Raw genomic sequence first — 70,255 nt, forward strand, 5'->3', positions numbered from 1 at the left:
CGCCCCCCGGGGCTGTGCGGGCAGTCGGCAGTGCCCCCCGTAGCACTGCGGGGGTGGGGGGCAGTGCTTCCCCCGTGGCAGGGCCGGGGATGGGGGGGCCGGTCAGAGGTGGCCCCTATGGATTCGATAGGGGTCTGTGCTGAGCCCAGGGGCTGGGTGATCTGTGGTGATCCCAGCTTTGCTGGGAGGGGTGGGTCAGGTCAGCAGGGTCCCCTATTAGCAGATCCCATACGGAAACTGGAATACCCCCGCAAGCTCGTCTGCTGAGTCTTTGGTAGGGTTTATCCTCTCCTGGACAGGGGCTTTGGGACCTCCCTGCCACCGGGCCAGGCCCTGGGGGTTGCTGTGTGACTGGGGCCCTGCTTTTGTGGGAAGCTGGCACATCAGGCAGGGACTTGGCCCTAAGCTGGCCTTACGCAGCCCAATTTTGGGTGTGGGAGCCTCCTCTTCTGCTGTCCAGACCACAAATCAGGGCCACAGCCTGTGCCAAACCCTGCTGGGGCAGTTGAGGCTCAGGCTGGGGCAGGGGGGTAGTGCTGGGCTTCAGCTGGAACAGCAACATGGAGTAAATTTGCCCTGTGGTTGCACTGCATACCTGAGATGTCAGGTGTTTATCTTACTGTTCTGATGTCCAGGACCTTTTACAGGGACACTCAGCTCTGACTTTTACCCTGACAGACCCGTTTGTGGTGGCAGTGTGTTGCTGAACTCTTCCGTTTGCCACTCTGGGGGTGGGGGTGGAAATACAGGGCAATACCCAGGAGCTTGATTTGCATCATTGGTAGCAAGGACATAAAAAGTCAGTGAGTTTGGACGTCTCGTCCTCTGTGGGAGGTGATGCTTCTGATTTCTCCTGCCTGTACCCATCCTGAATCTCCCACCTGCAGTGAGGACCAGGGCTAAGGTAATCCTGGAGTGTCTGTGGCTGGAGGTGAACCTCTGAAGTTCCTCAGCCAAGAGCAAGTCATTGTGCTGCTGCTCTTGGTGCTGTGAGTTGCTGCCAGTGATGTGTGGTGTTTGTGGTCTGGATTTTATGGGGTTTTGGTAGACTTCTTTGGTAGACTTCTCTTTCTCAGGGATGTGAAAGGTAGAGATGGCCTGGGAGGTCTTGTTCAGATCTTACTCCTCAGAGTTTGGTAAAGTGTGACTTCCCTGGTGTGTTGGGGATATCCTCCTTAAATAGCTTATCTCTTCTGAAGTCTGCTGGACTCTCGATTCCTCCCTTACTGCGAGTGGGGCACACTGCCGTGCACAGAGGATGTCTAAAATCACCAAAGACCTTTTCTGACCTTTTGTCATGTGCTCCTTTCCATCCTTAAGCAGGGCAGGCTGGCAACTAGATACTTGTGATGAGTGTTTGGTCTCAGACTTGGCCCTGTTTTCTTCCCACAAGGTTTCATCTGAAGGCTTCAGGATGTGTTCAGGTGTGACCTGACCTGAGTCAGGCAGGATTGCCTTGAGGCCAGCCTGGGGCTCAGTGGGTACTGGGATGTTAAACATGGATTACAAGAAAAAAACCCACAACTTGCCATCTGGCTTTGAGTGTCAGATTTCCTCATTTCTTCATTGGATTTGATTGGGTTTTAATTGTCTGGGATGTTGATGAGCGCACTGGACAGAAGAGATTAATGTAGTCACATGGTTCGTTTGTTAATGGGATGAACTCATTAAAATGTATTGGCTTTGTCCTGCCTTGTGCCTCATGTGCTGACCTCCCTTGCAGGACCATTCTCTAAGCAGGTGATCACTACCTGAACGTGTTTTTATGTCCTTTCAGAGCTCCTGCAGTCCCATGGCGACGTACCTGGAGTTCATCCAGCAAAATGAGGAGCGGGACGGAGTGCGTTTCAGCTGGAACGTGTGGCCCTCCAGCAGGCTGGAAGCCACCAGGATGGTTGTCCCCCTGGCCTGTCTTCTGACCCCGCTGAAGGAGCGTCTTGACCTGCCACCTGTGCAGTATGAGCCGGTACTTTGTAGCAGGCTGACGTGCAAAGCAGTGCTCAACCCACTCTGGTATGAATTTCTTGGCTTGGGGATGTTAAAAAAGAGTCTGGATAGTACCTAGTTTTTATCTGAGCTTCATTACTTCCTTATTCCCCCTTTTCTCTGCCTGGTGCCTGGCAGCCTCTTTCATTTAGATGTACTGGGTTTGTTAAAATCCATATGTGCCTAGTGACTTATGTTCAATGCCAGCCCATTAATAGAACTGCCAGAAGCAGGGGACAGAGGAGTGCCTTTGGGGTGGCTATTAAGGCAGGGATGATATGGAAATTGCCAGTCCTCTTACCATCCCAGGGAATTTCATGATGAATTATGAAACTTAAAATAGGCAAAGATGACAATTATACTGATATTGTTCTCTGGGCTGTGATGTTCACTTGTTTTCCTGCTTCCTACACATCCTGCTGCTTGTAGGTTGGCTCCAGTATGGGCATCAAGGCTTTCTTTGAACATTTGCTGAGTATTCAAGAGGAATAACCTTAATCTCCAAATCATGTGAGGATCATACATACTCAAAGCGTAGCACTGGCCTGAGAGTAAGCAGGGGAGGCCGCTGAGAGCAAGGAAGAGGGCTCCTGAATTAAGAACACGACCAGTCTGTACTGCACCAGCTGTTACAGGATGTTGTAAGGGGTTGAGGAGAGTAAACTCTTTGGGGCAGGGAACAGCCTGTTTGTTCAGTGTTTGTGCAGGATCTGGGTGAACAGCTCCTGCTGCTCTGTAACCGGAGTACTTGTGTGCTGCACCTGTACAAACAATAAAGTGACTGAGATAAGCACAAGTGTATTGAAAGAATGGTTAGACCCAAGTCTTTGTCTGCCAAAGGCTGGGCTCCAAAATGCTGCCAGTGGTCTGTCATGCTGATGAGCCTGGATGTGGCAGGGCTGGATGAGCTAATGGACTTTCTGGCAATAGAACAAGAGTCTGAATCCCTAAAACTCTGTGTTATTGGAGTTGGAGTGTCTGATACTCTGTTCGTTCCTCAGCACTGTGGACCAGTGTAGATAATTGTGGAGTTGTGCTGTAAAACTGTTCCTCTGGTTAGACTAATGCCTCTCCTTTCCCTTGCAGCCAGGTTGACTATCGGGCCAAACTCTGGGCTTGTAACTTCTGTTTTCAGAGAAATCAGGTAAGTTGGGAAAGTGTCAGCCCTTCCATCTCTTCAGAGAACATTTTATTGATGGCATCCCCAGGCAAAATATATTAAGCACAAATTCCACTTTTCTAGATTCCTTTCTTTGGCCTTTTTCTCTTGCTGAACCCAGGCCAGAGTACTCGTTAGTGGATCTGTTTTACCTCACACCTTGTCTGTTTTCAGTTCAGCTTTGCCAGTGATTTTAGCAGCATGCAGGACATAGGAAGGAGATAAAAATGCTATTTTGTCCTATGTGTTTCCAGCATGTTTTTGATACTTGACATTTACTTTTCTTGCTGAATATGACATTCACCAGATTTGAATAGACTTTTGCCATCAGAAACCATTGTGTAGCTAAATTAAATTAGCTAATGCATAGCTGCTGCTTTAGTCCTGCCTTGTATTTACTCTGGATGGATCAGCTGTCTGTACTGCTGGCCACTTCTTGTCTGTCCTTGGGAGAACAGCAGTTTGGGTCTCTTGTCATGAATTAATCAGGCTGGTGCAGTGGCAGTAAATGGAGTTGAATAACTGCATCATGAACAGGGCTGCCTCTGTTCTGCAGGGGAGGGTCCTACATTTCTGTCTTGCAACTTCCTTGTCCTAAGTTTTTGTTCCCTTTTTCAGTTCCCTCCACCATATGCAGGCATTTCTGAAGTCAACCAACCAGCAGAGCTTATGCCTCAGTTTTCAACAATTGAATACATAGTGCAGGTAAGTGAATTGTCGGCCAGTTTGAAGCCCCCAGAATTTTCTTGTTTATGACATGTTCATGTATGTGTTGGATTTACTTAAGATAATGCAAATAGATAACATTTCTGCAAGGTGCTAAAGACAGGGCTTGTTTTATTCCTTGGCTGGAAACATTATAAAGAATTACCTGGCATATACACATCCTTAGTAAATCCCTCTCTTTCCCCTTTAGAGAGGCCCACAGACACCGTTGATCTTCCTGTACGTTGTTGATACGTGCTTGGAAGAGGAGGACCTGCAGGCGCTGAAGGAGTCCCTCCAGATGTCCCTCAGTCTGCTGCCTGCTGATGCTCTGGTGGGGCTCATCACTTTTGGCAGAATGGTCCAGGTTCATGAGCTGAGCTGTGAAGGCATTTCCAAGAGCTACGTGTTTAGGGGCACGAAGGACCTGACAGCTAAGCAAATACAGGTATGTTCTGCCACCTCTTAAGCCAGTGGCTTGTTAGCTCTGTTGACACCACTGCTGATCTTTCAAGTTCTGGGCTCTTGGGGAAGAAGGAGGGTTCACTGCTCTTAACTTGTTAGGCTGTTTCCCTCCCAGTATCTGTCCTGTCTTTTTTGCCTTTGTAAATTCCTTGGAAGCTTGTCCAAGATAGAGTTTGTGTGTGTCTCATAGTGGATGCATTGATCTATTCCTACTGGGAGTGAAAAGATTAATAATTTCACAGATTTTAATTTACTTATTGCCACAGTATTGCAGCCCTCTGGGTATATTACTTGACAGCAAATAATAAGCTTAGTGTTTGAATAGTACATCTCCTTTGCCTCTTCTTTACTGTTCTCTAGGATATGCTTGGGCTTTCAAGGCCAGCTGTCCCCATTCAACAGGGAAGACCTCTTCAAACTCCAGAGCAACCTGTTATTTCAAGCAGGTAAGCTGCACCAGCACAGCAGAGGAGCAGGACAGATGTTTTATGCCCCTTTGGGGTCATGCTTCTAAACTTGGGTTTCCCATGAGGAGCCTTTGTATGAAGATTTAAATAGCATTGTCTTGTCACAGTTATTTCTTTTCACACCTCCTACTCTCTGGCTCAGCAAGTCCAAAAATTGGTTGATGGGCAAGCAGTGACCCCTGAACAGTGAAGTTGTACTTGTTTCTGTTGAATACAGTGCTCTTTCTCAGCTCCTCTTTTTCAGTGGCAGCTCTTGTGCATTTTCTTAGACTAAATCAATGTTCAAGCTCTTTCTTATGCTTCCTGTGACTTTGCCTTCTTTTCAGTTCCTGATGTCTTGCTTTCATACTTTGTAAAAATTATTTTGCATCGAGCTGTTATCTTGGAAAGTTTGGATGTAAGAAAGCAACATGTCATGCGACTCTCTGCTTCTCATAACTGTCTCAGTGCAATGTATGTGTGGTGGGAACAAAGAGGCACTTTCTTTCTTCTCTAAACTAAAAGGACTTATGATCAAGAAAGCATTTCATTTGAATTTTTACAGGTTTCTGCAGCCAGTACATAAGATTGACATGAATTTAACAGATCTGCTTGGAGAACTGCAAAGGGACCCATGGCCAGTGACCCAGGGAAAGAGGCCTTTACGTTCCACTGGAGTAGCTCTTTCAATTGCTGTTGGCTTACTGGAGGTATTTTCAGTGCTGCTGTTTGAGATGAGCTGGTCACAGTACTGAGATGTGAGCAGGTGTCAGTCCAGTTTGGTCTGTGGGCAAGTTACCTTGGGCTGCAGAGGTACAGTTTGTCTCCACTGACTTAGAACCAGCTGGTGTAGAGGGGGCTGGGAGTTTACATCTAAATAGTAAGATATGCAGGTGTTTGAGGGTCTCTGATTCTTGTTTGTGTGACTGTGTGGAGGTGATACTGTGCACTGGACCACCTAAGATGTGAGTGAAAAGAACAGAAACTGCTTGCTTCCTGTTGTGAAGACACCAAGCTTGACGTAGCTTCAGTCTAAACTTAAGAGTGCTGTGACTGTCAGGAAATGTGTTGCTGTTTTTCAAGGTGGCCTCTAGCAGAGACAGATCCCTAATGATATTACAGAAGCATATGCAGACGCTTCCCTAAAGAAAGTGTTCTTACCATTTAATCAGTCTCTCCCCTTTTTTTTTAATCCCTCCCACTTTTCCCCCCTCCTCCTTCCCCTCTGATATAAGTCTTTATTTTTATTTTAGGGCACATTTCCAAACACAGGGGCCAGAATAATGCTGTTCACAGGTGGGCCGCCAACACAAGGACCAGGCATGGTGGTAGGCGATGAACTGAAGACACCTATCCGTTCTTGGCATGACATCGAGAAGGACAACGCGAGGTTCATGAAGAAGGCCACCAAAGTAGGTGCTAGTGCCTGCTGGGTGTGTTTGAAAACAAAATCTGGATAGTGTATTCATGTAGGGAAAGGACATAACACAAACCTACCTACACTGCTACGGTGACAGCTGCCCAGTGGCCTTCCCCAGGGAGCAAATGTCCATTCTTTTGATGTGGGAACAGTATGTGCGGATACTTGCGTGACTGTCCTTGAAGAGCCTGAGCCTTTGTGTATGTTAAATTGTGAGAATGGTTAAGGGAAGGGTAAAAAAAGACTGCCTCCTGGTTACTTCTCCAGTATGGTCTTGTGCTTTCTGAGAGAAAGTAGTATTTCAATGCTGATTCTTAACTGATGGTGAACGGAGAGTTTGTTCATTAACATCATTGTATGTCCTTCCGGGGAGGGAAAAACCCCCAAGCATTCCAAGAATTGGTCACTTCCAGAAAGCCTTCTTTGTCTTCCTGGTGTATGAAAGCAAGTTAAAATAGTTGAAATGTCAGGCATGAAACGTGCCTGGCAGCTTAGAGGAAGCAGTATGGCACCTCTTCTCTTAATTATCACCTGGAACCTTTGGATCTCCAGTAGGTTATTGCAAAGATCCCATGCAGTTCATGCACTCTGTATTTGCCATGTAAAGCTTAAGCTCATCCAAATGCAAACCTGGTAGGAGGGAGAAGTGTGCCCCAGCAGACCACTGAGGGTAAAACAGCTGGTTTTTCACTACAGCACTAGTAATCGCTTCATTTGTACCTTGTGTTTCACTTGTTGGCCTCAGCTGGAGAGCAGCAGAGAAACTGCCCACCCTAAACACTGTGTATGTTTTTCCCCAGCACTATGAGACTCTGGCGAATCGCACTGCAGCCAATGGACACTGCATTGACATTTATGCCTGTGCCCTGGATCAGACTGGACTGCTGGAGATGAAGTGTTGTGCAAACCTTACCGGGTATGTTCATAGCAGGAGAGCACAAATTTGGCATTCTATTTATTTATTTATTTATTTTTAATTTAGGGGGAAAATGGTTCAGAAAGCAGTTAAATTTGCTGTGAGGGCAAAAGCATGAGATATCATAGAATGGTTTGGGTTGGAAGGGAGTTTAGAGATCACCTAGTTCCAACCCCCCTGCCGTGGGCAGGGACACCTCCACTAGACTAGGTTGTCCAAAGCCTTATCCAACCCAGCCTTGAACACTGCCAGGGAGGGGGTCTTCCTAACTCTTTCTTCTAAACTATGGTTTGAATTTGCCAGGAATTATATGGCAAACCTCCCCTGACCCCAGGCCACGTTACTGAAGTCTCAAAGCAGCATGTGAATTAGCACTGCTGGTAGGAAACTCAATGTCCTGCTTTGAGAAAGGTATTCTAAAGCATGGTGCATCATGTCGCTTGCAAATGCCTTCTGCCTCCTTGGGAGATAGCAAGTATCCTTTCCAGAATATATGGGATATAGAAGCTGTGCTTTGTTGTGTGTGCATGACTGAAGTGCCATCAGAAAAGCAGAGCACCAGGTGTAGTGGGAAGAAACTTTGTGTGGGCCAGATTTTCTCTGCTTGGCAGCTCACTTGTGCTTTCTTCAGGGATTCTTGGCTTCCCTGGATCTAGTTTTAAGTGATGTCTCGAAGGGGTGAATGTCTGTGTTCCACATTGCTGAAAACTACATGGTCTCTGTGAGGAGGGCTGTGTGCTAAACTGGGCCTGCTGGGGCACATCTTGTTGGCCATTTGAAACCTGCTGTGCCTAGGGAGCCAGAGGCTGCTTTGGGCAAAATGCAGAGTATTTGTTTGTACATGCTCAGGTAATCCTCAGTAAGCAGAACAGAGATTGTTTGACCCTTTAGTTGCATTACAGAGGTCCTTCTGGTCAGGACTGGGTTTACCAGGGTGTTTGGGCAAGGCACAGCGCACACCTACGCACCCATCCTTGTGCCACAGGGGTGCAGTCATCCTGTCTGTAGCATGGGTGGTTCCAGACCTGCGGAGGGAAAGCAGGCTGAGCAAAGCCCTTTCCTGGGTCCAGGTGTTCCTAACTGGTGGAATGTGAGCATTTTTAAAGCAGCTAAAGGGATGGCAAGAAATGTGGTTGAGAAAGCAAGCTGGCAAAGATGGAGCATTAACTTGTCTGGCTTTGGAGGTGCATCCATGAGTCTGCATTCCCTGATGTGAATTCTGCCTCTGCTTTAAAACAGTTTCTGCATGTGTCCGCATGTGTGAGGGTTGGAGGGATCTATCCTTTGTGCTTTACTTCTAGTTCCTGGTTGTTTCAGTTCCTTGTGTATCACTTTTTCTTTCCCAGAGGACACATGGTGATGGGAGACTCCTTCAACACTTCTCTCTTCAAGCAGACCTTCCAGCGGGTATTTAACAAAGGGTTCAACGGGGAATTTCGGATGGCTTTTGGTGCAAGTTTGGACGTGAAGGTGAGAGATCAGTTTCACTAGATGACATTAACTGGGAAATACAAGTGCTTGCTGTTCATTCAGAAGTTGATTAAATATCTGGGGTATAGAAAATTCTGTATGTTTGAGGTCAGCTGTAGTACCTGTTTTGGGAGAAGCACTGTACTGGAGGGAGTGGAGGGATTTTTGTTTGAAAGCTTATAAATTATAATGTTTTTTTAAAGCCACTGAGCTCAGCTTCTCCTCATTCAGCAAGGAATATTTCATGCTTTCTCGTGGTCACTGTAAATGTGTCATCATTATTAAAATGTGACTATGTAGATTCTCTTACGTTCACTGGTTGTACCAGTAGGTGATCTGGGAAAGCACTCTGATGCTTTCCCTGACAGCCACGTGATCATCTGATCAAAGCTGAGCAACTGATATAGTCTGTGTGTATTCTGTTTGGCTGAATTGATTAAAATAAAAACCCCAAACAAACAAAAAACCCAACAACAAACCCATAACTTCTTTTACCTTGTTCTAGACCTCTAGGGAGCTGAAAATTGCAGGAGCTATTGGACCGTGCATATCCCTGAATGCTAAAGGGCCATGTGTCTCTGAAAACGTAAGTTTCTGACATGGAAAAAGCTTAAAACAGAGTAGTAAATACACAGTGCAAAGATTATGTCTGTACCTACAGCTCAGTTAGAATGTCAGCTGGAGAAGAACAAACTGGAAACATCCATAGCTAAAGACAGTCTTTTCAGGACTAAATCATTGCCCCATAAAACTTTCTTTTAACTGTATGTCCTTCAGTAACTTCATTCACACCCAAAAGATAAGGAATCTAGGTGGCCTGCAATAACTTGCACTTCTGATCAGAATTTAACATAAGCTTCCCTTACCTGCTGCTGGAGACAAAAATGCTGTTTTCTTTTCAATTCTGTGCAGGAGCTTGGAATTGGAGGAACATCTCAATGGAAAATTTGCAGCTTGGACCCCAGCACAACTCTGGCCATTTACTTTGAAGTGGTAAATCAGGTCAGTTCTTTTTTTCCCCAGTGACATTCCCTGTGCTGCAGATGATGGACAGCTGCAAAGCAGCCAAGTGTTTTATGCCAAAGAAACAGTCTCAGAGGTTGTTTTCCAATGCATAAATTGTCTAATATTTTTGTTCTGTACAAAACCTGCATTCTTTCCTTGTCTTCATCCTATAGTATTTATTTAACAAGGAAGAAACTGTCTCTTCACCAGTCGGTGCTGCAGAGAATAAAAACATAAATACCTTCAAATTCTTGGAGAATTACTCTTCCAAGTTGCACTGACTTGATGGCTCAGGAGCAGCTTTTGGCTGGGGAAGTTTCAGAGCACATGGAAGCTAGGAATGCCACCCCAGAGGAATTCCACATGCATCCCTCTCTTTGTCTTCTTTGCTGTGTGGGCTCGTTACTGCTGGGAATAGGATGCTGGACTCACAGGACCGTAGCTCAGATCTTCTACTGCCATTCTTATCATCTCCAAAACAATGAACATTAAGTTGCAGCTGTCCTTTAAAGGACAAGCTGATAAAGAGTCAGGCATGAGGTTAAATGGGCCCAGCACCACTTGACTCTGAGAGCTGCTGGAAACCACTACGCTAACAAACTTCTCTCTGGTCTTTCTCTAGCTTGTACTCAAATTATTACTTATTACTCAAAAACGTATTAATTATTAGTCAAAACCTTATTATTCATTAAATAATGTCCTGGAGGTTTCTTTATTGTACAGAGTTATGGAAAAGCCAGCCTGTTTTGAAGGCTTACCTTGTTTCGTTTGCAGCACAACGCACCCATACCTCAGGGAGGCAGAGGAGCAGTGCAGTTTGTCACTCAGTATCAACACTCCAGTACGCAGAAACGCATTCGTGTCACCACCATAGCCAGAAAGTGAGTATCTCATGACAATTGTTTGTCAGAATGGCAGAAACATAAGCTGCAGTCTGAGCTGGAATCTTTCTAGCTTTTTATTGCATGTGTTGGTGTGCTTATTTGGCACAGGGAGGGTGAATGTGGTTTGGGTTGTGCTGAAAGTGAAGGCACGTTGTGCTAACCTTTTACTAACCCTATAGCTGGGCAGATGCACAGACTCAGCTCCAGCATATAGAAGCTGCATTTGACCAGGAAGCAGCTGCTGTGTTGATGGCACGACTGGGAGTGTACAGAGCTGAATCTGAGGAGGGACCTGATGTTCTGCGATGGCTGGACAGACAGCTGATCAGGCTGGTAAGGCTGATAGGCTCTGGTTGGGAACATTCTTGATTTTAGTAAAATGGTGTCTGGAAGTGAAAACACCATTCTTTTTTTCCAGATTGACTGTCTTCATTCGTGCTCTGATCACAGTCACATAGTTGTAGTACGTGATAGATCAGAAGTTAGTATGATCAGCAAATTTGTGGGAGGATAGGTAAACATCCCATCATGCTGAAAGGGTTAAACTTGAGATTAAGGAAGTGATAGTGAAACACAGAATAATGCAGGTGGGAACGGACCTCTGGAGGTCTCAGGATCAATCCCACCCCCTCTCCCTGCTCAGAGTAGGGCCAGCTTTGTAGTTAAAGCAAGCTGCTCAGCTCTTGTTCAGTTGAGTTTTGAAGATCTTCAAAGATAGAATTGCTCTCGCTTCTCTTGACAACCTGTTCCAGTGTTTGATCTCAACCACTGTGATTTGGATTTTTTTTCTTTCCCCCCAGTCAGAATTTCTGTTTCTCCAGCTACCTGGAGCAATATAACTCCCTGATCCCAGTCTTCACCAGGCTGAATAAATTCAGCTTCTTCAGCCTCTCGTTCTACATGAGTTGCTTCAGCCCCTGACCAGCTTGGTGGCCTCTGCTAAACTCACTCCAGTATATTCATGTCTGTCTTGCACTGAGGAGCCCCAAAGTGGACACAGCATTTAGGTGTGGGCTCACTGGTGCCAAGTTCAGGGTAGTAATGACTTCCACAACTTCACCCTCTCTTTCTTTGAATTTCACAGACCTGAATTGCCTAAATCAGTTTGGGCTTTGTCCAAATGGCCAGTGGAGTTGATACTAACAGATATAGCACGTTAGACACTGGAAAAAAAAACAGGGCAAATATCAAAGGTTTGAGCACTAAAGCGCACGTGGGCATGCTGAAACCATTGTGGAGTCATAGTTACATTGCTAAAATTGTTGATGCTTCTTATTTTCAGTGAAGCAGGTGGTGAGATGCCAGTCTGCTTGTGCTCTGGAGGGAATTACTTTCTGCAGAAATGTTTCATAGCATACAAAGCAGCTTAGCTATAACATGGAATTCCTGATTTAATGGAAAAAAAAATGGGTATCACTACAAACACTAATTTTTTTCATTCATAGATACTTTCAAATGTAGATTATTTATACATAAAAAGATAAATAGATTGAACCAGCATTCTCATTCCAGAAAGATATAGAAACCACTGGCTTCCAGAAAAAATTGCCAGTAACTTTTTTTATTACTTGTCATTGTCACTTTGAAGCCTTGGTTGCTCTGTTTAAAAACAACCAAAAGAACACCCTTTTTTTAAAAAAAAGGGGGAAAAAGATAACCAGAGTATCCGTTTTGCTTCCAACAGTGTCAGAAATTTGGACAATACAACAAAGATGATCCCAACTCCTTCAGATTGTCAGAATCATTTTCTTTGTATCCCCAGGTAAGAACTTCACTTCCAACAGCTGTGGGGAAAGTGACAGAGATGATAAAAAAATCTCATACCTTTTATCAGATTCAAGAGGGAAGGGACAGATTTTTTAAACATTTATTTTATTTGCTGGGGTGGCCCTGTAGTTAATAAGCTAATAGTACTTTTATTTGAAAGAATTTGCTGTTCATAAAGACTGGAGTTGAGTGCAGAAGTTCTGGCAACTTGCTGACGTTTCTATTCTCCCTCATCTTTCTGTTGCAGTTCATGTTCCACCTGCGACGCTCCCCGTTCCTGCAGGTCTTCAACAACAGCCCAGATGAATCTTCCTATTACCGTCACCACTTTGCCAGACAGGATCTGACCCAGTCTCTCATTATGATCCAGCCCATCCTTTATGCTTATTCTTTCCATGGACCTCCTGAGGTGAGTCTCTGGTTAACAGGAAGAGGTGGATCAGTCCCAAACAATGACTGTTAGGTCAGAGAAACACTATTTCAGTAAAAACACCCCTATATATTTTTTTTTCTTTTTAATCAAGTTAATTATTAAAGGCTGAGATGGGGCAATGGAAAATATTAATTGTCTTTTTATTAAACTTAGAGCTTTCATTAAAAATAACAAAAGACAACACTTCCCCCCACCACATCCCACCAGGAAACCTCCCACCCCCAATATCCACTGAATCCTGCAGCTGTCAGCAGTGCTTTTGCTTCTTTGCCAGAGGCTGACATCTCCACTGCAGGCCTCAGCCCTTCCAGGCAATCACCTCTCACCAGCTGCTTGTTGTCAGCTGTTCATGCAGTGGTGTTTAACTATGTTCAGTGGACAGACACGGGTTCCCTTTTACCAACAGCTTCCTTGAAGGGAGTGTGCCTGGCAGGGAAGAGACACAGAAGCTGCTGGAGTAATATTTTGAAACCTTGGCAGCATCTGTCAGAATTCTTGTATTACTCCTTATCATTCTTGAGAGATTTTTGTTCAAGGTGACTTCAGGTTAAACTTGGAGCCATAGAAATTGCTCTCTCACATGCTGTGTTTCATACAGCAGCTGATGACCTGCTGCTCAGTTCAGTGATGCTGCTGGGAGCTGACTGCACCCTGTGGGGGGTGAGCAGCTATTGGTGGAGTCACGTCTATCTGGGCAGGGCTGAGCAAGCCCTTCAGCCCACCAACAAAGGTTAATACAGTTCTGAGGGCTTCGTGGCACCTGACTTTCTTCTTTATTTTCCCCAGCCGGTGCTTTTGGACAGCAGCAGTATTCTTCCTGACAGAATCCTCCTGATGGATACTTTCTTCCAGATAGTTATCTACCTTGGTGAGGTACAGTGAAATACGTTCTCATTCTCTGTTTGCACGCCCTCCCTCCTGCCACACATGCAGATGGTGTTGCTGTTGGCATGAAAAGAGCTGCTTGCAAACCCCACGCTAGTATAATGGCATCATATACATGCTGCCAGTTACAATGCAATTACATCCCAGTCTGAGTTAACAAAAAAACCCGCTAAGGGTATGTGCTGCACTGAGTAACAACTGTCATGTGTGGTAATGAAGGTGCTCCCTTACTATGCCTGGGAGAGGTCAGAGAAACTTGAACCTAAACAGGGCAGAGAATTACTGTCTGATTTGTCAGATACATGACATGCTTGGCTGCTGGATTTTGACACTTCAATACTGCTGCTCGTAAAGAAATCAGTTACAAATTTTTCTGGGTTTTGCTTTTAAATACTGGATGCTTTTGACAGCTGCTCCTATATTCCTTCTGTCATGACTGAGGTAAGTGCTTAGGTGCTGGCCCTGTCTAGTCATCCAGATTTATACCAGTATCCAAAGCCTTGGCTTTCCAGTGCCCTTTCAGTGTGCAGACCCATAGGTCTGTATTTCAGTCCCATCAGGTTTTGTGAAAGACCAGTATGCTACTGTGGCTGCAGAATGGGAATGTCTTGCACCCTAAAGTAGTTATGGGGTAAGGGAGGAAGCAGAAACTCTTTCTACTACTTTCTCTGGAAAACTCTCTTTTTTACCCCATAGCCTTTATAGTCCTGTTTGGGGACGGGCCCTCATCCAGTTTCTTCTACCTAAACACGGTATCATACTGGAGTAGTTTAAATAAATCCTTCTTGGTTTATGGTCAAACATACACCAAAAAACTTTTTGGGAGGCATTTTATCTCTTCCCTTTGTTTCTGAACTAAGCTATTTCAGTGATATTTATCAACTGTTACTGGAACACCTGCAGGTTGGGCTGATGGTTTTCAGCAGATCCTTTAGCATCTCACTTCACAGAGGATTTGTTGCCTTTGGGAGACGAGCAGGGACTGACAGGAACAGGGGTTGAAAGCTTGAGTTAACAATGACAATACATCTTCCAGAGTTAACTAATGATTTTTACCTACTGTGGCAGAGCAAGTCACTCAGCAAAGGGGTAAAATTTAGGAAGGGCTTAAAAAAAGGAAGGGCTAAGCATGTGATCTGTATATATATATATATATAGAGAGAGAGAGAATGGTAGGTACATATGGTTAGTTACCTCACCTTAAGGCAACAGCTGCTTTATTTAAGACCAAGTCAGATTCAGAATGTCAAGTGATTTGTGTTTCTATGTTGGTGCAGGCTGACACATAAAGGATTAAAGATCACTTTCAACAAATGGATTTTGCACTGCACAAACTGCTGGCAGCTTTTGTGTTGAGTGCCTGTTCTTATATTCATGAATGGACAGAAACTAAATAGCGTCATTGCCAGAGTACTGAAAGTGTGCATAGGTCTTATGCTCTGTATGTAGAAGTGCTGTAACATTCTGCTGCCCTAGAATGAGGGGAGGCTTGCAGATACCTCTGTGGCTTTTTTTAATTTCCTCCTTGTCCTATCAATAGACTATTGCACAGTGGCAGAAAGCTGGTTACCAAGACATGCCTGAATACGAGAACTTCAAGCACCTCCTGCAAGCCCCACTGGATGACGCCCAGGAAATCTTGCAGACTAGATTCCCAATGCCACGTTACATCCACACTGAACACGGGGGCAGTCAGGTAAGGAGGTGTATTGTTGAATCAATGCCAGTCTTTTTCTGCTTTGCCAGAAGGATGAATCTGTAAGTTAAGTGCGGTGGTAATTTAGGTTTTCAAAGTATAGAGGTTGCGTATTTCCTCATGAGCTGCAACATTGTCTTATAAAAGTCAGTCACTTGCTGGATATACTTTGAAATCTGATTTAACAACAAAAAAAAAAAGGCCAGTTTAATTATCTTTTTATTCCCTAAAGAGGTGGGAAAGAAATTATTTGCCTACATATCTAAACTTACCCAAGACAGGTAGTGCAGTTAGTGTGCTAGGACAGCAAGTTACCCTGACTGACTGACCACCTGTTCTTTTATTCTCGGATGCAGAATGAGGATATAAACCAGTTCCTATTTTTGCTCTTCCTGGAATTGTTGTTCAGTGCCTGTCAGTGCCTGGCTTGTTTGTAGCAGTGAAAAGGCTTGGAATGGTGCTCCAACAAGATGATTTGGTATTAATTGACGATGTGACCATGTTACGCCAGTTCTCCACTGGCCTTTTTTCTGAAGAGCAGTTGGGGGCACGTGAGGGCCAGCACTGGTGACATGCCATGTCACATGGTGGAACCAGAGCTGCCCTGCCAGGTGAGGCAGGGCACCTTGTCCCGTTGTAGATGAGTTGTCTGCACAGCAGGGCTGCTTCTGGACTTGAAACCTGTTTGAGTTCAATTAGTGCCTTGCTTGCAGAAGCAGAGGAACACCCCTAGTGTATCTAAGGTGGTGAGAAGTCTTGAGGGAGCGGACAGGTCTGTCATTTTACCTAACTGCTGCTCTAATGTTTTGTCTGTCATAACAGGCCCGGTTCCTCTTGTCTAAAGTGAACCCTTCTCAGACTCACAATAATCTCTACGCCTGGGGACAGGTAAGCAATGGGAGAGCTGCTCGTTGTGTAAGAACACCGTAAGATGTACAATTCCCTGTCTGTCTGTGCGGTAGCCACGTGGCCACACACAGTGAGCAGGTTATGTTTGTCCTCCATTTCTAAGCCCAGAGCTTTTGCAGACATCTGTGACTGCATTTGAAAACCTTACTGTGCAAACACAGTTATTTCTCTGTACCAGAGGATCTGATAATGGAATTACCAGCTGAGAGTGCAACGGCTGCAGTGTTTTAAGACACAAACTTTGTGTGTAAAGTTTATGCAAGTGCGATTTTTATGTAGGCTGCTTATTCAAGTCCATGGTTGTTGATAAGATAAACAGTACTGGTGAGGAAGCATTAGGTGATGAGATGATCAGAATGGTTTTCATACCTGCATGATTAAACTTGTGTTCCTGTTCTTGTACTGAATCACCCTGATTTTTCAGCAAAATCCGGTTGACTTCAGGGCTTTTTCTCAGTGGATCCAGGCAGAGGTGTTGCCAGAACAGCTCTGTACCCTACAATAGCTTAGTGGTAGATGGGTGGTCTCACAAGGAGTGCACTTTGACTCTTTGATCTCCCTTCCTGTATCTCTGCTACATGTGGGATTTATCTGAGAATCTTACAGCCTCTTTCTTTACCTTGCCCATGCAGAGCTTTGAGCAGCAAAATGCCTAATGCTTTATAAAGTAGTTACTTTTATTTTTTCCAGTAGTTTGAACTGCATTAGTGGGTAGTATCAGTGCCCTTGCCGAAGTTTAGTGGCTTTCCACTAGATCTGTCCTTTGCAGGGAAAAAGCTGGTTGATTTTATAGGCAATTAGTTCAAAGTGCTAACATCTGATTTGCTTTCAGTTAGTCTCCAGTGTGAACAAAACTGTTTCAGGCTCATTATTTCTTTATTTTCCTGCAGGAATCAGGAGCTCCAATCCTGACAGATGATGTTAGTCTCCAGGTATTCATGGACCACCTGAAAAAGCTGGCAGTTTCAAGTGCATCGTGACTTTGATCCAACCGAGCAGCAAGAAGAGAACAGTTACACAGATTACATTGATGATAGAAGTGGAACCATTTATTTACATTTCCTTCTCTCTCTTTTAGACTGAAGTTTTTTAACTATGAAATGAAATAAATATTCAGGGAGAGTTTTGTACTTGGCCCTTCTTAGATACTAATTTATTTGTATTCCCTTTTGTCTGCATTCTGTTTAGTCTTTTATTTTTCATACGCTGTCCTTGGATCTAAAGGGTGTTTTAGCCAATACAGATTTTAACAGCTTAACGTGTAATGTGTTGTGTTCTTGAAAGGTGGCTGTCAGCAGCCAGGGGCTGTGTCACTGGAGAATCACAGAATCGTAGGGGTTGGAAGGGACCTTGAGAGATCATGGGCTCCAACCCCCCTGCCCAAGCAGCTCCCTAGCTCATATTGCACAGATAGGCATCCAGATGGGTCTTGAATATCTCCAGAGAAGGAGACTCCACACCCCCCTGGGCAGCCTGTCCCAGGGCTCTGTCACCCTCACTGTGAAAAAGTTCTTCCACATGTTGGTGCGGAACTTCCTGTGCTCCAACTTGCAGCCATTGCCCCTTGTCCTGTCTCCACAGACCACTGAAAAGGGGCTGGCCATTTCCCCCTGCATCCCATACTTAAGATCAAGAACAAGGCTGGGTGTGGATAAGAGCGCTGCTGCTCAGCACTATCCCTGGTGCAGCTGCACCAGTGCTGGCCCGGGACAGCCTCTTCCCGTTTCCGAATGCCCAGCACCGGGGTAGGCACAGGCCATCGAGAACAGCTTCAGCTGCTGTTGCCTAAGCGATGGCTTCATGCCTGAAGCTTGCTTCAGCGGGCGGCAGAGGCGCTGCTGAGGGTAAGGCTGGGCCGAGCGCCTGGGGGAGGGCGGAGATGCTCTGACAGACGCAGAGGGAAGGCGAGACGCGCAGCCCCCGCGCTGAGAAGGGCGGGGGCGTGCTGAAGCGTTGCCTGTATGGCACCGCGACGCCAGAGCCCCGCCCCCCTCTCGCTTTGGCACGGCGTTCATGGGCTCCGCGGGCCGGGCTGAGCCGCCTGACGCCCCCTCCGCCGCGTCAGCCGCCGAGCTCCCGCCGGATCTCGGTTCCCAGCCGCCACCGCGCAGCCCGCCCGCCTGCCCCCTCGACGTGCCCGCCGCGCCCCGCCCCGGTGCCGCACGGGCTGGCGGCCCAGCCTGACCTCTCGCCGCGGCCGCCGCCTTCCGCCCCTCAGCCCGGGCGCATGCGCGCTGCCCTATTCCTCTCCTCCCCGGTCCCCAGTGTCGCCCGATTGGCGGCGGGGCCCAACCAATAAGAAGGGGCGTTGCTGGAGGACGATGCGGGCGGCGTTATGGAACGCGCGGGCGGCGCTGCTGTATTCGCTGGGCGGCTGGACCGTGCTGGGGGCCATGTTCCACTACAGCTCCAAATTCGGCGCTGACGCCGAGAGCGGTGGGGAGCCCGGTACGGTCTAGCGCAGCCCCGCGGCCGGCGGGGAGGGGGGGGTGTGTGCGCTGGCTGGGGTCAGCGGGCCGGGCCGTGGTAGGGCGCCTGACGTGAAGGGGCGGGGTTTGCCAGGGCACGGGGCTCAACAGCCATCGGGGCGCAGGCACAGCTGGGGAGGCTTCGGGTTGTTCCGCGGCCGGCGAAGGCAGCGCTGGGTGCTGCCTGGGCTGGACTGCCCTGGCAGCCTGCCCCGGGCCTGCCGGAGCTCCGCGGCCGCCGAGTGCGAGCGGCTCCCGGCATCCCGAGGAGGCTCCCCCCGAAGGAAGAGTCAGCCCCGCGGCGATGGGAAGAGCGTGGGCTTCACGCCCGGGGGCAGCAGCAGCAGGCTCTGGGCCCTTTTCCGGCCGGTTGCTTTTATTTGCGCGGTGGGAATGGCCAAAGCTGCGCTGAGGACAGCCCGGGCTGGGCACGGGGGGCGTTTCCTTACCCAGAGCATGGTCACACGTTGGAACAGGCTTCCTAGAGAGGTGGTCAGAGCCCCAGGCCTGTCAGTGCTTAAGGATAATGTCCTTAATGTGTTTTAACTCTTGTTCGGCCCTGAAGTGGTCAGGCAGATTGAAGCTCCTTTCCAACTGGAATATTCTCCTATTCCATTGCTATTCTATTCCCTCTTGTGCCTCCTCAGCAGCCTGCTGCACGTTAAGATGTAGTAACATGGAGGTAGCACTAACATGGGTTACTTGGAAGCCAGCTGCTGTTGCTGCTACTGTAGTACTGATGCTGGTCTAGTATCAGTGCAGCAGGGTACTGTAGTAAATCACTTGTGTCTACGCAGCCACCACATCTTTACTACGTGTTTATCAGAATTTGAGGAGGAAAAAGATGACTGGATGCCTGTGTAGCTGCTGTTTTGACTTAACTTATGTTATGCTCTTCTTTTTTTTCCTACCCCTTAGCCCCTTCCTCCTTAGAGAATGAAACTGAACCTGAGACAAGCCATCCAGGCCGCCAGGAAATACATACTAGAGAAACTATGTTTGGATTAAAAGTAACAACAGTAGTAACATACAAGGATGTTCAGCCTCCAATTACTCGACTGCTCAGGCGTATGACATCATTGTTTGATTCTAATGATGGCCCTCCTTCTAAAGGTTGAGTGGTCCAGAAAACTGTGTGCAGGAGCTGGCTTGTCCAGGCGCCAGGTACCAGACTGTGGGTGGAAAGCTTCCTCTGGCATTGCTGAAATGACAGCTCCATCTCTGACGTGACTTCGCAGACCTCGCAGACCTTCTTCGCCTGCTCAGATCATCGCTGTTCTTTGATGTCTCTTTTATTTATTAAAAGTGACCTGGGTTGTGAGGCATTAACAAATCTGTGTGCTGCCTGGCGTTTTGTGTCTGATGGCCTGACCAGGTGGCCATCAGGGCTTTTCTGTGAAGTTGCTTTCCCAGCTGCTGTGCAGGATAAAGGTGGGTGATCCAGGATGTACCTGGAAGGCTTCTCAGCTGCTCAGCTGTGAGATGGACACTTTGTGACAGGAAGGAACGTAGTTTATTATTTTGCTGTTAATTGCAAATAAAAACCTACAGAAGATGTGTTACTAGTGCAGAGACACTACTGTAAGCTGAAAACTTACACTGGAGTTCTCTGCTCCAGGCCCTCCCATCAGGCCCTGTTTTCTACAGGTGTTTCCCTGACCCTCATAAGTGCCACCTCCCTTTATAGGGTACTGCCTGCAGCTGCTGTGGCTGCGACTGTCATTCTATAGGGTATGGACACCACCTCCTTCCACAGGAAGCTGTGCCTGGCCGCTGTTTTCCATAGGTGTTTTCCCCAGCTTCTCCCACTGCTGACCCTCATTGCTATAGGGGCTCCCTCCAGCCACCATTTCCACTTCTAGAAGACTGACCCCAGCTTTCTACAAGGGGTTTCCCCCAGTCCCGACAGGCACTGCCTCCCTCCAGAGGAAGCCGACCCCAGGCCCTGCGCAAGAAGACCTTCCTTTCTGTAGGGGCTCGCCCTTGCAGCTGCCTCCCTCTTTCTATAGGCACTGCCTGTACCCTTTCCTAGGACCTGCTCCTCCTGCCCCACCGCCGATCCCTGTAAGGCCACCCTGCAGACACCACCTTGCTGTATGGAAAGCCGTCTCCAGCCCCTCTGCCCGCACACCCCAGGTTCTATATGAGCTTTAATACCACATGACCCCCCCCCCCCAGCCCACGCACCTGCAGACCCAGCTTTACAGGCTTCTGCGGTCCCTACAGCCAACAACTCCTTCTCCAGAAGGCTCCTTCCAGACAGTTTCCTACGGGCACCCCCAGTGTCCCTGTAGGCATTCCTGTAGAGGATGCCGCGCCAGCTCTCTGTATGTTTCCCCCAAAACGCCCCTCTAGGAGCTCACTGCAGAGGGAGGGTCACCGTCCACACGCAAACACACACCCGCCACACCCCCCCCCCGCGTTTCTATCGAGGCTTCCTATAGAAGCCCCTGAGGCAGGGCTCGCGCCGGCGCCATACCGTACCGACCCTATGGCGCCTCTCACGGGGAGCCTGCAGTAGCACCTCCCACCCGCCAGGGGGCGCTGCGAGAAGCGAGGGCTGGCGGGGAGGCGGCCGCCGTTGCCTAGCGCCGCCGTCTTCCCTCTCTAACCTCCCCCCTCCAACCTCTTCCCCCCCCCCCCCCGCACCGGCGCCGGGGCCTGCGCTGCGCGGCCGTGCCACCATGAAGGCCATCGTCCAGCGGGTGGCCCAGGCCAGCGTCACAGGTCAGTGTGCCGTCACCGGCAGGGACACCGGGGCCGGGGGAAGGGGGAGGCGGGGGCGGGCGGAGTGACGCTCCGCCTCTCCCTTTCCCCGGTCCCTGTCTCCCTTCCCCGCCTCGCTCCCCCCTGTCGCGGCCTCCGAGGACCCCGCAGCGCCTTCCCCTCAGCTCCTTCCCCTCAGCGCCGTCCCCTTCTCGCTTTGCGTGCGTGTGTGTGTATGTGTGTGTGTGTGTGTGTGTGTGTGTTTGGGGCGCAGCGCCATCCCCCTCGCTTTCTCCCGCCGCTAACGTGCGTGGGTGGCCGGGCTCTCCCTCCCCCCTCCCTCCCCTCCTCGCCGTCCCATCGTTCCCCTGCGTGGGTTTTGGGTGGGTGGCCCGGCTTGCTTTGCTTGTGCTGCCGGCCCCAGTCTCCTCGCGTTGCTCGTGGCAGTGCCGTTCCAGTTGCTGTGTCCCAGAATCACAGAATCATAGGGGTTGGAAGGGACCTCCAGAGATCATCAAGTCCAACCCCCCTTGCCAAAGCAGGTTCCCTAGGACAGGTCACACAGGGAGGCATCCAGAAAGCTCTTACATATCTCCAGAGAAGGAGACTCCACACCCCCTGGGCAGCCTGTCCCAGGGCTCTCTTGCCCCCTCTATGACAAAGTTCTTCCGCATGTTGGTGCTGAACTTCCTGTGCTCCAACTTGCACCCATTGCCCCTTGTTTTGTCTCCACAGACAGTTGAAAGGATCCTGGCCTTCTCCTTCTGTCACCCACACTTAAGATATTTATAAACATTAATAAGATCCACTCTTAGTCTTCTTTTCTCAAGGCAGAACAGCCCCAGTTCACTCAGCCTTTCCTCATAGGGGAGATGCTCGAGGCCTTTAATCATCTTCATAGCCTTGTGCTGGACTTTGTGTCTTGTCTGTACCAAGAGTGGCCTCCCTGCATGGCTTGGCAGTCCAGTTGCAGTTGCCTACCCGAGTGGCTTGCATGTGTTGGCACAAAAGATCACAGAATCACAGAATCAATAGGTTGGAAAAGACCTTTGAGATCATTGCGTCCAACCATTCCTGTCCTCTACTAAACCAGATCCCTGAGCACCTTGTCTACCCATCTTTTAAATACACCCAGGGTTGGTGACTCAACCCCCTCCCTGGGCAGCCTGTTCCAGTGCCCGGTAACCCTTTCCATGAAGAACTTTTTCCTAATGTCTAATCTGAACCTGCCCTGGCACAGCTTGAGGCCATTTCCCCTCTTCCTGTCACCTGTTGCTTCGATGAAGAGACCAACCTCTCTACAACCTCATGTCAGGTTATTGTAGGCAGTGATAAGGTCTCCCCTCAGCCTCTTCTCCAGGCTGAACAACCCCAGTTCCCTCAGCTGCTCCTCTTAAAGTTTGTTCTCCAGCCCCTTCCCCAGCGTGGTTGCCCTTCTCTGGGCTCACTCGAGGACCTCGATGTCCTTCTTGTTGTGAGGGGCCCAGAACTGAACACAGTATTTGAGGTGCAGCCTCACCAGTTCTGTGTACAGGGGCACAATCACATCCCTGGACCTGCTGGCCACACTGTTTCTGATACAAGCCAGGATGCCGTTGGCCTTGGCCACCTGGGCACACTGCTGGCTCATGTTCAGTCGGCAGTCAAACAACACCCCCATGTCCTTCTGTGCAGCTTTGTAGCCACTCTTTCCTGTGCCACACGGGGTTGTTATACCCCAAGTGTATCTTGCACTGCTTGCTTGTGTTGGCAGGGCTGCCCTGATTACTGCTGTGCATGGCTTTGCATGTGTTGCCAGCGCCGTCCCAATTCCATTCTCTCACAGGTTGTGTGTGCTGTCACTCCAGTCAGTCATCTGCTCGCATGTTTGGCAGTGCAGTTGCAGTCACCCCTTCCTATGGCTTGCATGTGCCAGGTGCTATAATACGAGGTGCCCCCTTGCATTGTTTCTGTCTGTGGTGCCAGGGATGTGGCTTGCGTGTGTCGGCACTGTAATCACACTCCCTTCCTTGCATTGCTGCCGTGTGTTGGCAGTGGGGTTGCAGTCATCTCCTTGCATGGCTTGTGTGTGGTGGCAGTGCTGTCCCAGTTGCCTTGGCACATGGTTTGCACGTCTTGTGTCTATAATGAGAGTTGTCTCCTTGCATGGCTTGCATGCATTGGCGCTGTAATTGTGGTCATCTCCTTGCATTGCTTGTATGTGGCTATGGGGACATCTCAGCTGCCTCCTGGCGTGGCTCACGTGTGCCAGCACTGTTGTCTCAGTTGCCTCTTTGCATTGCTTCTGCTTGCCAGCAGTACAGCTGCTATCACCCTCTCCCGTGGCTCGAGTGTGTCGGCACTGTAACCAGAGATGCCTCCTTGCGTTGCTGTTGTGTGTTGGCAGTGCAGTTGCAGTCACCTCCTTGCATGGCTGGCATGTGCTGCCACTACAGCTGCAGAGATCTCCATGCATTGCTTGTGGGTGTTGGCACTGCCATCCCAGTTGCTTTCTCTTATGGCTCACATGCATTGATTCACCGTTTGTAGTCACCTCCTTGCACTACAGGTGTGTTGGCAGTGCAGCCTGAATCACCTTTTTGCGTTGCTTGCACGTGTGGGCCGTGCTGTCCCAGCTGCCACCATACATCACTTGTGTGGGTCCAGGCAGCCAACGACAGTCCTAGTGCTTGCTTAGCTGCTGGTAGGGATGGTGTGTCCTGATGATGTGTCCCTGCTACTGCACTGGTTGGACCTTCTGACTTCCAGATGCTTAAAATCCCCAAGAAGTTTGCCTGTGAGGCAGTGTCTGTTCTGGGGCCCAGGGGAAGGTGGCGTGCAGCAGAGTAGCCTGCATGTTAAATAAACACCTTCTGCTTGTGTGCGGCTGGTCAGTAAGCGCTGGAAGAAGGTGCCTGGGAATGGGCTTCTCTGCACACCTGGTACTGTGGATGCAATAGCAGTCAGACCCCATCAGCACTGGGATTGTGCTGACTTATTGCCACATTTCTGGGTAGGATTTCGATTGTTCCTGGCTGTTAAAGTGCTTGACGTGTCCATCTGTGAGGGAGTTAGTGCTGTGCTTAGCAGGAGGATAGGTTTCTGAGCCCCCTTCACCTTTCTCTAGGGGCCTGCTCTCCTTTCGTTTTACAGGATGCTTGGGGCTTTTTTTCCCAGCTGCATAAGCCTGGGTATAGTTGGGTAGCTGGTACTTATCTCAGATTTAAAACTTCATTTAAATCTTTCACAGGCATCTCAGGCTCAACCATGTTATAATTTAAATTAAGACAATTTACCTAAATTAAGGTAATATAAAACATTTCTTAGGAAAACACAATGGTTTGTGTTTTATTCTGTCATTTAAGAGGTTGTGTTCCCTACTAGGTGGGTAGAATTTGCAGGTTGTTCAAAGTCTTGTTTCAAAAAATCCATGAGGACTGTATCAAACATATCATCTTTTCACAAGTAATGTAAAGTCTGTAGGGAGTGGTGGAGAAGAGTACACATTGATGTCAACAGGGTGAATATTCTTTACAGAGATTGGAGGGAATTCTGCTGGCTCTCCTGTTATCACTGCTGATCCAGTTGTAGTAAAAAAGTAATCTTTATGTAGTGTTTTAAAATGCCAGAGTAAGCATCTTGAGCTAGTCCCTCACAAACGAGTCATGATACTGAGCAGGCTTTTGAAAGAGGGCTTCTGCAAGATCTTTACTTAAGACAGGGAAGAAGGCTTTAGAATGATGTTTTCTTTGGTGGTTGTACAGTTGTCAGCTGAAATCAGTGCTTAGCTGTGTTGTAAAACAGGACACTGCATTTAACCTTACCTCTCTGTTTTCCTCTTCCCCAGTGGGTGGTGAACAAATAAGTTCAATAGGACGAGGCCTCTGTGTGCTGCTGGGCATTTCCTTGGAAGATACACAAAGAGAACTGGAGCACATGTAAGTCACGTGTTTCCTTTTGCCTTGTACTCTTATTTGTGCCTTTCTCATACTGAATTAGTGATACCTGTGCAGTAGCCAAACAAATGGGGCACTTCTGTTGGGAAACTCAGGTTTGCCTGTCAGGTCCTCTTCGGATATTACCCTGAAGTTAGAGTGACTCCTTAGTTAGAGTTTCATTTTTATGTTCCATTGAGAAAAAACTGTTTCCATTCTGTTTGTTTTTTTTATTAGGAGCAGATCAAAACAAAGAATCAATGTGTTGGGTTTTTCTGATCTCCCTTTCTTGAACACCTGGCTTTCTTACTGTATGAATTTACCCTGAAGGACTTGACCCTTTGAGGATGGGATGTATCAGAAACCTCAAACTCTCATTTTAGCTTCCACATGACAAGTTTTCTCTTCCATAAGGTTGGAGAGACTCATCAGCTGTTTTTCTGTAAAAGTGAACCAGTTTTGACAGTTTGGAGGGTTGGTTCTGGCCATCTGTTCCATGGCCACAAAATACTGTGATGGCAAACAATTGTGCCAGAGAGTTCTCCAGGGGCTTCTGCTGTCTCATTTGGACTGCTCATTGTTCTAGGGCTGACCTCAGTTCTTATGGAGGCAGAGAAGAATAGGGGTAATAGAGGTAACTGATAATAGACGTAACAGGTAATAGAGGTAACTGATGTCAGGAAGAGGAGAGGCTCAAGAATTGAAGAGAGAAGAATGTGAGCAAGGGTGAAAACCCTTAGCAGGTGTGGAGGAAAAAGGAGAGAGTGGTGTTGTGATCTAAAGGTCGCTGAAGATCTCACATAAACATCTGGCACTTGTGGAGAATTGCAGCAAAAGTGAAGGTGGTTTTTTTATGACATGCTCCATTGGCTTGCCTTACTGCTTGCATCCTCAGAGTGTATCATTGCTTCTTGTTTCTACCTTAGTAAATATGAAATATGCTCTGAATAAGCAGGTGATCTTTAGAGACTGTGGCCTGTCTCAGTGCCATGTTGTTTGGATGACTGAGGAAGGAAAGGCAGGAGCCAGCATCTGAAAAGAAGAAATAAAAGAAATCAGCTTAGCCTGCTCTTCAAATCCTATTAAAGGAAACTTTAGTAATCCTGTAAATGAAACAAAACCCATCTTTATCATTAAAACACAACAGCGACAATGATTTAAACCTATGGCTGGGGCCTTCCAAGGCTTTTCACAGAATCACAGAATCGTAGGGATTGGAAGGAAACTCCAGAGATCATCTGGTCCAACCCCCCTGCCAAAGCAGGTTCCCTAGGACAGGTCACACAGGGAGGTGTTCGGATGGGTCTGGAATATCTCCAGAGAAGGAGACTCCACATCCCCCTGGGCAGCCTGTCCCAGAGCTCTGTCACCCGCACTGTGAAAAACTTAATTCAGGAGTCAATTCCATTGTTCTTTGACATGGACAGATTGGCAAGGGTGTCTTTTGTGACTGTGCCTCAGGGGTGTTGGACTCTGCGACCTTTAAAGGCCCCATCCAACCCAAACTATTCTCTGATTTTGTGTTTCTGTTCTGTAACAGTAACACAGCCTTGGCTTTATTTTATGCTGTCTCACCTCTGGTGCAGTGTGCAATGTCTGGGATGGCTGCAGTTGAAATGCTTTGCACTTGATTCGCTCCCATGTTTATAGGTGCTGGGGATTAGTGTAAGCTAAAAGAAGAAACCAAAGGCAGGAGAGTGGCATGCATGCAGTCTTAGATCAATCGAAGTCCAGCCATATTCTGGGTTACAAGCTGCCCTGCTGCTTTTCATGATCCGTTTGTGAAAGTCTCCTTGTCCTGTCTGAGAATTCAAACCAGTCAGTTCTGCCCCGCAGATCAAAAAATCATCCTTAATACAAATACAAACAAGTCCCAGTCACTGCAACCTGCAGTTCTGCACTGTTCCCTAACTTCCTCCTCCCATCCGTGACCAGCAGGTTGAGGGAGGTCATTCTGCCTTTCTACTCCTCTCTGGTGAGACCCCACCTGGAGTATTGCATCTAGCTCTAGGTCCTCAGTACAAGAACTAGGGACAATGTGGACCCTCTCTGGGAGAAAAAAGGACACCTGGTTACCTGGGATATGGAGAAGGCTGAGGTACTCAACATTTTTGCCTCTGTCTTCACCAGCAAGTGAAGTCACATACAGCAAAGGCAGGGCCTGGGAGAATGGAGAACCACCTGCTGTAGGAGAAGATCAGGTTTGAGACCATCTAAGGAACCTGAAGATGCAAAAGTCCGTGGGACCTGACAAGTCCTGAGAGAGCAAGTGGATGAAGTTGCAAAGCCACTGTGCATCACATTTGAGATGTTGTGGTAGTCTGGTGAAGTTCCCATTGACTGGAAAGGGGGAAACATAACCCCCATGTTTAGAAAGGGGAAAAAGGAAGACCTGGGGAACTACAGGCTGGTCAGTCTCACCTTTGTGCTTGGTAAGATCATGGAGCAGACCCTCCTGGAACCTGTGCTCAGGCACATGGAAAGTAAGGAGGTGATTGGTGACAGCCTACATGGCTTCACTAAGGGCATGCCATGTTAGAACAAACTTGATGACCTTCTACACAAGTGACTGATGTCATCTACTTGGACTTGTGCAAAGCATTTGACACTGCCCTGCATGGCATCCTTGTCTCTAAATTGGAGAGGCATGGATGTGATGGATGGACCACTCTATGAGGAGTTGGCTGGACGGTTGCACAGTTCCAATTACTCAATGTCCAAGTGGAAGGCAATGAAGAGTGGTGTTCCTCAGGGGTCAGTACTGGGACTGGTGCTGTTTATCGCCTCTGTTGGCTACACAGACAGTGGGATCGAGCGCAGACTCGCTGAGTTTGCCGATGACACCAAGGTGTGTGGCGTGGTTGACACACTGGAGGGAAGGGATGCCATTTAGAAGGACATTCAGAAGGGTGAGAGGTGGGCCCATGTGAACCCCGTGAAGTTCCACAAGGACAAGTGCAAAGTCCTGCACATGGGTCAGGGCAATCCCAAGCACAAAGACAGGCTGGGCAGAGCACGGATTGAGCAGCCCTGGGAAGAAGGACATGGGGGTGTTGATGGACAAGAAGCTCAATGTATCCCAGCAATGCACACTTGCAGCCCAGAAAGCCAACTGTGTCCTGGGCTGAATCAAAAGCAGCGTGACCAGCAGGTTGGTGGAGGTGATTCTCTCCCTCTGCACTGTTCTTGTGAGACCCCACCTTGAATACTGTGTCCAGCTCTGAGATCCCCAGTATAAGAAAGACACAGACCTGTTAGAGCGGGTCCAGAGGAGGCTAGGAAGATGATCAGAGGGCTGGAATGCCTCTCCTACGAAGACAGGCTCAGAGAGTTGGGGTTGTTCATTCTGGAGAAGGGAAAGCTCCAGAGATAGTTTATTGTGGTCTTTCAATACTTAAAGGTGGCTTATAAGAAAGATGGGGACAGGCTTTTTAGTAGGGTGTGTAGCAATAGGGCAGGGGGTAACAGTTTTAAGCTAAAAGAGGGTAGATTTAGACTAGATACAAGGAAGACATTTTTTATGATGAAGGTGGTGAGGCACTGGACCAGGTTGCTCTGAGAGGTGGTAGATGCCCCATCCCTGGAACTGTTAAGGGCCAGGCTGGACATCGCTCTGAGCAACCTGATCTAGTTGAAGATGTCTCTGTGCATTGCAGGTGATATTGGACTACAAGACTTTTAAAGTCCCCTTCCAACCCAAATCATTCTATGGTTCTATGATTTGATAATACTGATGAATAAGTGCTGTCCTCATCTGGCTTGTGGGGCTTCGTTTGGGAAGAGTGGTAGGAGGTGATGAGGCTGAAGGATTATATGTGAATCATGTTTGGAAACAACCATAGTTTAGCTTGATCTCATTTCATACTGAATGTGATTTCCCAGTGTGGAGGGAGGATTAAATTTCCCAAAGCTATTTGCATGTTAAAACATGTTGTGATGTATAAAATCAGATACTGAAGAGCAAGCTTCCTGGTTTCCTCTGCTGTCTTTCTGTCACCCTGTAACTTGCAGTTATTCCATCCTGATCTCATGCCCTGTGAAATGATGCTGTTAATGAATGGTCTTGACAATGTTATGTGTAAGGGCCTTCTTGGTTATTCTTTGCCTAATGGGATGAGATTCCCATGGTTTAGGAAGGAAGGGACAAAGGGGTACCTTGTTATGTGGAGGCAGAATGAATATTCATCTGTCTTCCCTGTTATCTCATCCTGTGGGGTGGGCTGTCGTGGTTTAACCCAGGAGGCAGCTAAGACAACCACACAGCCATTCACTTACTCCCCCTTACACTGGAATGGGGGAGAATATTGACAAGAAAAATGATAAAACTCGTGGGTTGAGATAGCTTAATAGGTCAGAAAAGTAAGGTAACAGCAATGGTGATAATGATAAAAGAATATACAAAACAACACAGGTGATAAACACCAGAACTGATGCTCAGCTTGTTTCTGAACTGTGCCACCTCCCAGCCAACCCCCAGCTGTATATTGAGCATGACATCATATGGTGTGAAATACCCCTTTGGCCAGTCTGAGTCAGCTGTCCTGGTTGTGTCCCCTCCCAGCTTCTTGGGTGCCCTCTGCCTTCTCTTTGGCAGGGCACTGTGAGGAGCTGAAAAGTCCTTGACTGCTCAGCAACAGCTAAACTGTCAGTGTGATATCTGGCAGTAACTTGTACCTGTTGATCCTGCATGGGACAATTTAGAAATTATCTTTTTCTCCTCCTAGGGTTCGGAAGATCTTGAATTTGCGACTATTTGAAGATGAAAGTGGGAAGCACTGGTCCAAAAGTGTGATGGATAAACAGTATGAAGTATTGTGTGTGAGCCAATTTACTCTCCAGTGCATCCTGAAAGGAAACAAGCCTGACTACCACATGGCAATGCCCACAGAGCAGGCGGAGTGTTTTTATAACAACTTTCTAGAGCAGCTAAGAAAAGCCTACAAACCAGAGCTTATTAAAGGTAAGGGCAAAGCGTTGGTAAGGTCCTTCATATCACCAGTGGACCTTGTTTGTTAGTGCTCTCCCTGATCATCACTTACTTTATTCTGTGATTTGCTGTCTGTCTTGCAAATTAGCTTTCTTTACGCAGCAGAAAAAGAGGGGATGTTACAATATTTTCACTAGCAGCCCAGTGGGGTGGTCATCTTCCTCTAGCCAAGCCATTTCTTGGCATTCTTCTGCAATAGTTTGACATGTAGATGTTCTTGTATTGTTACTGGCTGTACAACATGTGAACAATGACTCTGACAACATAACCCATAGAGGCTGTAGCCATGAGAAAAAGCTCTAAGGTAAAGCTCCTTGGAAAGCTGGATATTTTATGCAGTGTAGCTAGTTTAACCCAGGAGGAACATTTTTTTCTGAGGTTTAGTCAGGCTTAAAGGCATCACCAGTGTGTGATGGACAGTGTAGCTCCATCTGTCACTTCAGTTTTACACTCTGTTGGATGGTAATGATGACAGTGGGAGGTGTAATGTGCTACTTGAGAACAGTGCTCAATTTAGACTATCTTTTCTCAACTCTATGCCATGTGTGCAACAGTGTTCTTGTTACCAGCAAAGGCCTGGCTTCCCTTTGTGTTTGTGCTCTATCCACCCGTGATCTTCACTGTTTGCTTTTCTGTTTGTTTTCTAGCCATTTTCACATTTAGACTTGAATTTTTGATACATTTTCCCAGAAGATAAGTGTCTAGAAAAGACTTTTTAAAATGGGGACTACTGGTAGGTAATGGTCAGCCTTACTTTCCTTATGAGGACAAAAAGGATAAAAAAAGACAGAAAACTGCTATTTGGGAAAGGTTTTGAGGCCAATCTTCAGACTGACTGTACATGAAGGTAATTATCCCAGTGCTTTCCACGGAGGCGTGGTTACAAGCACGCATGAAATGTCCATCTTGTGTCAGCTTTCCAGTAGCCTGATATATTCTTCCAGTCAACATTTGTTGATGATAATGTGTTTCTGATACCCATCCCCTGCATCCCTTTCAGTCTGTAACATAGAAGACTTAAATTCTAATGAATTCAGAGTCTGTGCTTTATGAATCTTAATCTCTGTTAAGTTATGACTAAGTTAGGACCCATTCCTCTGCCTCTGAAACTGGTAGTAGAACTTCCTGGGAATTCAATAGGCATCAGATCTACTCTACTAAGATTTGATTGAGTTGGACCCTTATGTCCTGGTAAACTAAAAGCAAGTGTGGACTTTCCTTCTTCCACTTAAATGAGGTATGGAAAAATCTCTGTGTATCTACATCTTGATTCTTAGGCTTCAGAAAACGTTTTGTTTCTGAAATACTTTCAACCAGTTTATATTTTGTCTGTAGCTTTTTGAGCTTTCCCTTTCAGCAAACAACAGTTACACACCTGAAATGAATAGCCCCTGCTGTTAAGTGCCCATAATTTGGCACTTGTTTGCCCATGATTCCTGAAAGAAGAGCTTCACTTCTGTGTGGGGTTTTTTTTTTTTTTCATTCAGAAAACAGAGATTTAGAAACCCAAGAGTGATTGCCTGTGCTATTGTGTCAGATAACAGATGCATTTGAAACTCCTGGCAGCTGAAACCACCTGTTAATTTTATAATTTTGCTTTCTTTTTGGGCTGTGCCAATCTACATTGTCCTGCATTCAAGTCTGTTAGACTCCTATGACTGCAGTTTCTGTTGTGCCAACTACTTTGCCAGGTTTTTTTGTTTGTTTGTTTGTTTGTTTGCTTGCTTATTTGCACAGGAGTTTCTGAATCTCGGTGGTTTTGTAAATAGGAGGCTAAACCTTGTGGTTGCAAGGTGTGAGGGGTGGCCAGCAGGGACAGGGAGCTGACTGTCCCTCTCTACTTTGCCCTCGTGAGGCCCCAGCTGGAGTCCTGTGTCCAGATCTGGGGCCCCCAATACAAAAAAGATGTGGAACTGTTGGAGAGGGTTCAGAGGAGCCACAAAGATGATCAGAGGGCTGGAGCACCTCCCCTATGAAGAGAGGCTGAGGGAGCTGGGCTTGTTCAGCCTGGAGAAGAGAAGGCTGTGGGGGGACCTCATTGCAGCCTTCCAGTCCCAGAAGGGAGCAGAGAAACAGGAGGGGAATCAGCTTTTTAAAAGGACACACAATGGCAAGACAAGGGGGAATGGATTAAAGCTGAAGGAGGGAAGGTTTAGATTAGATATTAGGGGGATGCTTTTTACAGGCTGCCCAGAGAGGTGTTGGATGCCCCGTCCCTGGAGGTGTTCAAGGCCAGGTTGGATGGGGCCCTGGGCAGCCTTGTGTAGATCCAGACTGGAGGTTGGTGTCCCTGCCTGTGGCAGGGGGGTTGGAGCTCTGTGATCCTTGGGGTCCCTTCCAACCCATGCCATTCTATGATTCTATGATTAGCAGAGTTTACGATTTGCTGTAGCTGAGGTGGATTAGAACACAGAGCTGTTCCACACTGGCATGCTGTATGTGAGATGGACAGCTTGAGTGCAAGTTTAACTGGGAAATTGTAATGCCCAGGCTTTGACTCAGCATGCAGACTCAATTCTGGCCTGGATTTCCCTCAGGAAATCAGAACCTGACGTGCTGGGTGCTGTGCACTGTGTTACAAAGGGTGATGGGAGAGCCCTGGGAAGGATCACTAATAAATGGGCTCTGGGATATTAAAATAGGCTTAATGTGTCAGCATCTTCTGTCTTCAAAATCTGTACTCTTGTGTTTCCTGTACACATACACACACAGTTGCAGTTACTGGGAGATTAGTTTGATTCTCTGGATTGCTGTAGGTGCCCTTCCCTTTGATCTTACACATTGCTTAATGTATTTTAGAGGAATAATGTAATCATTTGAAGTGGAATTTGTGTAGCTGAGTCCAAGACAGATCAATAAATGTCTTGCCATACTGCCTAAAGAGCCTTGTGTTTTCCTGTCCCTATATTTCTTCAGCAGAGGAGTTTGGCTGCTGGAGGTTGAGTGGCACTACATGTTCTGCAGTTGTAGGTGCCAGGCAGGCAGCTCCTCCCTTTGGTATCTGGTTGATCTGGAGCTTGCCAGCTAGGAGCTCAGAATGGTGCTGACCAACAAGAAGTGCAGACCATTCTTTCACACTCAGAGCAGGAGAATGTTTGGCAAACAGTATCTTGGAGAAAGAAGGCTCAGAGCCATGGTTCCTGGTTTCACACAGGTTGCTTAAGACTGCAGATGGACACCCGTGTCTGGGAAAGAGAAGGCTTCATTGGAAGTCCTTGCTTGCCTTGCTGCAGTGTTTTCTTGTGAAATTCATTTGTAAACACTTCATTCCACTCTGAGGAACAGAGATTGTGAATGCAGGTCTGAGTACTTTGTTGTGCAAGCTCATCTCCAAAAACTAGGCCTACAAGGCTTCTCCTTGTCCATGAGGGCCTTCGTTCTCTGTCTTCAATGTCTATTTAGGCTTCAGAGGCAGTAAGTATTAGCATGGCAAAGACTGTGAAATATCTCACACCATTAATAGCAGTGTCTCAGTAAATACAAGGGGAGGACTGTTCCACAGGGAAGAGTTTAATTCAGAGTGAGGTTTGGTGCAACTTGAAAGCAAAATTACTCTCTCTGATTGACTTCCTTTGTGAGTGTTGTCACTTTTGAGTAAGTGCTCTTCTCTGGAGCAAGAGTGCCCACATGGAGTTAATTAGGAATAAATTTCCAAGTAGACAAGCTTAGAAGTAACTTCTGAATAAAACCAGTGAGAAGTTTCTAGGTCATGAGGCTTGAGATATGTCTAAAAATATTCTGAAAATACATATGTCTCATTTTCAAGTCTACATCTCAGATGTGGCTTGTCTGTCCCACCTCAGATAAAGATCTTCTTTGCCTCTGAAGAAGGCATTCATGCCAGATTCCAAGGGAAAAGGAATTAGAAGAGATGGGTGTCCAACAGAATAAACTTGTCACTGTAATTATATTTGTAGGGTCCTATTTTATCACAGAGGATGTTGCAAGGAGGTGACTCCATCAATCAGCTGTAAAGTGAGGAGAGGTACTTAGTACATTGAAGAGCACTGTGGTATAAAAAGCAGCAAAATAAATAGTGTGTAAGGGTAAGTTGCTGGTGTCTCTAATGGACAGTACAGGGTTGTGTGATAAATTTAGCCAAAGTTGCTGGGGTAACAAGCAATGTCCAAGGGGTGTGGGTTTTTTCTCCTCCTTTCCTTCTACACTGAAAAATGAAAATCAATCCAGACAAACTCTTGGGACACAGAGATGGAAGGAATCAGCTTCTTTGCAGTCCTGTGTAGAAGAGGGATTTGTCTTCATCAGCATTTCAGAAGTTGCATTTGAGGGCAGAACTCAAATGCAACTTCTTTGCAGCCTGGCTGCCTGGGTGCTGCAAAGGTGATGTGTTCCACCAGTGTGCTCTTAGGTGAATGCAGAATGCAGTGGTGCCACAGATGTCAGTCTGTTTTAGGGGAGTCAGGCTTGTCTCTCAACTTACCTCTTAAGGAAACAGTAACATGCAAATGAAAAATGCCATCTCTGAGAGGCTGTATGAATTGCCATATTCATACCACACTGTGGTAGACACACAAGGGAAGGAAGGCAGGAACATGTTTTTGAGGCAGGCAGCCAACAATGAAGCATCATCTCTTCCTAAAGAGGAATTAGGTGTTGATTTAAGAAGAACTTTTGAAACTAGATTTTAGCTTTCCCTTGTTCTTTCAGGTAATACCAGACCCTGAAGCTGCAGAGAAAACAAGGCTGTGTTTTGATGAGACCAGCTCTTGAAAAGAGCTATGAGGACCAATGGACTGCTAGAACCTTTTGGTTTTGTTGTATAAGGGAGGTGCCAGCACAAAAATCCAGGAGTGTCCCGTGAGTAGAGCACATGCTGTGCAGGGACCATGGTCCCTGAGACTACAGGACACTTTGATTTGTGATAAGGGAGGGTGGCAGCTGCTTCTGACAACTTCACCACCTTTGCAGTGTGTTTGAAAGCTTGGAGGTGAAGTTGTATGGTATGGTGGTCCACAAGACATTTTGGATTAAGACTGATAGAGGGATTTTGGAATGTGTGAAGAAATTCTCCCTCAGTTGGCTTTTTAAACCTTTGGAGAGAATGAGGTTGCTGAGACTGAAATCCACACTGCCTTTCACATTGTGGTGGTGCCCAAGATCCTTCATGTCTTTGAGAGGAAGATGTGGGAGAGAGATGCTATAATGCTAACAGACATTTCTGGTTTAAGTACTGTTCCCATTAGCTGTAAATGTTAAACTTCATTCTCCTTGACCTGTGGAGACCTTGGGTCCAAACACTGGAAGTTTGAGAAGAATAGGAGGGAGCTGTTCAAGCTTTTCCTTGACAGAGTTCTGATGCTGAAACAAGGTAGAAAGTGCTTGTGAGATGGGAGTGCCTTGAGTATTCTGGTAAAGGTGGGGGCTTATTTCAACAGCCTTTTTAAAAAGGAGCCTGTGAAAATTATGTGGTTTTTAGGTCCATACGTGTATGGGAAATGCAAAAGGCAGCCCTCTTCTGTGACTGAAGTACAGCAGAGGGATGGTACTGAATGTACAGAGCTATTTGAAAAGTTCTGCTTCCACTAATGTAGTTTAAGGTGGGGCTTTTTGTTTGTGATTTTGCATTAGTTTTGACTGATTGATGTGATCAGCATGTAGCTACATCTCTTTCCATATACACTAGATATAACAACCCTTCCAGGAACAGCAGCTCAAGTCGTGTCTGCTTGATTGTCCTAAAGAAGCAATTTAACCACTTTCTAAGTGTGCCAGTAGATCCTTCCCTTGTGCCCTGCATGAAGGTATAAAGTCCTGTTTTACTGTCCTTGTCAGATACCAAAACTGTCTCTTTCTGTGCAGGGATCATTCCTATGAGGTTCTACACTGCAGTCTGTTCTCTGAGAGACTCTTACACATTATGGTAGCTAGATTTCAGCTGTGCAGATACAGTTAACCAAAATCAGCAAGCATTCTTCAAGCTTTTATTTCCCAGCTGAGAGTCTTTTATAGGCACCTCTAAAAACGTGTGCCTGTGTGATTCACCAGTGAAACCATAAGCTACAGATTTAGGGAAAAAAAAGCTTACTGGGTTTTCCCTGCAGGTTCTTAACCTATCATGGGTGGCAAAGGGTTTGAAAACTGTGCTGGAAAATTATAATACTATGCTTTTGATTGTTTTGACATATTTTCTTAGTGGAACCCTTTACATGTTGTGGGTTCCTGGCAATTTATAAAATCAGAACAGGTTGGTGTTTGGTGTTTTGTTTACTTGCTTTGTAATACTTTTGTCTCATATCTTTTCTGTAATTATTTAGTAACTTTTTTTTTCCTTTGCACCGTTAGGTGGCATTCAGAACACACTGATCCTTTGCTGAAATACAAACAGCTTCATGGTGTCTGTATGTACCTGAGTTACCCAGCCAAGTCAGCTGCACAGTGTTGAAGCAGTAACTTTGCCAGTAGCTTCTGATGTGCTGTTCTTTGATGTCACTGCAGCCTCAGTTGTCCTGTCCCTCCAGAGCATAGTGACCCTACAGTGGAGTTGTCCAATGGGCAGATGTTTTCATTCCTGCTTCTAGATAGTTCTTAGGTTGTGTGGTCTGCACACAAAGGAGCACAGAGGCAGACAGGGTAACCTAGATTCTGGACTCAGAGGATCACAAACCCTCTCCAGGGGACGAATGTGAGGCCCATCCTGGGGAGTCAACAGGAGTAGCTCCCCAAAGCCCCTTTTGGACTGGGGCAAGTCACTGCCTAGGGATGTGAGGCACATGTGGGAAGAGGGCATTTCAGGGGCATGTAACACTTACTATGGCATGTTTTGGTGAGGAAGAAAATGCAGGAAGAGGGATGGATCTAGGTGATTTGGGGAGGAGCAAGCAAGGAAAAATAAAGGGATATGGGTATAAAAAGGGCCAGCCACATATAAGCACTGGCTGGTCAGTATGCTTGTGGCTATGCCCTGCACCCAGTCAGCAGTCTGCCTTGTCCTCTCACTAACATCCATTTCTAACTCTTTTCCTTGGTGAGGGACCTAGTGTTCTGTGTGCATGTGTGTGACTGGGGGGCCCTGAGTACAGCAGTTGGAGTGGCTCTTAGGCATACCCTCTGTGAGTCGGGGTATGCAACTGGACATACTACATACCCAGTAGGGTGAGCTGCTGAGGAGCTGCGGTGGCCAGAGCTGGGTCTGGGTGTTTCTCTGAGGCCACAGGAGGAACTGGAGCAGTCCTGGCCAGCTGCTGGAGCGGCTGGGGGTCTCTGTGGATGAGACCTCTGTGTGTGTCTCTAAGGGTAAGACTGGAGGGGGGCAGCAGATTGCTAGCGAGCAGTGTGTGTGTGCAAGGGGGGGTCTGTACCAGCAGCTGGAGCAGGACTGCAGGCCTCAGGGACTTAGGTACCCAGGTGCCAGCATCTGGGCAGAGACTGAGTGTCTAAGCCTAGCTGCTGGAGGGGTTTGCACTGTGTATATGTACCTATCTCCTACTAATGGACCTTTATCCTGAATCAGCCAGTGGAGGGCTTCAGGGTGAGGCTGTAGGAGATACTTGTGCTCATGTGATTGCTGAGTGTGTCTGTGTTGATACCTGTGCAGCCAGCTGTGTGTGTCTGTGTGTCTGTGCGTGTGCCTGCTGGGAATACATGCTCATCCTTGCTATTGTTTGGACCTGGGGGTGTGCAGCTCTGGGAGCTGTACCGTTGTTGAATTTCTAGATTCAACATCCATAACATCTCTCAACCCACAGGAAACATTGAAGAAGATGAGTTTGGTCTAAGGAGAGTGAGTAGTGGCAGCAAGCTGGGACACTGAGTACATATTCTCTTCTGGTGTGACCCCTGTGGGGCAGAAAATGTCTGCACAGGAGTGCAGTTGGTAAAATGCTGCAGCTCTTTCTTCAGTAAATCACATTAGTTTTCATAGGAATACTGGAATCATGCTTTTTCCCCCTTTCCAATGGTGTTTCTGTTGCTGTGACTCTTCAGTGGTCAGTCCAGGAACCTTTTCCTTGGTCGCTGGACCATTGTCAGCAGGCTCTTGTGCAATGCTGCAGTTTTTGGCTTTGCCAGAGCTTTTATCTGTAGCTTATGGGTTGGTTTGTGGCATGTAGCCTGTAGAAAAGCACTTGGGCAGTAGATAGTCTTGTGATATGTGGTATGTCCATGTGTGTTGGACAGGCCTGAATGTGTCTTTTTATCCGTTTTTCTAAGCAAATACCAGACTTATGTCTTTCATGGGATGTGCCAGGGGAGACTGAAAACTCTTCCAGAGCTCTTTGGCCCCAGTAAAACATTCTTGAAGATTCAGGACAGTTTGATTTGACCTCTGTTCAGTCAGGGACATCACATGTTCCCATGGAAAGGTGCTTCTTAGTTATACAATGTCTCATGCAAATATTCTCAGTGTGTGGTTGCTACATTGAAGTTTGAGCCTCCTGCTTTCAAGCTGGAGATGGTACTGGAAGAGGTTTTGGTTGTGTTGGTGAGCAGGTTCCAGGCCTACTTTCCCGCTAAGTGAGGCTGTTCCAGTCTTTGGAAAACTGCTGAGTGCTGCAGAACACATTTTTTTTCTTCCATTCATTTGTATTGGGCTGGTAATACCTGTTCTTGTTGTTGTCCCTGCTGGGAAGGTCTTGAAAGCCTACTTGTGTGTGCAGAAGAGAAGAGAATGTGTGGGATAGAGCAGTCAAGTAGGCTTAGCTGGGGTGGGGTGAGTGTGAGGAGTAGAAAGCTGGACCAGGCAAAATGGAACAGTGAAGCTTGCACAAAGAAAAATGATGTGTGAGGAGAAAGCAGCATGCAAAGGGATGACTTTTGTAGACTATGCAGGACAAAAATGCTGAGTCTGTTGTGATGGAAACTTCTCAAATCTCAGAGCCTCAGCCTGGGTGCTAATACATGCTGCTGCTGACCAATGACATAGACATTTCTGATTCCATAAATGTACTCCTATGAAGGAGGCAGGGCTGAGGGAGTAGGGCTCCTTTTTTGCCAAACTGTGACAAAGGATGGCCCAGGCTGCCATTCTACAGAAATGTAGAAATTAATGCAGCAGATTGGGACTGAGCTGTAGACCAGTGTCCTGTTCTGGAGTATTCAATGCCAGATGCTTTAGAACAGGCTTTGAGTCTTTCTCTTTTGCCCATATATAAGGTTTCTTCAAAAGACCAGCTAGTTAACTGCACAGAATCCCAAGGCTCAGCTGCTACATCCTTGAAAATTTAATCTTCTACCTGTGAGAACTGTCCTGCCCATCCTGAACTGTGAGCACCTTGATTACCTGTTGACTTGTTTTGTGGACATCACTGTACTTAGCTGCATGTTTACCATCTCTGAATGCCAGACCCCAGAGCTGGCTGCACACAGACTTTTTTTTCTTTGCAGCTTCCTGCAGTTTGTTAGATGACTGACCTTTTATGTATTGTTCTTCTTCTTAGTAGCACATTCAAGAAAGATTTCAGTACATACAATCCTTTCAAGATCTCTCAGCCCCTTCTTGTCTCTTCCCTTTACAGATGGCAAGTTTGGTGCCTATATGCAGGTACACATCCAGAATGATGGTCCTGTAACAATAGAACTGGAGTCCCCAGCTGCCACTGTCGACCCTAAACAGGTAAGGGAGCCAGAGGATCTGTCTGGGAAGGGTGTGCCTCCTTTGCAAATTTGTAGCATTCCTGCTATGAAGCAGTATAACTTCCCTTAGGCCTGAGGACCTCATGCTTCCTGTGCAGCCTCTGAAAAGTTAAATAATTGCATTGTTTTCTTCAGTTGTCCTGGTGAAAGTAGTGTGCTGTGTAATCCAAAACAGGTTTTACAGTTTATTTTTCCTTATTAACTAATTAACTATGTTTTTAATGTGCATGGACCCTTTCTTTTTTCGTGAAGTTTCTTGACATTTAGGGGCTATTGCACGTGGGTGGCTGGATGGAACAATTAACTGGACAACTGCTTCTTTCTCAGAAATGAGAACAGCAAGTTCAAGTCCTGCATTTTAAGTCTGGAGTGGAGAAGTAGCTCTGCTGAGGAACAGCACAGGCTATGATGAAAACCAAATGCAGTGATGAGGTTTTCTTATTCTCTAAACACATCAGTGACCAACTTTTCCAGAAAGAGGAGGGGGAGGGATTGTTATTCCCAGCTGTGTTTCAGTAAGGCCCCACTAACCCTATTTGTTTAACACTTCACTTAACCTGGTTAAAATTGTTATTCCAATCTATAAGAAGGTCATGAGGGAAGACCCAGGAAACTACAGACCTGTTAGTCTAACCTCAGTACCTAGAAAAATTATGGTGAAGATCATGCTGGGTGCTGTTGAAAAGCATTTAAAGAGCAATGCAATCATCAGGCACAGTAAACATGGGTTCATGAGGGGAAAGGCCTGTCTAACTTTTGATATCCTTCTATGATAAGGTCACCTGCCCAGCGGATGGAGGGCAGGCAGTGGATGTAGTTGTTCTGGTTTTAGTAAGGCTTTTGATACTTCCCCTCACAGCATCCTTCTGGACAAGTTGTCCAGCTGTGGGATAAGTGAAGAACTGAAGGGCTGGGCTCAAAGGGTTGTAGTGACTGGGGCTACATCTGGCTGCACTCCAGTCACCTGCAGTGTTCCTCAGGGCTCACTTCTAGGGCCAGTTCTGTTCAGTACTTTTGTTAAGGATCTGGATGTGGGAGTTGAATGTACTGTTAGTACATTTGATGATGATACTAAACTGTGAGGTGCTGCTGAATCTCTTGAGGGACAAGAGGCCTTGCAGAGGGATCTGGATGGATTGGTGCACTGGGTATGGAATTTAACCAAACAAATGGCAGATTCTGCACCTGGGATGAACTAATGCTGGACACAAGTATAAACTAGGGAAGGAGTGATCTGGAGAGCAGCCCTGCAGAAAGGGATCTGGAGGCACTGGTTGGCAGAAGGCTCAGTATGAGCCAGCAGTGTGCCCTGGCAGCCAAGAGGTCAAACCCCATCCAGGAGGGCATCAAATACAGAACACTACACCTCAAAAGAGGTGATCCTCCTGCTGTATTCAGTGTTGGTGCAGCCTCACCTTGAGTACTGTGCACTTTGGGCCCCACAATTTAAGGAGGACATGAAGGTACTCACATGTGTCCAGAGGAGGACAAAAAAGCTGGTGAAAGGGCTGGTGGTGGAAGGGCTGGAAGGCATGTCCTATGAAGAGTGGGTAAGGTTTGTCTAGTTCTGAGAAAAGGAGGCTGAGGGGTGACCTCATTGCTCTCTGCAGCTTCATGAGGAGGGGAAGTGGAGAGGGAGGTGCTGAGCTCTTCTCCCTTTATGCAGTGATAGGATATGTGGGGATGGTTCTAGCTGGACAGGGGAGGTTCAGACTTGACATAAGGAAGCATTTCTTTACCAAGATGGTGGTCAAACACTGAAACAGGCTCTCCAGAGAGGTGGTTGGTGCCCCAGCCCTGTCAGTGTTTAAGAAGCATTTGGACAATGGTCTTGATAATATGCTTTAAGTCTTGGTCAGCCCTCAAGTCTTCAGGCAGTTGAACTAAATGATCATTGTTGGTCCCTTACAACTGGAACTAACTTGTTCTGTTCTGTTCCATTTAATCTTTCCAACCTTTGTTTGGCCCAGGTACAATGATCCTACAAACTTACCTGGCCAGTTGGTGAGCAAGACAAAATCTCCTTGCTGATGGGTTCTGTCCTTGAATCACCGTGTGGCCATCACTCTTCTGAATTAAAACCCAGGCATTTGGGTTTGTCATCCAGCTGTGTATGTCAACACCATCTCTTCCAAAGCCTGCTTATAGGTTCTGTGATAGCTGCAGTGCAGCTGGTGCCTGTAATTGGGGTGGGAATTCTGCATATCTCAAAATACCATGCTAAAGGTGTTCGGGGCCTAATGGGAAAAGAGCATGGAAAACCTAAAGCAGCATCTCTTCTTGCCTTAATTAGCTGGAGTTGGTTTTAGTTTACCTCCAAATTCTATTCTGTATCTTTTTGTTATGTTTTAGGCCCTGTAAGAGCCACATCTGCTCCTGGTCTTTATTTCAGTGCCCTCACAGCTTTAGCACAAAGAGTTCTCAGCCCAAACTGTGCATAATTATCAGCAGCAGCCCTGTCTTTGGACTGAGAAATGATTGCATGAATGTGCATGGGAAAGAGTCTACAGAAAGCTGTATGGCAGAGAAATGTAGTGCTCTGATGTCCCCTTTGAACTTGTTCATTAACTGCCAAGGGAGTTATGGCCCACTGTGTTCAGGTGCCATGTTTATGGTATAGACTTGTCAAGGCTGAGCTTTAGTTGTGGTACTTGTGGCAGTATTGACCCACTGCTTTTGCCACTCCAGCTCCTTGTGGAATAGGAAAGGATATGTTCCCTCCATGCTACCAAGCAACGTTTACTGCACAAATTCTCCTTGCTCTTGCATGGCTCTGTCTCAGGTGCAGGTGAACATTTCCTTTGAAAAGTGTCATTTATTGTAGTCTGTATTTGAAGCCATTAGTAGCAGGGTTGATGGCAGTGTTGTGTCCTGCTGCTTGTGACTCTTAGTTGGAGCCCCATGGTGTCTCGGTCTGTAGGGCAAAGCTGGTGACCAATCTTATTTGCCCAGTCAGTGGAAATCATTAGAGTGAGGGTGGGTGGATCTCTGAAGTAGGACATGGTGCAGTGTCTGACTGAAATGGAGAGCGCTGAGAGAGTTTTTACCTCTGCTGTCCTGTGTGTGAATGTAGAATAACCTAAGAGGAATCACCAGGGTGTACATGATTCGTCAGAGTCCCATCTCTTTCTTGGGGAAGATTGGCTTGTTTAAGAATTTTGCCCTCTCAGTTCCGGGCTGCCTGCTTTTCCCTGCTTTTCCCACCACTTTCTTGGTGGCCACATGGGCCAAAGACTAGGAAGGATCCCGGTATTCAAACTTCCTCTGGTATAAGTCACAGAATCAGAGAATGGTTTGAGTTGGAAGGAACCTTAGAGATCATCCAGTTCCAAGCACCCTGCCATGAGCAGGGACACCTCCACTAAACCAGATTACCCCATCCAGCCTGGCCTTGAACACTTCCAGGGAAGGGACATACACAGCTTCTCCAGACAACATCTTCCAGTGCCTCACCATCCTCAGGTTAAAGAATTTCTTCCTAATATCTCATTTAAATTTACCCTCTTTCAGCTTAAAGCCATTACCCACATGCTCTTCTAAAGAGTCCCTCCCCAGCTTTCCTGTAGGCCCCTTCAAGTACTGTAAGATCTCTCCAGAGCCTTTTCTTCTCCAGGCTGAAAAAACCCAACTGTCTCAGCCTGTCTTCATAGGAAAGGTTCTCTAGCCCTCTGATGACCTTTACTGCCTCCCCTGGACCCGCTCTAACAGGTCTGTGTCTTTCGTATACTGGGGACCCTAGAGCTGGACACAGTACCCCAGGTGGGGTCTCACAACAGCAGAGTAGCACTTCCAGCAACCTGCTGGATACAGTTGGCTTTCTGGGCAACCCAACTAGTGTCCACCAACACCCTCAAGTCCTTCTCCTTAGGGCTGCTCTTGATCCATGCTCTGCCCAGCCTGTCTTTGAGGTTAATGAGGTTCACACGGGCCCACCTCTCCACCTTGTGAAGGTCCCTCTGGATGGCATCCCTTCCCTCCAGTGTGTCAGCTGCACCACACACCTTGGTGTCACTGGCAAACTCGCTGAGGGTGTGCTCAATCCCACTGTCCACGTAGCCAACAAAGGTGTTAAACATGAAATCTGCATTTAATGTGAATATCTTGTTCTGCTTCAGTCTCACTGGCTGATTGCCTTCCTTTCCTCTTTAAACCTCATCTCATCAGCAAGGATGAGGCTTCTTGTGCAGGATGTGCTTAAAGCACTGTCAGTTGTCCTGTGGTAAGGTTACACCAGGTACCTTCTCACTGAGTCTGTACCTGGGCATGATGGAAAGGAGGACAGAGTCCCTGCATGGGCTGAGTTGGTACCAGAGAGCCCACATATGAGAATAAGAGTAATGTAAGTTTACTTGCCTTCCTTCTGCTGTGTGTTGTCCACACACATTTCATGAGCCACCCTGAGCTCCAGCGCACTGCAAGTCCTGATGTGTGGGATTCTTGTTTGTCGCAGGAAATGACGAGCTCCTACAGTGGCACAGACACTGACAAAGCAAGCTGGCCATGTGTGCTTTGGAGGCACAAAGAAGGACTGGTCTCTTCCTGAAATGTAACCTGTCCTTAAAGTTGTGGTGATTTGTTTTTTAAATTGTAGCAGCTTTGCAGGCCACTACTGAAATTTAAAGCATCCATCTGCTGATCTTGTGTTTCGAGGCTCATGAACACTGCCACTGCGTTTCATGCAGACTGCTAACAAAACAATTCTCTTGTTGGTGTCACTCACTTCTTCCTCGTGTTACTCGTGGCTATGACAAAAGGAAAAGCTGTCTCTAGAGCAGCAGTCAACCTCTGTGTGCACACTGATCACAGAGAAAAAGGAAAACAAAGGATACGCTTCTGTATTCGAGAAGGCAGAGCTTCAAGGAAGGCTGACACTAAGGCATTTCTCAGTGTGGGAAATGAACTTCAGCAAAACAATCAGGCTGAAGAATTATGAGCAATTTCAGGTGGGGGACTTGGTGTGCCAATTTATTTGCATGTTTTTGCTACAGCAAATAACTTGCTCAAGTGATGTGATTTAGTATTACAGCTGACACGGTGACAGACATTTCTGCCTTGGTGGAACCTTCTTTCTCAGTGCAGTCTAGCTTTCCACTGTAATTATTCAATTTTAGACTTTCCTGTCTCTGGTGTACTATCAAATTGCATCATGCTAGAATTTGTCAAAGAAGCTGTCAACCCAAATGTAAATTTTGACCTTTCTCAAAGCTATTCCTCTGTATGTTGATCAATCTGTTGGGGATGAAGCAGTGTCCACATAGTTTGAGATTACTAGTTCATCAGAGGGCTCTTGCATTTTTGGGGGTGGTTATGAGGGTGATGGTCCTAAACACTTGAGATGTTTCAAGGCTTTTCTGACTCTTTTCATGCTTCAGAAATTTATCAGATGGGTCAGACCAGGTATTGATCCCCAAAACACATTTTTTGACTGTTGGCAAGGGACCATGGAAGACTCCTTCTGAACAGCTGATGGGTTTGTGGGCTTCGATTCCGGCCAAAGTCGTAACATAAAGTGTTTCCAGGGTGCTGTGGCTTGAGATAGAAGGATTGATTGTTACAGGTTTACAATATTTTCCATGTGGGTTTTCAGGCTTAGTTACTCCTGTTATGTCTGAAGTTAAGACTGTCCTGTTGGGCTGAGGGTCGCCGATTCCAGTCCTGTCTTGCCTACACACATGTCACAGCCCAACACAGGGGTGTCCAGTCGTGTGTTACAAACAAGAACATTTCAGCTACATTCTGCTGACCAGCCCAGCCTTACATCTTGGGCACACACAGTACTTTTGCCATGAGACAGTGCTGCTTCTGCTGTAAGATGCCCACACTCTGAATCCTTAGGAGCCTTCCAAGATATCTCAAAAAAGAACATATTTTGGTTTATAGGTGTGAAGTTGAGTTAGACTTTCTGTACCGGTGCACCATTGCCACAGCTGGCCAGCAAACATCATAAGGCAATAGCCACAAGCAGCTCATGATATTTCTGCCATTGAGACAATGAGTATGAAACACTCTGTGCTTATACAGAAGGCATTATTCACTGTAATACTAAAAAGTTAACTGTTGTAACTTTTCAAATCACTGGCAGGTCTTTTGTAGTGGAGCAAACTACTATAACACTTCCTTTTGAATTACTCAAGCACCTTACAAGCATGGAAATGGAGAAATGAGGAGATTTGTAATTCTTTTGTTGTCTGTGCAACAACAGTGAGACTGTATTTTGACTACAAATAAATGCATTTTAATCTCTGTGTCTGAATTTTGGTTCACAGATCACATTGTGTGCACAGTTTGGATAGATGCATGTATGTGTTTATGTCCATAGGTACACACAAATCCTTATCTATTTCAGTATTTACTTGAGCTTTAGATGGATGAAACAGTTAATAAATTAATTTTACTTTTAATTGGTTAGAATGTTTTTTAAAAAAGTAGGTCCTGATCATATGAGACATGGATAAATACAGCCTATCAAATTACCTTCTGCCCTCATCTAAATGAACTTTTGGTCTAATTTTCCTTTGAGAAATTTTGGTGTCAGATCATGCTAATCTGGGAGTTGTTCTAAATATTGCAAGGTTATTCTTCCTCCTTTTTTTTCCTCCATCTGTTGAAGGTGTGAGAAAGAAATGCAGTTGAGTAGGTATGAATAAGCTTTGGGTCTGCTGCAGAGCCAGGCATGAAGATAGGTCTGCATTTATTTCTGTATATCTGCTGGGTTTTTTTTTCCCTTAGCACTACATTTTTCTCTAATTAGTTAGAGAACCACGTAACTTCTGAGATCCTTTGTGATAAATACACATCATAACTTTGGCAACTATCTGTCCAATTCTGTCAATGATACGAATGCTACTCCTATTTCCACAGAGACCATGGTCCCCTTCTACATCAGACTATATAAATATATATGTATCTATAAAGCTGTAAATAGCTTTATATACTTCAGAAGTCTTAGCAAACATGCTTTTTTGCCCCCAGGACCATGTTGGAAAATGACCAGTGTAGGCATGTTTGAGATGGTAATATGACATGCTGTCATGTATTGAGCCCTTTCTCCCTCTAAATGTAAATTATATATGAACAGATATAGATTATGGATATGGATTCCCTATTGCACAGCACAAGGTTCAGAGTGTGAATACACCTCTGCTTTCCATGTTCTGAAAACCCAGGCTTAGCTCTCCTGGGTTAGCTCACAGCCCCCTCAGTGACAGAGGTAACTCACTTTAAACTCTCCCTGTCATCTGTCGCCTTGCGCTTTGTCTTCTTTCAGGTGATAAGAAGCACAGAGAAGGGATCATGTCATTCAGTAGTCACATTATTTACAGAAGCTATGAAGTTCCATGGAGTTATAAGGTAGAGAGATATGAGGTAATGGATTTTTTTCCCAGCATCGTTATTGTCGGAAAAGAGTCTCTGCTGGGAGCCTCGATACTGCAGTAAAACGAAGGAGTACAGGTTGCAACGCTGTTTATAGTTGACTGTAGTTTGGCTTGGTGTTGTTGGGGGCAGGTGAGGAATGATGAGCATGCACTGCCTGCTCACATAGTTATTGAAATGTGTACAAATCCGTATTCTGAAACCCAGGACCTTGGGGGTCTGTGCGCTCTTGTCGCAGTTCTGCGTGGCTGGGTGCTGGGAGAGAATGGGGGTGCAGAAAATGGCTGCTGTGAGGAGCCGCTGGAATTCTCTGCAGCCCCAAAGTGTAAACAATTCAAGGCCAAGAGATAGTCACAGCGCCTCTGAGAATCACATATGGGAGAAACCAACCCGGAAGCAGCTGCATTTTGCCCCCAGTGAAGGGAGTGAGAAGATGCAAGGAGCTGTGCAGACCGCAAGGCTGGAGAAGGGTGGGGCAGGAGGCGCCCCAGGTGCTGGAGAGAAAGATGCCCCTGCAGCCCGTGGAGAAACCCATGGAAAAGGCCGAGACCCCACCTACAGCCTGTGGAGGGGCTCCATGCTGGATGGAGCAGGTGGAGACATAGAGAAGATATTGTGACCCTACGTTGGAACAACCCCCTGCCAGCACTTGCAGCCATGAGGAGAATCGGAGACACAGAGATGAGTGAGAGAGAGTTTCACGTCAGAACAGGTTTGCTGGCGGGAGGCTTGGAATCCCGTGGAGGACTGGGACTGAGAGACATTGTGATAAAGAGATAAAGCCCTGTGGGAAAGGATTCACATTGGAGAAGTTCGTGGAGGACTGTATCCCATGGGTGAGACCCCACAGTGCAGCAGGGGGAGGCTGTGGAATGAATGCCCTTCTTCCCCCGCCCCCCCCCCCCCAGGCTGAGAAGGAAACCAACTTGCAAGGGACTGGCCGAAGCCCCCATCTCCCAGTCCCTGCCCCCCTGTGCTGCCATTGGGGTAAGAAGGGAGTGAAATCATGACTAGAGTGAAGTCTGCTAAGAAGGGAGCTGGGGGGGAGGTAGAAGTGTTTTAAGATCTGGAAAAGGAAAACAGCTCATGAAGAAGTAACTGAGAACCCCGTTTTTTCCCAGCACCTGCCCCCTCTACTGCGAGCAGGGGGAAGAAGGGAGCAAAATTCTGACTGAAGTCTGCTAAGTGGTGGAGTGGTGGGGGAAAGTGTTTTAAGATCAGGTTGCGTTTGTTTTAAGATCTGGTTACGCTTCCAACTCCGGTTTTTACTGTTCTTTGTAGTGTAGTGTAATAAATTAAGTAGTTTTCTTGCCTTCACTCTGTGCTGCGTCTGGTTTGCCCATGTCATACGATGACAGGATGATCTCTCCCTGTCCTTATTTTGACTCCTGAGCCTCTTAATACATATTTTCTCCCCTGTCCAACTAAGAAGGGGAGTAATAGACTGACTTTGGTGGGCATCTGGCCTCCAGCCAGGGCGAAACCACCACAACTCTGCAGCTAATGGAGTGTGCCTTCCCTCTTCTGGTACATTTGGTACCATGAAGATCACTGAAACCCCGATTCTGATTTCAGCAGCTGGATGACCCCAATACCATTTGCAAAAATAACACCCAACTGCATAGAGACCATGGGAGTACCATTAATTAAGGTTGGGTATGTTTAATATTAATGGCTCACAAACTTTGGTTTCCCTTCTTGCAGATAACACTCATTTTCTTGATTACCTTTAAGATTCACGTGCTATGTATATAGGCTTATTGGCAGAAGAATAGTATGCATGTTGTCAGATGTGTGAGTTAAAATATTGTCTGGATGACAGTTGCTCAACATGTTTGTTACATCTGTGCATGTGACTGGAGGCCTGGATCATGCTAGACAAACAGGTTCATCTTACTTTCTCATGTTACACAGTAAATTAAACCATTTTTAGTTTTGAAATAGCCAGCTAAGAATATTCTGTGTTAGGCTAGAAGTCCATGTGTGCAGGTGTCTGTGGAGGAGTATTTGTGGGGTAAGGTACAAGGGGATGCTGTGCCTCCTCACAAGGCTCTACAGTCTGCACTTTTAGTGTCTTGAGCTCAGATTTATGTCTTTGTATGCATCTTCCATGGACCTGTCTAATTTATAAGGGACATACATAATCTAACTTATTTTACTCTATGAAGATTTCACCTCAGAAGAGATCATCTGGCCATGAAATTATGATATATGACTAGTATGCTTTATCTTAGGGAAGTTGTGGAAGCACTAGAGAAAATCAGATTATAGAAAACATCCATATGGATAAATTGCACAAAGTGTAGTGATTTAAGTACCTATCAATATGTAATGTCCCCAAAACCTACTGCAACAGGCTTCTCTGAAAAATGGGAAGGAGATGTAGAAGTGACAGCTGTGTGCAACTTAGTTTGACTCTTAGTAGCATTGAAAGCATTTCTGCTGAGAGGTGGCAAAGCATTGTTAGCTGAGGGATATGTCTGAGCTCATTTGAAATGGTTATTCTATATCCTAGGGGATGCCAAGACTCATATATCTCTTTCTCTGGATAAAGAGGAACTTTAAATTTATTCTTGTGGGCTGCATGGCTGAACTTGAGATACATGTTGTCAGCATCTTTGAAACTACAAAACTGCCACTTGAGACCCCAAACAGAAGTGGAGCTTGGTGGAATCCAGCTCCCCCTTTTGGTCTTCGTGTTTTATTCTGTTTGATGTTTGCAGATTGTGTTGGGTGGAGGATCTGAAAAGCAGAGGCCAGTCCTCTGAATACATGCACTTCTCTTTCATACTCAGCTTATTGTGGTAATGCCCTGGCTTCTCCAAATTTCTGAAAATCTAAGCCTTGGGGTGGTTTTTTGTTTGCTTGGTTTAGTTATTTTCCTTTTTTTTTTCTGTTTTATTGATATGTAGTGGTGTTGTGCAGCTGGGTTGCAAGTTTTATACAGATGCTCACATTTGCCTTTTTGTTTTTAGGAATAATCTTCTGAAATAATTTTATTCCATGAAGTGTTTTCTCCCTCTCCTTTTTTTTTTTTGTGAATAGCTGACAAAACTTGAAAAACAGCAACAAAGAAAAGAGAAGACCAGAACCAAGGTGCCCTCTGAGTCAAGTAGAGAAAGAAATGCCCCCCGTAACAAGGATGACCCCAGCGCAAGCAGTGGAGCAGAAGGAGATGTGTCTTCAGAAAGAGAGCCTTAGCTCTCATTCAAGGCAGGCCTCAGGTTGGTCTTTTCCACTCCTCTGGAAAGCTGTGTCCTCTTTCTTGTCAGTCTCTGGCCCCAGGCACTTTACTGAAGCAGCACATGCAGAGAGTCGCATTAGAGGTGCTGAAAGGTGAAGTCCTGATAATCACGCTGGTGGGTAACCTCTGCTTCTGCCTGTGGTCGGCACACTGGGATGCAGAGGTGGGTGAAAACCTCTTCCTAGCTGGGTGCTTGGGTGGAGGTGTGCACCTGTGAGTCTGGCCCAGCCACCACTGTGTCCAGGTTGACTCAGGAAACCTGTAACTTTTGGTCTTGTAACACAGCAGTCACTTAAGTCAGAATCATGCTTCTTTGTTCTTCAGAACAGAGACAGATGGTTGTGTTTCTCTGTCTTTACCTAGCAGGCAGGCCTTTCTGGAACAGCCTCTGCTGTTTGTAATACCCAAGGAACCTGTGGCCCCTAGCAATAGAAGTGGAAAACATTTTAGAGGTTGGAGACAGGCCAGATCCACAACTTCCTGTCATGGCTCCTACCCCTCCCTCCTCAGCTTGTTCTTCCCCAGGATGACTTGATAACAGGCTATTTCTGTACCTCCCCCATGTAATGAGAACAGTGAGAGCCAGGCTGGCTCCTGAATTCAATATGAGGACTGGGATTTCCTCCCCCTTCAGGCACTTGACCTGACGGACGTGCCTGGACCTGAGGGAGTGGAACTGGAGTGTCTGAATAGACCCAAATTCCTTTTCATGTTTTATCTACATATGTAGATATGTATTTATCATACTGTACCAGTCAGTTTTAAATCTTCATGGGGCAGATTTCCTTGCCTGCCTTGCCCCCTGTGAAGCCTGCGTTGCTGATTTTGAACATTCAAACATAGCCAAGCTCTCAAGAAAGTATTATTTCCCTCCTCTGCACACCAAGGCCCTGAGCTGGCTGTGCAGTTCAGCTATTAACAGCTTTGCAAAGTTAAGCTATAACCTTTCTCCTGTTTTTCCATCCCTGGAGTTCAGTCTGGCTTGTGATTTATACAATGCAATATCATGCATTGCTCAGGAGGTTGCTTTTCTTTTTTTTAACTCCATGAATTTTCCTAGTGGTCAGACACTGGGGGATGATTTGTCCCTGCTTACTGCAGGGGGGTTGGACTAGAAGACCTCTAAAGGTCCTTTCCAACCTTACCCATTCTGTAGTTCTATGATTCTGTGATTTCTGGTTTATAGAAGTTCCTATTATCTGTGTTGTATTAATATGAATGGATTTGCATGAGGTGTTTAATAGATTTCTATGCTAATTTGTTTTGGATTGGCCTAGAAAAGGGATCAAAGAAACTTTCAAGTCCACCAGCTTTTCTTCTCTGGTCTCACACAGAGCACCTTCAAGACTGGTGTGGAATGGTTCTGTTCACTAACTGGGATGCAGTCAGAAGTGGATTGTTGCGTGGTGCAACGCCCAGAATCACATAAGCTGTGTTCTCTCTGGCTTTGTGTGTGGTGCACCTTCCTTCCTGTTTCAGTACTGGAGAGGAGCAGACACACTGGGAAGGAGAACGTGTTCCTAGAAAATAAAGTGAGGATGTGCCATTTCTCACCAGCTGTTGGCCTTGCTGCTGTGCTGCAGGAATACAACGTTTCCCACACTGTTTGTGGGTTGTGTGTTGAAATGAGAGCATTTTAGAGAGCAGGAGTTTGCAGGCATTCTAGAGTCCTTTGGTAAATTTGACCTTTCCAGTAGCATTTGAAATTCTAGGGAGCTGAACGTCTCTGAAATGTGATCTACTGAGAGCCTGGCATTAATTTACATGCTGTGACAATAAGTAAAGATACTTTTCTTTACGAGATTTGAAGGAATCCTGCTGTATTTCTACTCCACCTATAGTAATATTCCTGTTTGTTTGCCTTCCACAGTTGCTCACACAAAAGCTACACTGAATTCTTGAAGAGAGACCCAACATTCACCTCAGCACCACTCTTCAACGACTTTGGAAAAGAATGGAAAATGGGGAAAACAGAACTAAGACATCAGAAACCTTTATCATTCTGTATTGAAACAACCAAAGCAATGCTATCAGATTCAGTTGTTAATGTGTAGTATCAGTAGTAAAAAGGACTTGTAACATTTTTGTGTACGTGTTTTCACATGACTGCTGAATAAAGGGTGACTGTAGGCAGACTGTAGCAGAACATTCACTGTCAGTACATAAGGTCCATTTCAAAGATAAATCAGGGTTTTTCCTTAAACTTACACTTGAATTCTGAAAATTATCCAAGCAGGCTTGTATTTTGATTCTCACTCTGTGGTGTCATGTGCTCCCTGTTTCCATGGCAGCGTGTAGATCTGTGTGTGTTTCGGTATATCCTTCAGCTGCTACGTAACACCGAGTTAGGCAGTCCAGTCTTTCTGCATGGATTAAGTTATTAAAAGGAAAGATCAGCTGCTAGTCGTTTCTCATGTGGAACACATCTGTCTTGTAAACTTTTTTAAAACCAGAAAAGACTTTATTAAACAAATGATGCCAGCTCGAGTGCCTGTTGGTGTTTGTGGATTGCGTTCCCTAAGATACAGCGACGTGTTTAACGGTGTCAGTGACACACAGCAAAGGTAACAAGCCAGGAAACACCTAGGAATGTCTCTCCTTCAAAAGTCAGGTTGCTGCCCTGAAATCTTTGTGCTTCCCAGCACATCAAAGTCCTTCAGGTACTTCATGGTGGCTGTCAAATTGCCGCAGCAGCTGCTCCACATACTGCACCATGCTCCTGCTGACAATTCTGTCATATTTATCAGAGGCAGAACAGTGTTTGGAAGCTGCCAGCAAACAAGAGCTGAGCAGCATCTGCACAACTGCTCTCCTGTGGCTGTTCAAGCCAAGGAAGTATCAGGGCAAACGAAAGCTTGCAAATCATCACACCTTTGGCTTCTTCCAGAAGTGGTGGTGGTACCTTTTATAGAGGGTATTCTTCAGGTCTTATGGCCTTTGCTACCCACCTGCTGTGGCCACCATCAGAGCCAGGACACTTACTGCACCACTGTCTGTACCCAATTACAGGGATGACTTGCTGATGGTAGTTGTTCTTAATCTCAATGTGTATCTTGCTTACAATGCTGGAGACTGTGGAGCCACTGTGGTTAATTTTTTCAAGCTTACCTCTTGTAGACTCCTTGTTTAGCAAAGTTATCAGTCAGACCAAGACAGTAGGGATTCAGAACTGCACCCTGACATGGCTTTCTAAGCTATATGAAGCTGAAGTCAAGATTTGGCAAGGCACTCCCCTGATGTTTAACAAAAATGGTGAGTAGCCAGGACAGGTTGAAATGTTACACTTGGTCTACATCATGTTTCCTATGGCCATTACATGCAATTTAGTTTGCCTGAAGTCACAGCCTTGGCACAAGCAGTGCTTTTTCACTTCCAGGTACATGTGTTATTCTGTTAGTCTTGTCCCTTCAGAGTCTCCCTCACTTGGGTCTACACCCTGATAGGCTGTTGTCAGATTAGTGCTTAACTGGCTGCTGAGGGCAAACAATCAGGAAGAAAGTGAGTGCCTGCCTCTCAGGTGATGACATAGCTGTTGACCAACCAACCCTCAGACCTATTTCATCTAAGTTAAGTGGCCTCCTTGTTCAAGTGTATTTGAGATCTGATCTTCTGCTTTGCAACTTGTTCTTAAGAGGATAAGGGTGTGAAGAAAGCCCCACAGCCTCTTTGCACCCTAAAAGGTAAGCTGGTAGAAGTCAAACTAAAAAAAAAGTCCAACAAAACCCAAAAGAATAGTACAGGTTGAAAAGGAAAGAAGTACTCTGAATACATCTCAGGGTAGGCAAGAGGTGGTATTCTAGCTATGCTTAAGCAGAAATAAAGGGTGAGGAAGTGGTGGCTGCTGGTCAAAGATGGGGTGACCTGATGCTTGGCTCCTTGTTCAACCACATTTTCTCTGAGTGACTGGGTTAATGGTCTTTTCTGAGAAACTTGGTAAAAAGTCCTATGGTTTTTTTTCCTTACAGTGAGTTGTAGGCAAAAGCCAGGAGACCTGGATTCCTGGGTCTGTGCTGCCAGGCACTTAAATTTTGGTGCAGGCTCAAAATTTCTTTGCCTGGTATTTCTTGGGCTTGGTTGGTATCTAGTGCCTTGGTGAGCTTTTGTTGTCTCTGGAGGAGACAAGGCTTTTAGTTGGGATGTTACTGATGAGGCTGAATGAACTGGGGCTGTTCAGCCTTGAGAAAAAGAAGACTAAGAGGGGATCTTATTAATGTTTATATATATCTTAACAGTGGGACACAGGGGGAAATGGCCAGCCCCTTTTCAGTGGTCTGTGGGGACAGGACAAGGGGCAATGGCTGCAAGTTGGAGCACAGGAAGTTCCGCACCAACATGTGGAAGAACTTTACACAGTGAGGGTGACAGAGCCCTGGGATAGCCTGCCCAGGGGGGTGTGGATTCTCCTTCTCTGGAGATACTCAAGACCCATCTGAGCACCTGCCTGTGTGACCTGTCCTTGGGAGCCCGCTTTGGCAAGGGGATTGGACTTTATGATCTCTGGAGGTCCCTTCCAACCCCTATGATTTTGTGATTCTGTGATTTTTTTTTTCCCTAAATGCTAAAAATGGCCTTATTTAACAAAAAGGTTTCTTGGTTTCATGTGGTTATAAAATGTTAAGGGACAATATGAGTGAATTACAAGTGACTACTTGTTACTCCCTTTTCTTCAGATTCAGACTTTGAGGCTTTTCTCCATTTTGCTGTCCCAGCTCACAGTGCGGTTTTGCTGGAGATGGCTTCTTTGATTTATGGGCTGGAGTCAGGAGGTGACTAATGATTGCTAATAAAATCTTTATTATAATAAAGCAGCTCCTCATTCCATACCTTACAATGTCTCATCTCCAGCTGCACGCTGGCTGCCCTCAGGTTAAAGTCCTGCAGGCAGAACCTACAGGCTGGATGCTTTGGGGAGCAGCCCAAAACCAACCCACATCTTTGTGATAATGCTCCATGGATCCCGGTCAAATCCAGCAGGTTCCTTTCTGCTTCCTCCTGCACTGGTGTCTCTGCCTCACGCTGTCTCATGAACGTGAGCAAAAGTCATCCCCTTCAGAGAAGTCTCTTGAGTGCTGAAAAATGATACAGATGACAGATGAGAGTCGGTATTATGGCTCTCAAGCTGAGAAACTGCTGGAGTCCGTCACTTTGTGGTGGCTTCAGTTGTTGACAATTCCATGTGGGGGGTTTTTAACAGTCTCCACACACTGACTGTGTGGTCAGCGAGCGATCCCACCTGTACAGCAAGGGCACGTGCAGCTGTGGAAATCCTGACAAGAACACGTTCTGTAAAGGCCTGGTAATGTTTGCACGAGTGGTGTTTGTGAGGAAGTCATGCTGGGTTTTCCCATTGGAAATTCCCGGTGGGTATCTCTGAGATGATCTAGTTCTAGGTATTTTCTGTAACTGTTTGAAGTACCAGCTGACATGGGGGCGTCTGCAAACCGTTCTGCATCGAAAAGCTCACTCAGACTCCCCACTTCGGGTCCTGTTTTAATTCCAGCCTTATTTTCTCAACAGAATGCTCCCCATGGAAATGTCCCTGGTTAAGCAGAAGTTATGCTAGGACTCCTCTGAAAACATACCTCTAACTTTCATTGATGGCTACAAACAGAAAAGGTGATAATTCTAACCTTAAAAAGGTGTTTTATAGGTGTTTTTGCATACATCTCCATGCAAGTACTGAATCTATGGTCTATGTTGCTTTAAAAAGTAGGATTTTGAGAGTGGAACAGCCTGAGTAAGTGATGCTCCTGCAAAACCATTTGGAAAAACGATTGGCTTACTTTAATTTGGTGTGTAAATACAAATGATTTAAAGGCAAAATAACTTATGGCCATTGATGTAAGTGCTCAATGGATATGCTCACTGCTTCCAATTGTAGGAGCTAGTGCAGACAGTTAATTAAAGTAGTCTGATTTACAGAGATGCTACTTGCTGGAGAATCCTTGTTTGAACATGTTGGCAGCAGCTACTCTCTCTCTGCTTTGAGTTGGTGACAGTCAGATGACAGGTTTCGTTCTCAACATCACTTACTGCACCTCACTAAGTTGCACCTTCCCGTGGTGTGTGGATTTTGCACTGGTGTGGCTAGAAATGCTTAGCTGGTGTAAGGCATGAGATCCTACGGCTCATCGCTTCTCCATAGTCCGGAGTGCCCATTCTTTTCCATGCTGATCTCACTGTTGCCACAAGTAAAGCGATTTCCCTGTGCTGCAGGAGAAGAGCACCCTGTCTCCTCCCCAGTCCGTGGTTTGCAAAGCTAAATAAGCCACATCCTGAGCCTCCTTGTGCCAGCCAGACTCCTGCTCTCTTGTTTGCCCTGGCGTACATAGCTCCAAGCTGAAGACTTTTAAAGGGAAGAGGAGTCAGGCTGAAGCTTGTGGGATTGCTGAACATGTCCCTAGGGATGGGTCATGGAAATGCTGAGCTGTGGATGATGGCCTAGGGATCCCATACCTAGCACAGAAGGGCTCATGGAGCAGGTATAAACACCCCCCCGCCCTGAAAAACTCCCTAATTTCCCCTCATAACTATATCATGCAATTTATTGGCATGGGATAGCTTAGGAAGACACATACGTAAGTAGGAGTGAGATCAGTGAATAAGAGATACCAGAAGCCAAATACAGCTGACTGGGTCTGAGTACCTCTGTGGTCCTCCTGTGCAGACTTGGGTGTTCACCATGGCCCCTCAAGAGCAGGATGTGCTGCCAGGCGCTTAAATTCTGGTGCAGGCTCGAAAACTCAAGGTTATTTGTGCCTGCACACCCCCATTAGCTCACATTTCCATTGATGCTCCGTGCTTGCAGTAATCATTGCAAGGACTTTGCCAGGCCCACCAGTGCTCTTCACTGGGAACTTTCAAATTTTATCATGAGCTGCTGAAATGACCCATTCCTGGGTGTCTTTACAGAGACCAGGTGCAATTCCAATGTGCAGGCTACAGCTTTGGTGTTTGGAGTCAGGGTAACATCAGCGATTCCAAGAGGAGAGCGCGGCGCTGCGAGAAGAGCACCAGTGTCCTGGGTGCCACGAGCATGTCACTCTGCTGCCCCATCCTCCCCGTCCCTGCGCGGGGTTTTCAGGGGAAGAAATTGGGAACACGAGTGCCTTCGTCAGGGCGTGAGCTCAGGCTGGCTCTTCACCCTTCCCTGAAGGCTTTTGATCTCTAATTTCTTATGCTCAGCTCCCTGTGTATTATCATTAACCTCCTAATCTTCATTAAAGGGATGCTCAGTAATGGTAATTAACACCAAGTGCTTCCACAGGACAGCCTGGGCTGGGGAGCAGTCCTCAGGCGGCATTGCCAAGAGATTTAAACAAACAAAAAATTAAAAAATAGAAGGGTAGGATTAGGTTTTCTGAGCTGGACACCCAGTGCTACAACCCAGGGGTGCTTGCTGTGTGAGCTGGGGCTCTGGAAGCTACGTGGGTGGACGGTCACAGCTGTTGTCACCACCACAGGCCTTCATTGTTATACAAGAAATGTTGACTTGGTGGGTTTGCTGGTGGCAAAACCCTGAGGGTGAATCAGGATGTGACAGGAGGCCCTGTCAAGAAATGTGTTAATGAGAAAAAATTAGTGAACCCTTGAAAAAGGAAATCTGAGCTTGGTGTCTAAAACAGGCTTTGTGAATTATGTCGGTGATGCTTGTAAACCCTGATGCTGCTGAAGTTTGGGTGATGCTGCTGAGTTGCAAGTGCCTGTTCTGTGGTTTGGGATGTATTATTAAGAATCTCACAGCAAATATTCTTATAAAATATTTATTGAATAAATGCACTTTAGTGTTACTGAAGGCACTTGTGTACCGAGTGAATTAAAAAAAAAATTATAATATTTTATTTTTTCCATGCTCATTTGTTTCAGAGAAGTCCTCTGATTTAATAAATACTTCAGTGCTTGCAGGAGACAGTATCTGAATATGTTTTTGTTCTTTGTGTGTTTGACATCCATCCCACAAGGTTTTAGTGCTGCTCCATTTATTGTGTTGATGACAACATATTCTGATGGATGTAATGAATATATTGTAATGAATTTATTGTGACACTGGTCTATGGGGAAAGTGGCTCAGTCACATTGTATGGAGAGGAGATGTACCCTTTGGGTGAGAGGGGGCTTTGCTATCTGTGCCTGTTGAGGGGTTTTTTTCACTCATGTTTAGGCTAACTGAGGTATGGTGGCAAACTTAATGCTTTTTTTTCTGAAGACCTGGGATTCATTTCATGCAGGTGGCTGAAAAACTTAAGGCTCCATGGAGTGAATATGTATCTTTTTATTAATACTTTCACATTAACAAGAAGGACGTGGACCTGTTGGAGCACCTCTGTTGTGACCCAGAGGAAGGACACAAAAATGATCAAAGGGCTGGAGCACCTCTCCTGTGAAGACAGGCTGAGAGAGTTGGGCTTGTTCAGCTTGGAGAAGAGAAGGCTCTGGGGTGACCTTATAGCAGCCTTCCAGTACCTGAAGAGGTGCTTATAAGAAAGCTGGAGAACTGTTCACAAGAACATGTAGCAATAGAATGAGGGGTAATGGTTTTAAACTAGAAAAGGGGAGATTTAGGTTGGATATTAGGAAAAAGCTCTACAATATGAGGATGGTAAATCACTGGCACAGGTTGCCCAGAGAGGTAGTGGCGGCCCCATCCCAGGAGATGTTCAAGGTCAGGCTTGATGGGGCTCTGAGCAACCTTGTCTAGTGAAGATGTCCCTGCTCACTGCAGGGGGCTTGGACTAGATGGCCTTTAAAGGGTCCCTTCCAACCCAATACAATCTATGAGTCTATGAACACAGTTTGAAGCACCTGGGGACTTGGGGAAGGGATTGAGGGAGCACAAAAAACTTGTATTGTGGATGTCACAGTGTCAAGGCTGAACCTATGAGACTTCCCTGGCAGCTCTTCTAAACCTTTAAGTGTATGGGCTGGCAGTAGCAGAAATGGCAGTCTCGGAGAGGTGAAGGTAGGATGTGGTTGCTGGAGCCCCAAATCTCCGGTGCATTTATTTCAGACCCTTTAAGACCCTTTCCTCGGTGCCACCAGATGTCAGCAAAACCTAAGGAACAGAAACACGCAGTTGATTAAGGTGGTTGTCATTAGCCTCCTCCCTTAAAGGAAAATGATAATTGTGGTGATAATGAGGTGGTGGTTTTCTGTAGAGTAGATGTATTTGCCTAAAAGTGGGCTCTGCATCCTTCTCCTGGTAGTTGCTCTGTTCAAAAACAGGAGTGTAAAATTTTTTGCACATTCACGAGATGATCCACATCACATTTGCCAGAATCCCCTCAGCCTTGCAGAGAAACCCAGAGAAATGAGCAATAACTGGACCAGGGGTGCCTAGTGCTACTCCTTCCTGTGATTTGTGCTGCCCTGGGGCTATGGCAGCCTTGGACTCGGGGTTATCTCTGGCTACAGCATCCACAGGTACAGGTAGGAGGGGTTTTGGCACTGCCAGTGTGCGTGGTGTGGGTTTAAAAGGCAGGAGGTGCTTTTTCCTGCCATAATCTTGCTGCTTGCAAACACTGTAACCACTGCTTATGATTGATGGGTTACCTGCCCGGGAAGGTAGGACCTTGCCTTTTGAATAAAAACAGAGTAGAGTTGTACTCTAATACAAGTGTTTGAGTTCTCTTTTAGGGGAGGGGGCTGCCTCTGCTCTAGGTGATCTGCTTGGGGCATTTTATTTTCTCTCTGCCCATGCAGATACATTCCAGTTTAAATCAGGCTGTGTCTTTCCTTATGGCTTCAGCTAGGATGGAGTTAATTTCCTTTCTGGCAACAGGTGGAATGCCGTGTTTGGGAGTTGGGATGAGAGCAGTGCTGATAACACACTGATGGTTTAGTTGTTGCCAAGCAGCCAAAGACTTTTTAGTGGTTCATATTGCCCTGCTAATGAGAAGGTGGAGGGCAGTCAGGGAGCTGGGAGGGGACACAGCTGGGACAGGTAACCCAAACTGGCCAAAGAAGGTATTCCATGCCAATTATGTCATGCTTAGCATAGATGAGGGGGTGGGGGGGAGGAGCACATGGCTCCAGCATGGACAGTTTTGGGGGATGGTCCGGTTTCGGGACAGCTCTGAGCTGCATGGCCTGAGTTGTGCAGTTCAGTGAGAAACTGCAATGTGTATTACCAGTTTTCTGTATTTTGCTAAAAAAGTCCTATTATTGCTATTTCTCTCTTTATCTACTATACCAGTAAACTGTCCTTATCCCAACCAGCGAAGTTTAGGGGCTTTTTATTGAGTTTCTCTTTTTCACATTTCCTTTTTTCCTCCCCAGTTCCCCTCCCCCCACCCTTTTAGAGAGCTCAGCTCCTGGCTGGGGCAAAACCATGACAAGTGCCTGTTTCTTTGAGATACCCTCAGTACTCAGGAGGCAGAAACCATTTGCTGTACCATGGGGATTTTTTTTGGTATGTACAGAGAAATAAAAGGCTTGTGATAGCTGCAAATAAGTTTCCTCTAAGTGGTTCTTTTCCTGTTTTGCTGGGGTTAGGAGGATACAAGGTAGGAACCTAAAGAGCAAAGGCATTTGTTGTTAATCCTAAAATACCTTCATATTATAAAGTTATCATTTTCTATATCATTATATGTCAAAAAGGCAGTTAGACAGAATATTTCTCTCTACAAAGAGCTGGTTGCTGGGTTCTTTGGGATGTTTTGTCGTGGTGTCATACCATTGGGGATTGCTCTTCCTGAAGCTGGTGCAATGGTGTGTTTTAGGGCAGTGGAGCACTATGGGCGACAACCATGTGAAGCCTGGCACATCCAAAGAACCTTCTGGTGAGTGTGGAAAATGTCAAAGGAATTGATAGAAGTTCTTAAAAAATCCTGAATCGAACCCCCCAAACCTGCTAAAATAATTTCTGATCTGCTAATGCTTAGTGAGGACTCTCTGAAAGGGTGGGGGTGGGGGGAGTCTGGAGCAACGGGGATGTTTGTGAATTGTTATTGGTTAGAAAGAATAACAATGAAAAGTTTCAATTTTAAGGAACCTTTTGGCACATAGCCAGTGGGCTTCCTAAGTTCAGGTGTCCACTGCAACTGCCAAGTCATCTGCCTGCTGCAAGACTGCCTCTGTGTTTCAGGGAGGAAGAGTGAGATGAGACACTAACTTTTATTTTGTGTTAGTTTAATATAGGTATATTTTTAACAGGTCTGAATGTTTTAATGAGTAAACATTTTATGAGTAAATTTCCATTTCCACACCCCTGTTTTGGAGGGTTCCACATTGGTCTGTGGTAAAATTTGATTAGAAGTGTTACTGATGTCAGGAGGAATTGTGTATTTTCCATTCTGCTCCTTTGTCAAAAATATATTGAGCTAACCAGAATGTTCCCACAAATAATTACAGTGAAATATAATGCATTATTGATTAAGAAATCCATGAAGAAAGATGATCAGGGTATTCATCTTCAGACTAATGTCCTCTGCTTAAGGGAAACTGTCATTGACAAGTTCATGGAGAATGTAGTCATAGGCTGATAAGAAAGCCATCTTGAAGAGGAGTGCAGACTGTTTTTGCAATTAAACCTGAAGCTGAATATGTTGGAAGGCTTCAAAACCAGATCAGAAGTTTTCTTTACAGCCTGTTAGCTTCAACTTCAGTACTTGTTTGCTGCTGTCTGCGTTGGTGTTGAAACTGTGGTCTGTGTTTATGTGGTTTCACTTGTTTCTTTGCTTGTCCCAGCTCAAGAAACCTTTCAGGGTGACTGGGGTCTCTGGCCAGGAGAGGTGGTGCTTCTCCTGGTGCAAGTACCTCTGCTGGGTATCATCCTGTCTATGCTGGAAAAAGCAGAAGGATTTTGTGGGAGGGAAGTCAATGAATTTTTTTTTTTCCCCAAGTATTTCCTGCTTTAAACACAGAATACATTTAATTCCTGTTTAATGCCTAGTGCCTCACAGGGAAGTTCCCAGATGCATTGATTTCGAGTACGCTTTACTTTGCCTGCCAACATCTCTTCTTTCCCTGTGATCGAGCTGATCGACGTCTGTTCCTCCTGGGTGCTACATCCATTGTAATCCCCTGCTGAAAGCTGGACACATCCAGCCAGGCCTCCCACATGGGTGCAAGTGGGTTTTGTGTTGGCATTGGTCTTATTTAGAAAGGTATAAAAATAGCAAAATAGCTGCTGTGATGGGAGGAAAGACGCTTGTCTGGGCAATCGTGAATCATTGCGATGGCCCAGTGGGGTAACTGGGAGCAAGGGGAGAGGGAAGCACCTGGAAGCTTGAGTGGTATCTGTGAGGTTTTTCTTTGGAGGGAACCAAGTGGAATCAAAGACGCCTGGTGTATGAATTTAATGTTTCTGGACTAATGGCAGCATGCCCAGTCCTGCCAAGTGTAAATGCTGTAGGAGATGAATTAAATGCACTATAATGGTGTTCCCAGAGCAGCTGCTGTAAATAACGTATAAAATGCATTGACCTGGAGTCTGAAGACCTCTGAAGTGGGATCTATAGGTTGACCATCTGTCAGTCTCTAAATGTACATGTAGCAAAAATTTGGGGCATCAACAACAGTTTGCATCTGCTGGAATGCTGGTTCGGTGCGTTGTGATCGGTTTCAGCAGTCAGTCCCCAATCACTGTACTTCTCTGAAGTGTAATAGCTGAGCTCTAAGGTTCATCCGCTGCCCCATCTGTGCTACTTTTGTGAAGTCTATTTTATATCAAGCCCCTACCCCATTTTGGATGGGTACGCTTCCTGTGGAGACCAAAAATCCAGTGGCGGACTGGTGACTCCTCAGTGATGCCAGAGAAATAAGGAAGAACACACATATCCTGACCTTTGATCCACAGTCCCCTTTACAGGTTCTGCTGTTGTTCCCCCATTCAGAAAGCACAGGGGATGCTGATGAAGACCTCTGTGGCCATGGTGTCGTTCATAAAATGGTGATCCTTACTTCTAGCTCTTCTAGTCCTCCAATTTGGCTGAGGGAGCTGGGGATGCGAGCTCCCTGCACACCTGTGGGTGCCCATGGATTTGTGGGTGTCAGTTTTGCTTAGATGTTCTCTAAACAAATCATCCTCAACCAAAGGAGGTTCTTTCTTTCCCTACTCTCTCTCATACCTCCAGTATATGGGTACCTTGAGGGCCACCCTTAGCAGTGAAGACTGAAGCAAAGGCAGCATTCTGTATCTCTGCCTTCTCTGTGTCTTACATCACCAGGGCAAAACTTTCCTTTGTAGAAATGTATGCTAATAAACTGAGCTATGGAAAAGTTTTGGGGTTCAGAACACTTTAAGACAAAGGTACAGCTTGTGAAATGGGAGATCCTGTGATGTCCAACATGGACATCTTATGAGTCCTATTGCTTTCTGTTCTCAGGCCTTCTGAAAAGCTGCACGAAGTTTATTAACCCTTATTTGCAAAATGCAGAGATATTTAACTCTCATAGTGTCTATCGATGTGAATAATCGGTAGTGGATTTAGTGAGATAAGAGTCCCCCATTCTTTCAGTGGTTGCTTTTTTGGGGACTTAACAATTTGCAGGTATTTTTCTGATATTGATTTATATTTCAATTTGTATCAGCAAGCCAATGTAGTTATATTTCACACATCCTCTTTAATATGAAGGTAAATAAGGAGTCTCTTCTCATTCTAATAGGACCGACTCTGTGCTCACCACCTACAGTGCAAATCAGAAGTAAAACCCCTGGTTACCTGTCGCTGGCATTGGCGAGGTCTGGGTTGGATGTGATGAGCATGAGGAAGCTGGCTTATCTTGTTACTTGTGTACGTGTTCAGACCATTACATCCCGTGCCTAAGGAAGTTCCTATGGCTTCAAATTACTTTTTGCACCAGTCTGACATTCTAATTGATCAGAAAACCAGCATTTTCTTGTGAACGCTCACAGATAATGTTCTTCTAAGCACTTCTTAAATCTCATTGAATGGTAAGTTTAAGGCTAATTCCAACGGCTTTGCACAAGTGATTGCCTCTTTTTATTTGCAGTAACTTCTACATGCAAACGTAATGTGTGGGCATAATTAGTTTTTAAAATATAAAGTGCCTTAATTCCGAGGGTAAGAAATTAGGTACTGATAAACTGACATGGCTGTATTTTCTAATGCTGTGCCTCCTGAAGAAAAGGGAATTTACTTGTCTCTTCTCCAATCACTGACTACACCTTAAGTTTCAACTCAGACCCTGAAATATTTTTGTCCTGTCTCTCAGTGGTGGTGCAAATAATTTGTTTTATATGAAACACAGTAGAAGGCAGAGTGTGTGTGTCTGTACGTGCATGTGTAGACATGTTTTAGTTTTGGAGACCAGACTACAAACATCATGGTAATGGGTGCTGTGTGATGGTTCAGGACAAATTAGTTTGGGTTTTGAGAGGGGAGGGTAAAAGCAAGAGAATTACTATTACTGTAGTGAGAATTTAGAGACAAAACCTCTGGGTTGTGCACGGAATCTTTTAATTATATCTCCTTAATAAGACTAATTTCTTTTCTTTTTTTCTTTTCCCTCCTTCTGTTGTTCTTGAAGGATCTGGAAATGGGCCTGTGGGTGTTGCCAAGGGTCTGCTCCCACACGGAGCAAATGTTAATGGGCACCATCCTCAGGGTGGGTGAAATTCTTTGCACCGAGCTTCATTTCAGGCAGCCTGTAAGCCTGCTGTCTAATTTCCCTGTGCCACCGTATCCTGAATGATAATTTGTGTACTTTTTGCATTGTTATCAGGTGATTTTCCCCCTAGCCTATCCTGACAGCTGTAAGGCAGTCTAAATGCTAATGGAGGTGAAAGGCACTAAAGGAGCGTGTTGAGACTGCATCAGCTGTTAGGAAGCAATAATTATTTAACTGTTATAAATATTGTATGTACTTACGAGTTCATTTGTTATATTTGGGAAGTGAATCTCGTTAAGAGATTTTTTTATTTTTAGAAAGTTCTCTTTAGTATCTCTTCGTGAGTGAGATATACAACCTATTTTTCAGAGCAGAAATATATTAGCTAAATGTTTCTAATAAACTAATTCAATTTCCATTTCTATTTATTGGGTAAATGAGCAAACGTGAAAAATTAAATTAAATTTGTCTAATTTGTTCCACCATTAAATTTTCAGCTTAGAGTATTGAATATATTGCATTTTTCTGGTTTCTGTTTGGAATGTGTGGAAGAGGGGAAAATAGGCTATGTCAGTTCCCCAGTGCTTTTTAAGAGCAAAAATATCTATTTTAGGGATACACTGGAAAAATAAAAACTTGCTCCTGGAGAAAGGAGCAGGCAAGGAACATGAGGATGATTTTTGAATCACAAGTTTGTTTCTTGCTGCTCAGCATGGGAAGCTGGAGAATTTAAGAATGCTTCTATCCCATGGTAATTGGGTGTTTAGACTTGCATTGAATTGTCATTGGATACAGTTTTACAGTTTTAAGTTTTACTTTTGGACATTTTAACATCAGATTTCAATATTTTCAATTTAATTCTGGTTGCCAGCAGGTACACAAAACCATCATTTATTATTTACATCTTTTTATTTCAGTGAATTGATATATTTTCCTTTAGGTAATAGCAAGAAATAGGAAATCAAACCTGTGAATAGATTAGAGACCAAATTTCGTGGTATTGTTAACCACCCTCAGTAGCTCCTCTGAAGCAGTTTGATTCTGATGGCATCGCTCCTGTGACAGGATGGTGTTCAGTGCAGATAATGTCCCTCTGGTCCTAAAATGACAGCAATGGTTTCGTTCACACAGACGTATAAAACTGAAGTGCAATTATTCCTTTCAACCAAAATGAAACAGATTGCTATTAAACCTGAGGGTGCCTTAAGCTAACCAGAGAGATCATATGACCTGGTATGTCAGTATCAGTGGGGGAATATAGGTTTAAAAAGTGTGGCAAAGCAACACCACCCACCTCATTGCCTGTTGCCCTGATTTTTAGGGGATCTGGATCAGTGCCCCCTGGTTTCTTTCCTTCCAGAATACGAGTAGAGAACCACAGATAATGTTAAAGTAGGACTGTAGGTAGTAATAACCAATGAATAAGGTTTGTAGTTACACTTCCTATGTATTTTTAAAGTTTATTACTTAGCATACTATACACTGCTAATAATTTGTGGCCGTAGGAGCCTACCAGTCTGTCAGCTGAGGACGAGCTTTGGCATATTGAATGACAACAGTGTCCTCTGCATGGAGAAAGTGGTTCTCCTCTGTAGTATGTTATTTTAGTCTGATTTTAATAGTGCAGCATAAGCAACTAATACCAAAGAATTAATTTTTTTTTGCTGAGCTGCGTTTTTAAGTATTTTATGATCAAGTTAAAAATAGTGCAGTCACTATGGTGTGTCTTCAGCAGACCACTGTGATGGCTTGAAGAAGGTATACAGCCCAAAACTTTCTTTAAAATACCAATTTTTGAAGGTAAATTAATTCCTACTGTATAGAAAAGAGGAAAGCTGTTGCTAGATGCCATGCATGTAGAAGCCAGGAAGGTCACTTGTAGTGCTGCTATGCCATGGCAGTGGTGGCTTAAACAGCAGCAGCCTGCTAATGGTTCCCCCATTACGATGGGAAAACTGCTAAATAGTGATGACAGTATGAAGTCAATAAATACCAATTCAGGGCAATTTGTTGTTTATTTTGAGCTGTGTAACTGTAGTGATCTACCATGCAGTATGTCAGTGATTTGGTCAGCATCGACTGCCAAGCCAAGGAAAAAAGGCACTGCTCTACGGACTGTGTCACGGGTTTTCCTTGCCAAGGGGCAGGTCCAGACCCCCCAGACCCTGGCTGTCTCTACATATGTGCCCAATCCCTAAGAAAAAAGTAGATTTTTGTGGCAGAGAACTGAGAGTGGAAAGCAATTCCCAGAGCAGCAGGTCACCGCAGAGAAGCTCCTCCCAGGACGTCCATGATTTGTGTGTGGCTGGCAGCACGTAGGAACAAAGATATTTAATACAGCCTAAAGATATTTAAAATGGTCAGCAGATGCTTGATCTCAACCATTAGCAAAAGGGGATTGTCAGCTGAGCTGCCATTGAAGCTGTGTGTCAGACTGAGGACCCTTCCTGGGCTGATGAGGAGGTCGGGCTGCAGCAGATATTGAGAGCGCTGCTTTCTTCCTTTCAGCTCTTCAGGAATGAAAGGCAGGTTGGTGAAGTTCTCAGTACCAGAAATGTCTTTAAATCAAATGCTGCCCTCATATCTTTCCCCAAGAATATGTAGCTTGCAATCTCTGAGTAGCATTGATAAATCTGAGTATCAAAGGAATGGCTGTTTGTCCACTGGTCCTCGTTAGCTGGGAGGGATGCAGGTCAGGGAGCGAGTTATGAAATAAGGTGATTTTTCTGCTTCAGTATCTCGATGAGTGCTGTTGCATAGAAGGAAATGCTATTTCTTTTCCTGCAGCTCACATGTTCACCTCCAAACTGCAGAGAAGTGTGGATCTAAACGCATGCCCGGGGCGCTCGGTGTTGCTGTAAGAGGGATTGCTGGGTAATATCAAATATCTGTCTCTGGTTCTAATTAAAACACTTTTATTGCTTGCCTACTTACCATAATGGAATACAAGATTTTAGAGGCACCTGAGCCTGTATGTGACAATGTAATTTATACAACCAGTCAGCGATGTAAATCAGTGTCAAAGCACACTGTCATGAGCATATTACTGAATGATAAATGCTGTTGTTTTAAGCAAAGTCTGTAGTGGGGAAAAAATAGGCTTTTTGTTCTTAAGGTAGGATTGAAAATGAAAATGTAACTGTAATGTCTCACAAATAATTAGTGACTTTAAATATTTGAAGTATTCTGGAGTTGCTAATACTAATGAGATCTGTGACAAAGGAGGAGGAAAAGCGAGCCCTGTTCAGCAGTTTGTGGTAGTAAGGAGGAACGTTTAGAAATGCTACTTAAAGAAGGCTGCAGCCCAGATGCTCAGAAGTGCCTGCAGACCACGTGCTCACGTGTGTGGTTTTCCCAGGAGTGTTAGCTTACCTCTTACCATTCAAACTAATTCAAAACTGCTTTGGCCCTTCTTCTAGTCTTCGCTTGTTTAAGTTTGATGTGCAGTTTTCCTGCCCTCCTTTCTTAACTCTTGAGATGACAGAGTTGCACCTTTAGTACCTGGATGATGTGCAGGGTTGGGGTGACGTGCAGGAGCTGAACAACCTTGCTGAAACCTCCTCTGGGAAGCTCAGCTCTTTGAACAGGCATCTTGTAGAACTTAATTGCAGTCTAGTTTTGTTTGCAAAGGTCTTATCAGCCCATCTCTGTCTTCTGGGAACTTGCCTTGATGCTGTAACCGTATCAAACAGACTATTAATTAGTTAATTATTTTAAGTCAGAATGAATTATTAAAAAATACTGATTTACTTTCTCTGTGTGCCAGTGTTGTGAATAAAAACACAGCTATGTAAGTTTTAGACATACTTTTATAACTCCATGTTATAAAACTACATGTTATCCTCCACATGTTTTGTACCAACCCGCCTTCATTATTCTTGAAACAAGATCTCTGTGCCATGTAAACAGAATGTCAGTTGAGCACAGTAGTTCTAATGAGCACTTGAAGTTATTGAGTGATAAATTACTTTAGGTCACAGCCCAATCCACTTTTTGCATGGCAAGTGATGCAAACAACCCTGCTATACAATGGAAAGGGATGGCTGTTTTACAATGTGATGCCTGTAATTGCAGAGGGAAAATAATAGAATATAAAAGCCTTACTCTTGAAGATGTACCTGGTAGGTCAGTGAGCTGCCTTTGCATCTTTGTTGTTGACTTTTCCTTTAGTACCACAGATTCTCATTCCTAACTCTGCAGGAATTAATTAACGGCAAAGTATGGCATTATTCTTAAAAAAAAATTAAAAAATTACTGTCTCTACAACAGAAAAATCAAGAACTTACATGTGGTGAGAAATTCTTTTGAAAAATAATTCTTTTTGGTCTTTGGCTACTTGCTGTTTAATGTTTTGCCTGCTTTCATTTTTGTTCACCCTTCACAGACCGTTGTCAGCATCAGGAAGTAACGCTGGTGTTCCTCATGAAGGAAAATGTCTTCATAAAGGATTTTATGTTTTCCTTAAATTCTACAGGAGTATCTCATGAATTTTTGATATCCTAGAATGCTTTGGGTTGGAAGAGACCTTAAAGATTGTCTAGTTCTAAGCCCCCTGCCCTGGTGGGTTTAATTCATCCACCATTTATAAAAATCAAGCTCTCAGGGCTGGCTCACATTTATTTGTGAAACCCCAATTCAGCATCTCATTTTTAATTCTTGTTTTCCACATGTGACTGGCTCCAATTTCCCTTACTTAAGGAAGAAAAATCAAATTGGGCAACATTTTAACCATTATTAGATTCCAGAATATTTTTATCTGCAAATCTTCTTAATCAAAATATTAAAATTTAAAGCATTCTTGCAACCCGACTCTTAGAACCAGAATACAGTAGACATAGAGAGGCTATTTGAGAAATTACCTGGTCTGAGAAAAGCCTGTTCTCATTAAAAATGGTGGTCTTGAGGCAGTGCTCCTCTTTTCCCTGAGGAAAGACTTTGAAAGAACTAGCGTGACTGAGAGATTCTTTGACCAAGTTTTTCGTTGCTTTTGAAGTTTCTTCAGTGGATGTGGGTATTGAGGGTGTATTGATCTCAAATGTTAAATGAGGCAAAGCACTTATAAATAATAATGATTGCAAAGTGATCACATCTCAGTCAAGTGTTCTTGAGAATTACCCTCTAGTAATTCATGGGGTTGCACGTTCTTGCAGTTGGCTTAGGGAGTATTTTGAAAACACTACCAAATGTTACCTGTTAGTCTAGGGACAGTACTTGAATTTAATAAATAAACTCTCATTTCTTCAGTTTTCCTAAA

General features: G+C 45.6%; 3 protein-coding genes across 4 annotated transcripts; all 3 read left to right on the forward strand.

Annotated features, from left to right (window-relative positions):
• Positions 1-1,789: 1,789 nt before the first annotated feature.
• Positions 1,790-17,380, forward strand: SEC23B (SEC23 homolog B, COPII coat complex component; the record flags this gene model as incomplete). 2 transcript variants are annotated; one of them, XM_084262471.1, is made up of 19 exons in its annotated part: positions 1,790-2,013; positions 3,073-3,130; positions 3,764-3,850; positions 4,062-4,298; positions 4,676-4,761; positions 5,327-5,471; positions 6,015-6,173; positions 6,982-7,097; positions 8,444-8,567; positions 9,073-9,153; positions 9,480-9,569; positions 10,347-10,453; positions 10,636-10,789; positions 12,141-12,218; positions 12,471-12,632; positions 13,443-13,529; positions 15,082-15,237; positions 16,060-16,125; positions 17,037-17,380. In XM_084262471.1, 19 exons carry the CDS (start codon positions 1,793-1,795, stop codon positions 17,124-17,126), a joined length of 2,304 nt encoding a protein of 767 aa, XP_084118597.1. In that variant the 3' UTR covers positions 17,127-17,380. The 2 variants fall into 2 exon arrangements, with proteins under 2 accessions (XP_084118597.1, XP_084118596.1); XM_084262470.1 differs by having other exon boundaries at positions 1,793-2,013; positions 4,119-4,298.
• Positions 17,381-18,461: 1,081 nt separating this feature from the next.
• LOC311190342 (uncharacterized protein) lies at positions 18,462-19,947 on the forward strand. The gene is made up of 2 exons (XM_084262233.1): positions 18,462-18,594; positions 19,533-19,947. The coding sequence occupies exons 1-2, from the start codon at positions 18,468-18,470 to the stop codon at positions 19,730-19,732; spliced, it is 327 nt and encodes a 108-aa protein (XP_084118359.1). The 5' UTR covers positions 18,462-18,467; the 3' UTR covers positions 19,733-19,947.
• Positions 19,948-21,265: 1,318 nt separating this feature from the next.
• On the forward strand, positions 21,266-52,904 carry DTD1 (D-aminoacyl-tRNA deacylase 1). The gene is made up of 6 exons (XM_084262585.1): positions 21,266-21,341; positions 25,147-25,237; positions 29,959-30,194; positions 39,695-39,792; positions 50,232-50,410; positions 52,301-52,904. The coding sequence occupies exons 1-5, from the start codon at positions 21,299-21,301 to the stop codon at positions 50,385-50,387; spliced, it is 624 nt and encodes a 207-aa protein (XP_084118711.1). The 5' UTR covers positions 21,266-21,298; the 3' UTR covers positions 50,388-50,410; positions 52,301-52,904.
• Positions 52,905-70,255: the final 17,351 nt, after the last annotated feature.

The sequence above is a fragment of the Gallinula chloropus genome (assembly GCF_964237585.1).
Source record: "Gallinula chloropus genome assembly, chromosome: 3".
NCBI lineage: Eukaryota > Metazoa > Chordata > Aves > Gruiformes > Rallidae > Gallinula > Gallinula chloropus.

Bases quoted from the DNA above. Each gene is read 5' to 3' on its own strand.
- LOC311190342 (XM_084262233.1), top strand. From the start codon at position 18,468: ATGCGGGCGGCGTTATGGAACGCGCGGGCGGCGCTGCTGTATTCGCTG. The intron at 18,595-19,532 runs GTACGGTCTAGC...CCTACCCCTTAG, and splicing joins CGAGAGCGGTGGGGAGCCCG to CCCCTTCCTCCTTAGAGAAT.
- DTD1 (XM_084262585.1), top strand. From the start codon at position 21,299: ATGAAGGCCATCGTCCAGCGGGTGGCCCAGGCCAGCGTCACAG. The intron at 25,238-29,958 runs GTAAGTCACGTG...TTCTCCTCCTAG, and splicing joins CAAAGAGAACTGGAGCACAT to GGTTCGGAAGATCTTGAATT. The intron at 30,195-39,694 runs GTAAGGGCAAAG...TTCCCTTTACAG, and splicing joins CAAACCAGAGCTTATTAAAG to ATGGCAAGTTTGGTGCCTAT.